At 36.0% G+C, this 72089-nt stretch overlaps 4 protein-coding genes across 5 annotated transcripts in view; 1 reads left to right on the top strand and 3 right to left on the bottom strand.

Moving 5' to 3' along the window:
* The window catches only part of LOC138690986 (uncharacterized), a 9845-nt gene extending 2833 nt beyond the window's left edge, over positions 1 to 7012 (top strand). For both annotated transcript variants that reach the window (XR_011329727.1, XM_069812604.1), the window contains exon 2: positions 4634 to 7012. Coding sequence is in view for 1 of the 2 variants with exons in the window: in XM_069812604.1 (XP_069668705.1) it covers positions 4634 to 5494 (861 nt within the window). In the remaining variant the exon portion in view is untranslated. The remainder of the gene's footprint in view (positions 1 to 4633) is intronic.
* LOC138690985 (uncharacterized) lies at positions 6521 to 18556 on the bottom strand. Its single transcript, XM_069812602.1, has 3 exons — positions 18452 to 18556; positions 12707 to 13743; positions 6521 to 11170 (listed from the first exon to the last, which is right to left on the bottom strand). Exons 1-3 carry the CDS (start codon positions 18455 to 18457, stop codon positions 10831 to 10833), a joined length of 1383 nt encoding a protein of 460 aa, XP_069668703.1. The 5' UTR covers positions 18458 to 18556; the 3' UTR covers positions 6521 to 10830.
* Positions 18557 to 26563: 8007 nt separating this feature from the next.
* LOC138716381 (uncharacterized) lies at positions 26564 to 45459 on the bottom strand. The gene is made up of 3 exons (XM_069849410.1): positions 45122 to 45459; positions 36758 to 37811; positions 26564 to 30876 (listed from the first exon to the last, which is right to left on the bottom strand). The coding sequence occupies exons 2-3, from the start codon at positions 37801 to 37803 to the stop codon at positions 30531 to 30533; spliced, it is 1392 nt and encodes a 463-aa protein (XP_069705511.1). The 5' UTR covers positions 37804 to 37811; positions 45122 to 45459; the 3' UTR covers positions 26564 to 30530.
* Positions 45460 to 48280: 2821 nt separating this feature from the next.
* LOC138716380 (uncharacterized) lies at positions 48281 to 65455 on the bottom strand. Its single transcript, XM_069849409.1, has 3 exons — positions 65375 to 65455; positions 53212 to 54247; positions 48281 to 48938 (listed from the first exon to the last, which is right to left on the bottom strand). Exons 2-3 carry the CDS (start codon positions 54237 to 54239, stop codon positions 48551 to 48553), a joined length of 1416 nt encoding a protein of 471 aa, XP_069705510.1. The 5' UTR covers positions 54240 to 54247; positions 65375 to 65455; the 3' UTR covers positions 48281 to 48550.
* Between the last annotated feature and the right edge of the window lie 6634 nt (positions 65456 to 72089).

Genomic DNA, 72089 nt, shown 5'->3' with positions numbered 1-72089 from the left:
CCCTAATCTTATGCCTTCAGATTACCATCTGTTTCGATCCATGACCAACTTCCTGCGTGGAGGGAATTAAAACAAAGTTGGGAAGCCTTTGAAATGGATATCACTGAATTCTTCGCATCAAAAATCACAAACCGATATTTTCGCGGGAAGACCATAGAATCTTAACGACCTTTACATGAAAGAATGCCTTAAGATTTCGCTATGGAAAATTTTTAAATCGTTCATAATAAATCAGCCAAAGAGTACAGGACAAATTCAGTACCTCCAATAATAGCACAAAAATATCATAAGACAGAATTCCAGTAAATGGGTTTCTTAGGAGCATAGAAGTCAATCATCATCATCGTCCTTGCAGGTATTAGGCCTAGTGGCCTGTTACGGTCTCCGTCCATCTTTTCAGGGGGCGTCCCAAAGATCGTCTTCAATGTGGTATATAGCGGAGAATTTGTCTTGGGAGTCTGGAACGGTCCATCCTATTGATATGGTTAAGCCATTTTTGTCTATAGTGGTTGAGATGTTCATAAATAGGTGTAATTTTCAATTCTTTTGTAATTAGTTCATTCCTTTTGTGGTCAAGCAAGCTGTAGCCGGCAGTCCTCCTTAGAAATCTCATTTCCGCAGTTGTTAGGCGTTAAACATCTGAGTTTCGGACAGTCCAGGCCTCACTACCATACATGAGGACAGGTCTTGCTAGAACTTTATATGCTTTTAACCTGATATGTGAAAACCTGGTTGATGGTTCTTAAGCTCCATTAAAATGTTGAATATTTTCAGATATATCAGTAACAGGTAAATATGTCAAATTATAACCTAAATATTTAAATGAGTTTACCTGTTCTAACGCATAGATGTCAATGGCAATGGGAAATGGGAGGAAAAATATTTAAAACACGTCCTGGGAAGGGAGTTTGGGGATGAGAAAAACTGAATACGTGAGCTCCAAGCCTGTTGGTCACTTATCTCACTACGATTTTCGCCGTTCCACTGAAGGAACTTTAGCGAATTTTTGAAGGGGAAAAGCCGAAAATGGACATAACCTAACAGTTACCATGTGAGGGGGGGGGGGGGAGAAACATGACAGAACAGCCCAAGATGTTAAAGCCTGTGATCCTCGCAAGAGAAGGGATCCGAACCCTTGCACTGTGTGAGTGACACTAGAATAAAGTCGCCCCAAGTACCGAAGGCAACATGTGAAACCAAGGCTCCTTTTCCGAAGGATTTGATTTGAAAAAAATGCAGCAATTTGTGTAGGAAAGGTGTAGATCCGTGGCCCATTTCACTTAAGGCTCAACCCGACATTTGTTTTGAACCCCGGAGATGACAAACGCTTATTTCTATGAAAACTTTAAAATCAATTTTCTTTTCATTATGGCAATGGTGGGCTTTCCTGCGGCATTGCCGCAGTGACGTCAGACCTCAGCGAAGCATCGAACTTACCCCCTACCTTCCCCATCCCCCACTCCATGAAAATACTGCGCGTGTACGTGGCGGATTATACTGGATTGCTGTACTTCGGAGCTTTATTAGTGATACTGTGTCTTTCGCAGACTTATGTGTATCGAGAGGATATCACACTTACAAGAAAGGCGGTTCTTTCATTTCTCATGTTTAGAATTAGTTACAAATATTGAGGACGCGAACTTAAATATGTAAAGTTAAAGGTAAAGGTATCCCCGTAACATGCCATGAAGGCATTTGGGGGGCATGGAGGTAGAGCCCCATGCTTTCCATGACCTCGGCACTAGAATGAGGTGGTGTGGTCGGAACCACGCTCTGACCGCCTTTTACCCCCGGGAAAGACTCGGTACTCAATTTTATAGGAGGCTGAGTGAGCCTCGGGGCCGTTCTGAAAGTTTGGCAAATAATAATAGTAGCAATAATAATAATAATAATAATAATAATAATAATAATAATAATAAAGGTAAAGGTATCCCCGTAACATGTCATGAAGGCACTTGGGGGGCATGGAGGTAGAGCCCCATGCTTTCCATGACCTCGGCACTAGAATGAGGTGGTGTGGTCGGAACCACGCTCTGACCGCCTTTTACCCCCGGGAAAGACCCGGTACTCAATTTTATAGGAGGCTGAGTGAGCCTCGGGGCCGTTCTGAAAGTTTGGCAAATAATAATAGTAGCAATAATAATAATAATAATAATAATAATAATAATAATAATAATAATAATAATAATAATAATAATAATAATAATAAAGGTAAAGGTATCCCCGTAACATGTCATGAAGGCACTTGGGGGGCATGGAGGTAGAGCCCCATGCTTTCCATGACCTCGGCACTAGAATGAGGTGGTGTGGTCGGAACCACGCTCTGACCGCCTTTTACCCCCGGGAAAGACCCGGTACTCAATTTTATAGGAGGCTGAGTGAGCCTCGGGGCCGTTCTGAAAGTTTGGCAAATAATAATAGTAGCAATAATAATAATAATAATAATAATAATAATAATAATAATAATAATAATAATAATAATAAAGGTAAAGGTATCCCCGTAACATGTCATGAAGGCACTTGGGGGGCATGGAGGTAGAGCCCCATGCTTTCCATGACCTCGGCACTAGAATGAGGTGGTGTGGTCGGCACCACGCTCTGACCGCCTTTTACCCCCGGGAAAGACCCGGTACTCAATTTTATAGGAGGCTGAGTGAACTTCGGGGCCGTTCTGAAAGTTTGGCAACTTAAATATGTACATTCTTAAAATAGATCACCTGTTATACGAGTTCAAAGAACACAGATTCAGTAATTTTCAAAGGATGGAGAAAGATTTCAATATTTTTGCCACTCCTTTTCTTGTTTAAATTGAAAATGTTATCCCAGAATTGCAGTTAGAGATACTGGATTTGCAGAATGATGACTTCTTGAAAGCAGAATGTGAAGGTCTACTGGGGGCTAAAATTTTTTAAAAGATTTCCAGTATTACATATCCACTGCTTAGACAGTTTACTTAAAAATAATGAGTACAGTCATTTCCCATAACTATGCTCTTGGAACATAACTATTGTCCACCATACAACTATTAAAATTTTGTGCTCCTTAACGTAGCACCTTGTTTATCTATATTCTTGCTGTACTGTAGTTTGAAATCAAGTCACTGCAGCTATCTACGAACGGTCTATGTTACTTCTACAATGATCTTTGAATGGTTGTATCGTGGACCATAGTTGTGTGAAATGACGGTATGTATTCATCAACCTACCAGTGCGAACAGCTGTTCTATAAAATGAAATTTATAAAGTCCAGCCACAGATCCCGCTTAAGCGATGCTCATCTTCTTGCGCAACTGAAAATAGCATGCACAGATATAAATCCCAGTTTCTAAGAAATTGGTTTGAAAAATGATTAATTAAATATCACGTGAATGGACTATTCTAATTACATATGGTAGGTAGGAGTGCAGTGGCGCAACTGTCTGTAAATCCGTCACTGCACTGTAGAGTGCAACCCCTCCCACAGTATGTAGTTGCCATTTGAATCGTATCTTGTGTAACCGCGGCGAAAATGCGACTCACGAGCACATTGTGGCTCGCAGTGCATTTCCCTTGCTTCCTACCTACAACCCCCACCCTCTCACTCCTGGAGTCAAACTCCGTTCCATTTGTATTTGTCTCTAACCTGCGAGTGGCGTATCGTCGCAATGTCTCTCTAGAAACCATATACGTCTATAAAAACGAAAGTTTCAAGTAGGATGGGAGGATGCATTTTTTTGCTGACAATATGATGAGAATATTAAATGTATGATTTGTTCAAAAGTATTACTAGAAAAACGGTTGTGTAATAAAACGGCATTATAAGTTACTACATGTTACTGATGAAACATTAAAAGGTTAAGTGTTATTATTATTATTATTATTATTATTATTATTATTATTATTATTATTATTATTATTATTATTATTATTATTATCATCGTCATCATCATCACCATCATCTCTGTACGTCGATCCTTTTTCAGCAGATGTACGAATAATGCGGTTAGATCTTCAATTTAAACTCACAGATTTACAATGTGATGTTAAATGAAAGCTAGATGTAAGGACTTGACAAATGTTGAACTTTTCAAATCTTTGGCAAAAAATAAATATTTGAAGCTTCGTTCTTTCGCTTGCTCTGTTGAAGCCATGTTCGCTACAACTTACGTTTGTGAAAAATTATTTTCAACAATGAAAATAGTAAAAATCAAATTTAGATCACGACTGACAGACAAATACCTTCGTGATCAACTACGACTGGCAGTAAGTGACATAATTCCTGATTTTGAAACTTTGTCGCAGAGACATTCTGAAGACAATTAATTTTAGGTTGTGATAATGTGTCCTATGTTTACTTGTTCATTTCTTTCTTCGTTACACGTACTAAATATTAGTTTGTAGCCTTGTACTGTATATAATTTTATTTAAGTGCTTGACGTAAGGAAAATGAAAAACCGTTCATGTCAGACAGTTACTTCCCTTCCCCTTCGGGTGTCCGCCTCCCTCCATAGGTGCTATGCACGTTGCAGGTTACACAGTGGCTCGGCGCACGATAGCATTTTCGCCACCGCTGATCTCGTGGGTTGCGTTCATTTTGCCCACCACTGCATCATGAGAACATGAGAATGTATTGTGCGCGGCAATGGTTGTTTCAGGAAGACAGAATGCTAATGTTGGCAGTAGTCATAGGCCTGCTGCTGGCGCTGGGCAGCTGCGCAGTTCCGGATCAGCAAGCACTTGACGTGGACCACCTCATCTTCGGCGTACTGTCCCAGTCGAGAATGTCCAGCAGTCTCATGTCGAAGTCATCTTCGTCTGATTCTTATGAGGACGACGACTACGATTATGGGGTTCCCACCGTGTCTGACGAGGAAATCACTCGCAACGCCACCATTACCGTCGTGAACTTGAACAGATTCACTGACGAAGCAATAAGACAGAAGTTGAACCTGGTGTATTCTCTACCCCTCTTTCCAATCCGCCAAAAATTTTCACTTCAACTCGAGAACGGCCGGCAACTGAAAGGCGTGCTGAGGGCTCCGTACGGCGTGTTACAACGTATTGGAAACGTGGCCAGGGCTGGGGATGTTAAACTCATCAAAGTGAACAACACAATCAGATCTACAGGAGCTTTCAGCGTTTACGACGCAGATTTGTTGTACAATAAAGTTTACGTCAACTTTCTGAACACATTCGTATTTGGCTCGGTCAGAATTACAGTCTCTAAGATTTTCAGTCGATATGCAAACAAATTTACTTACATCAACGATACGGCGTGTGATATCAAGATAGAGGACTTTGAACTTTCCTTTCATAACGTTAAAGTCTACATCGACGGCTTGAGCGAGAAAGAGTTTACATTATCTTACTGGTTGGGCGCTATTATAAATTACTTAGGGAAAGATATTAGAAATGGAATTTTGAGCATGTACAGTGGCATGTTAAACCGCTCTTTAACACATCTAAGCTGTACCACCCTGTACCACAACTTGTTTCCCTTGGACGTGCCTAAATAACTTAGTCTGCCTTGAGTGACTGAACCACTCATATGCAAGTAGTGAAAAGTAACAGGAACACCAGCATTGCACTCCATTTCTTGTGACAGTATAATGTAGGTTATAGTCTACCACAATTAAATACAGTGGCATATATGGAAATCAATGTCTTATTTTTCCTTAGATTTTTACTAACATCAGAATTCAGTCCATTAGAAAGACTTTAATATGATATGAAGACTACAATTTTTTGTTCTGTATTTTAAGGAGACAAGGTAGTCTAGGTGTTTTCATAATGTGCAATGCCGATTTTAAGTGGTTATTTCTCCGAAAATATAAAAGGTGTTATTTACAAATTTTTACATATTACCCTATATGCTATAAAGATTACATTGGTGGTTAGTTAGTTATTAACTGCTACAGACGTGGACAAATTATTAGACTAAAACGTTTTTCTCCGAAACTTAATATAATTCGTCATTACAACTCTTAGTGTAACTATTACAGAGTCTCTATTGTTATAAATATGATTATTTACTTCTTCTGGTATATTTTTCCAAAGGTTAAGTATATTTTGTCTGGCTGTGTTGGTACTACTGGTGTTTCAATTATATACTGCAGAAGATATTCAACAGTCTGTTCTCCCATGGCCTGCATGAAGACCGGACATGAACGAAATTGAAAATCTGTGATCTGTACTGAAGAAGAAAGCGAAGAAGAAGAGGCTTACAACAAAACGTGGACTCATTTAAGCACTGTCTGATATCTGGCTAAATGATGCTGATATTCAAAGAAAGTGTCAAACTTTGGTTTCCAGCATCCCTCACAAAATCAACGTGTGAGTAAAGAATAAGAGAATGTTCACAAAATATTAGTAACCGCCAGATTCAATTTTGCGTTCATTATTTCAGTGCAAAATACATTTTTGTTCATTATTTCTGCCGATAAATACAGCTTTGTTGCACATATAATTAATTTAGTCTAATAATTTGTCCACGTCTGTATATTTGAATTTAAAAAAATTGTATTCAAATGAAAGAAGAAGAAAAAACAAAACAAAATTGTTTAATTCATGCAACTTTCTCCTGAAAAGTGGTTAATCTATATGACTAAAATTTGTTATACATATTTGCAAATACACTTATCTACGTTCACTAGCAAAATTATAAATCTAGTTCGATTTTATCAACAATAATCTCACTAGAGGTTTTGATTTGTCTAGAGAAAATCAAAACTCGTGTGGGATTTAATTGACTATTACACGATTAGAATAAATTATATAAAGATTAGAAGAAATAAGGTACTCTAATACGATAAAATATTAATTGGCTTACTAAAATTCTATTTCACTAATGTTAGCCTTACCAAAATGTTTGAACGGAGCCGCCATTTTCAGGTGACTGTGCTGGAAACGAATGACAATTGCAAAGCATGTTTTATAACATCGTAAAGAATTTTCAGTTTGTAATGTTGGCAAACAAACAAACAAATGCTATAGTAGTGATAAAAATAAACAAATGCTAGAGAAGTGACAAAAATGTGCGATAAGCAGCCATGATTGGTTGAAAGACGTCCTTTCGTACCGTTTTACTGGTCAGAAGTAGTATGACGTAGTAAAAGTGCACTAGTCAATTAAAAAAAATAATGTACTTTTATAAAAATTGTACCGAGAACAACCTGAAAATTTCAACACAAAAATACATCTAAATCTTGTAACTTACATCATCAATGTAAAAGTGCTACCATTAAGTTATTATATGATGCACAATGAGTGTGCAAATTTCAGCTCTGTAATACTAATAGTTATATATATATATATATATATATATATATCCTGCACAACGTTTTCACTTTCCTGTAGGTAGAAGAGCTTCTCTTGGAGGAACTGGACACTAAAGGACAGAGTTCTTCCTCTCCATGTGTATTAGCACATGTTAATTATGTTAATTTCAAGTAGAGCAACAGGGCTGCCAATAGCTGTGCTACAAACAAAAGAACTTTCCCGAAAATCCTATCTTCATACAAGACCGTCTCCAATACTCAAACCTTAATATAGAAAAAGATGGCCGCCGCTGCGGTCCAACCATTTCCATTTATTTATTTTATTTTATTGGATTATTTTACGACGCTGTATCAACATCTACGTTATTTAGCGTCTGAATGAAATGAAGGTGATAATGCCGGTGAAATGAGTCCGGGGTCCACCACCGAAAGTTACCCAGCATTTGCTCGTATTGGGTTGAGGGAAAACCCCGGAAAAGCCTCAACCAGGTAACTTGCCCCGACCGGGATTCGAGCCCGGGCCACCTGGTTTCGCGGCCAGACGCGCTGACCGTTACTCCACAGGTGTGGACATTTTCATTTATATAGACGGTTCCGCGATATCTTTATGTCAAAATAGTTAAATTTTTCGTATTTATTAAGTTGTCTCACTAAATTTTGTCTTAAGTAAACGTCCAGCGTTAATTTATGAGCAATGTTAGGTTCAATTTCAAAAGCGAGACAACAAGATAAGTACGGTACGAGTAGAAACACAGTGCTATGAAGTTATGAACTGGACAGTGCAAACGCAGCCTGAAAATAGTTTTCAGTAAGTTGAAAATCATACCCTGAAATCCTTACAAATTACTGCAGTAAATTTAGACGTTCACTAACAGTTGTGCCTGTGTAGAAACAGTGGGAACGAACTTTACAAAAAATCTATTCCACTTCAACAAAAAATTTAAATTATTTTTCAGAACAAAAAATACGGTGTTTTCCTTGAAACAATGGATTATTGTGAACCTTGTAAATGTTTTAAGGGTAGGTAGGCTATTTAGGATCCCATATTATAAAAAAAATAAATGTTGAATATGTGTCTGATATTTTCTGAATACTCTGAATTATATACTTAGACAAGCAATTCAATAATTCATGGCTATGATAGGATAACTCATCCTGCAGGAATTTTTACTTTCCCATCTTAGGCTTTCACTCCATACAATGTATCCAAGAATACAGAAGGAAGCTACTACGAGATGGATTTCTGAACTACGGAGATACACAGATCAGCTTGAGATTAATTTTAACCTGAACTGTTGAAACACAGTGTTTACTTCTCAACAAAGTGGGAAGATTTTCCAGAGAGACCTGAGAAAACCTGGTAGACAGAAGATACATGTAAGCTACTGCTGGTCGTCCAATAAGTAAGCCAGCGATTGTAACACTACCTGAGTTGAAATTAGGATACCAATTCTTTTTACCAACTCCCATACTACTAAAAGATCCCTAAAATACTGTGTTTTTAAAATGCTACGGAATCTCTCTAGCAACAATTCCTTTCTTCTTACTGGGTCTTTCGGTAAGCATTTCGTTAAGATGTCCTTTGCTGAATTGTTGCAGCCTACAGCAGCACAACCAGGCATATTTACGTAACAACATAAGTTAATGAATATATTTCACTGCATAATTTGTAATCATAGCAAGAATAATCCTACAAGTTTAAAGAACAATAGAAGATATTCATGTTTTATTATACAAAGCATCACAATAGCGCAGAAAACGTATCTAACACCATGTATAAAAATCAAATTTTAGCAGTATAATGGCCGTCGATACCACGTAACCTACTCGATCCATAAAAATTAATGCATTCACTATACTTAAAGTACCGGTATATTTCAATAATCTCTCGATCGTGTAGACTACGTTGAGTAGGCCTAGTTGTCTGTGGTTAGCAGTTTGTTTCCATGTATTTCAAATCCCGTCATTCAGAGCTGCAATAGGATAGTTCTAGAAATTTTCGTTAGTACAGAAACATCAAATCCGTAGGCTTACCTACCTAAGCGTAAACAAACTGTATGTATACTAACCTAACCTAACTTACTTACATAAGTAATATGGATCATTAGCATTACAATTAAGATATGTTGGTGGACCATGTCCTACACTATTGCCGTGTCTGTCTAGATAGCAAAGCAGTCTTCCGTAACGCCTTCCATGTTGCTATCTCTCTCTATCGTGTTATAATCAGCAACGTTGCATGCGTACAGTACTTACTGGCTTTTAAGGAACCCGGAGGTTCATTGCTGCCCTCACATAAGCCCGCCATTGGTCCCTATCCTGAGCAAGATCAATCCAGTCTCTACCATCATATCCCACCTCCCTCAAATCCATTTTAATATTATCTTCCCATCTACGTCTCGGCCTCCCTAAAGGTCTTTTTCCCTCTGGCCTCCCAACTAACACTCTATATGCATTTCTGTATTCGCCCATACGTGCTACATGCCCTGCCCATCTCAAACGTCTGGATTTAATGTTCCTAATTATGTCAGGTGAAGAATACAATTCTGTGTTGTGTAACTTTCTCCATTCTCCTGTAACTTCATCCCTCTTAGCCCCAAATATTTTCCTAAGCACCTTATTCTCAAACACCCTTAACCTATGTTCCTCTCTCAAAGTGAGAGTCCAAGTTTCACAACCATAAAAAAAACAACCGTAATATAACTGTTTTATAAATTCTAACTTTCACATTTTTGACAGCAGACTGGATGATAAAAGCTTCTCAACCGAATAAAAACAGGCATTTCCTATATTATTTATTGTGTGTTTAATTTCCTCCCGAGTATCATTTATATTTGTTACTGTTGCTCCAAGATATTTGAACTTTTCCACCTCTTCAAAAGATAAATTTCCAATTTTTATATTTCCATTTCGTACAATATTCTTGTCACGAGACATATTCATATACTTTGTCTTTTCGGGATTTACTTCCAAACCTATCTCTTTACTTGCTTCCAGTAAAATTCTCATGTTTTCCCTAATCGTTTGCGGATTTTCTCCTAACATATTCACGTTATCCGCATAGACAAGCAGCTGATGTAACCCGTTCAATTCCAAACCCTCTCTGTTATCCTGGACTTTCCTAATGACATACTCTAGAGCAAAGTTAAAAAGTAAAGGTGATAGTGCATCTCCTTGCTTTAGCCCACAGTGAATTGGAAACGCATCTGACAGAAACTGACCTATACGAACTCTGCTGTACGTTTCACTGAGACACATTTTAATTAATCGAACTAATTTCTTCGGAATACCAAATTCAATAAGAATATCATATAAAACGTCTCTCTTAACCGAGTCATATGCCTTTTTGAAATCTATGAATAACTGATGCACTGTACCCTTATACTCCCATTTTTTCTCCATACAGTAGGGTAATTTATTAATACATTTTCAAACACTGAATAGGAAGATCGTGGCAAAACGAGCAAGTTAAATGTCCGTAAATCATGGACCTTATACAACACACATTAGTGCCTCTCATTTAACAAACTCTAACGCTATGTTAGATGCCATAAACATTTTACGAAGTTCATTTGTTACAAGCTGTCGCGCCTGTTAGTGAAGTGTCCGTTGCAATCCATGCTCTCCAGGATCTCGCGGATCTCCTCGGCGATGCCTTCCTCGACGCTCTTGATGATGTTTTCCGTCGACTGGTTCGCGATGGAAGTGGCGACCGCTGACAGCACCCAGTTGAAGGGACCGAGTCCGGTCAGCCTCACGCTGATGCCCTCCAGGTGACGAACGTTCAGCTCTTGCAGAGTTGCTTTGCAGTCTTTGGAGAAGATATTCACGCGCAGCCGAATGTCTATGATATTCTTGCGGACTTCTCCGTTCACCATTCCTCGCGGTCCCACTCCGCCAAACTGGACTGCATAACTGAAAATCAAACAAAACACGCAGGATCAGCAAGCCTGCTGCAGACCTTCGCTCAGGTGCTTTTATTTGCGTTTGAATTGTGAAGCATCTTCAAATTTGTAAAGTTCCGAGAGAAGGAGCAGTCTATAGTTCAACACGTGATTTATTTATAACTAAAATAAAAATTCAGAACAAAATAGGTTCCCCCGTCACTACATAAAAAGTTACCAAGTAAATGTTGAAGTCCTTAGCAGATTCTAACCCATATTGTTGCACCGAGGCTGGCTCAAGTCCGAGAAAGACAACTGCGAGGAATGTAGGACATCAAATTTAACAGGATGTAGAATTGTCAAGTTTCACGTCGTTACACGTTATCTCTAGACCATCCTTGTAGGTAACCGAAAATGGAAGTTTTCATTTTAGTGTGGCTTAGCCTCCTCTGTCACCGGCCCCTTCACTTAATACTATTCCACCGTGCTATAGCTACTGGAAGTCGTCAAGTTCTTCTATTTAATGTAATGAAGTATTGTGATTTAACATCTCGACGGTATTTAAAAGTCTTTGCATGAAGTTACACAGTCACCAGCTGCATCATTACAGAAGGAAGAGCTGTTATCCAAGACTGAACGTCAACTGCCATGTACAGTAGTCATATACTGAGTGTAATTTGTTTTACAGACACTGAAGCAGAAATATATCAATTTAATATAATTTACATGTAGGGTGGCATGTCACTTGATGCAGTGGAGAGGAAATTTTATGAAGTTATGTTGATGAAAACTTAAGTTGTAAATTATCGAAAATCAAAGTTTTGTAGTGATTAAATGTGAACAACTTACAACATTGGGAGAATTTGTTATTGTGATTACCTTGACGAATAAAAATTGTTGCATTTGATCGGAAGTTGAGTATCAGATTACGTGCATACCGTCTCAGAAGATTATAAAAGTCTTTTAGTTACATTCTATATATGCAAATTAGAAAGGACAGGTTTTAGTAAATGAGTTTTCGTGTCTTATTGTGTAGAATAATTGATTAAGGCTCTTTGAAAGAGCCACCCAACTATGAAGAAAGTAGGAAATAATAAGAAAATGTATGTTCGTGTTATTTAAGTTGTTGATGTAGGTCAGTCGTAGTTATTTGAGAAATAAAGCTAATTTTAGTGGATTAATTAGCCTTACAAAAGCTCGAGAGGATATTTGATACAAACTCATTCGTGAATAGGCTTACAACTATGATCTTCAGAAGTAAATGTGAAAAGCAGCTATCCTCTCATTACAAAGAAATGTCTTGCAGTTTTACGTGGATTCTGAATAATATTTTTTTTGTGAGGAGAAAGAATTTCCACTGTTACATGAAAGTTAAAATTTTTATAGCAAAATATTCCTCGGTTAATTTTACAAAGTAATTAACGCAATATTTTCAGAATAGATTTATATGAAGTGTGTGGTTTGAAAGCAACTGGATATGAAGCTGAAAGTTATGGGAAGAAATGCACAGGACATAATTGTGGCCCCTAGCGTAACATCGTCTTTAAAAATGAACTGGTGAACTTACCGATTGAATCCAAACTGCAAAGTCTCGAGTTCCAGCGTGGTGGAAACTTCAGTGTTGCCCTCCACAACGCCAATGGTTACGTTTCCCGTCCGTCGAACAGTTCTCAAGCTTCTGAACCACCCGCCATCTGCGGTGAAGGTAGCGAATACCGTGACCAATCCCAGTTTCTTCCCAATTCTTTGCGAGTAACTTGAGAGAGGCAGTTGGTCGGGCAGTTCATCTCTCGAGGCGTTCAGAATCCGGTCGATGAAGTCGTTGAGGTTGAAGCGCTGGTAGGAGGCGAAGGTCGTGAAGTTGTTCCTGAGCCCTTCGTCCTGAATCAACTGACTCACGCTGACTGGCTCCAGGAGCTCGTTCACCTTGTTGTTCACGATGATGTCGACGTGGTAAGTGACGTCGTCGAAGATCCTCTCCGTGACTCGTCCCTGCACGTGATCGCTCCGGTCCTCGTTGACCGCGGTGTAGCCCGCTTCGGTCTGGTACTGGACACTGAACACCACGGACTCGGGCTTGTATGTCAGCAGCACCCCGTGCGCAACGAGACGATCCTCCGATAATGTCAGACCGCCGACACCGAACACGTCCACAGCGTTTAGAGTCAGCACGAATCTGCCCTGCCTCGCGTCTGGCGGAGGAGAGGAGTCGCTGGAAACCTTGTAATCTCCGGCCACCTCGATGCTGTAGATTGTTGCGTTGATGTTCAGGTTCATGAGGCGCAGGTCTGGCAACAACCTCCGCACTTGCAAAGGACTCAGCACAAGGTTAAGATTCGTCAGGTCGATTGTCGTTACGTTGTCGTTTTCCATGGTGATGTCGTTCATTTGGATGACGATTGTTCCTTCTGATACTGTTACATGCGACAGCGTGTTGTTCGCAAGATTTCTTTCAGCATCTTCAAGAGCACTTGCTACGTTGTCATCTATCTGGGGAAGTGGGTATGCGATAGTTTGTGAAGCAGACTGTCCGCAACACTGGAGCAGTGCACCACTTGTTACCAGCCACAGCATTATCTTAAACATCGTGTGCGAGTCCACAATCTGGAATGAAAGAATCAATTTATGTGAAGATTAATTTTTTTGCGCTATCTGCATTAATTAATCTTTTCATACATTATTCTCCTAACAACGCGTATACTGTAGAGTCCTGGCCGCTAAGTTACTAAATTGAGTGCGCTCGTTGTGTGATTACTGTTGATTTAAAATATATCTCAATATATAAAGAATGTTTCTATTTTTGCTTATAACTTTCGACTCAGTCATTTCCGGACCAGGGTTCCTTACCTTAAATTGATACATGTGCCCTTACCCATAATCCATTAAAGTTAGTAACACTAGCCCGGAAACACCCTGTATAAGTCGAACATGGAGTAAGGCCACTAAGGGAAAAGAACCAAAGGATAAAGATGCGATCCTGTGCAGTGGGTTGAACTTCGGCGAAGCTCAGTGGTTTGAGCGCCCAGTTCTACGCACTGGGAGACCCAGGTTCGATCCTCGGCGCCGGAGTGAATTCTGTTTCTTTAATAAGAAACGATAACAAACAGAATCAAGTTAACCTACCTAATAGTAACTACCTTAATTCTTTTTAAAAAATCCTTGCGTATAATTATGTCTGAAAATGTTCAACATTGAACGTTTAGTGCAGTTTTGAGAATGGAATTCACAGAAATACTGTATAAGCTGTAAATTTTACTAAAACGATAAGAATTATTTCATTTTTGCGACATAGGTACTTCTATGTATGGTGTGAGTTATAAACCAGACTCTGCAACGTACAGCACTGGCAATTATCGTCAAATATTTCTTGCGCGTGATCCGTAAGTACGAAAGGTATAGTGATTAGCTTCCTTGCATACTTTCGTATGGTATACAGTCTTCATTATCATTATATGCAGCATTTAATCCCAATTGTACGCAATGCTGCTAGATGGATTAGCAGAAGTGGAGGAGAAAACTTTTATATGGAAAAGGATCTCTACCTGCATTCATTGCACTAATCACGAAATCTGAGGATTTAGTTGAATATTGGCTGCACAATACTTCTTAAATTTTTTAAACGTTCCCCCAGACGTTTCTTCATCTTTCCATACGAATAAACAGTATTTTAGGGGATAATCAAGATTATTAATAATACTTCGTATTGTACAGGGACATTATTTTATTTTTACTAACATTTTTAATATTAACTTGGCTATACCTTTCTATTAACGATTTAAACAGGAAACACCGCTTGCTACCCCTTCCACGACTGGAGTTCGATGATACTGGCGTAAAATACAAATCACTTTACTAGGTATAGGAGGGAAGAAAAGTAGTTCATCCATTTATGTAAACTAGGAAATATCGCAATTTTGAGTTTGATAATTTTCATTAGGTTTTTGTTTAATCAAAATACAGTACTGTATTAACAATGAGTGTTTTACACACGAATTGAGCTATCCATTCGGAAGTATTAATTATGCAGTGTATATTGTACTGTTACAGCACATTAGAGAGAATGAAGTTAAATTGAAAAATAATTATAATATGGATATTTAAACACATTTTAGAAAATGATGGCCGTTCATTTCGATACAGGCTTCAGTTCTTTTGAGCATATTATCGCACTGCAGACTATTGTACCTAATTCCAATTACCAGTTTCGTTCTTCGTACGAAGAACTCATGTTGAAATAATTCTGTACCTACTCTATAAAAGAGTACCTTACGTACTGTAAATTCAATCTTCACTTCTGTCCGATCTGAAAAGATAAAATCACTCAGAAATGCTATCTACTGTCCGTTCAAGTAGTTTTGTCGCAGGGTTGTAGAAAGGGGGGGGGGGAAATCACCTGACAGTTAATTACTTAAGGAGGCCCTTTTATTGAAGTTATTTTAAACACTTGAATAATATTACGTAGACGTCCAATTCCTAACAGAAATTAACGTTTTCAGAAAAGAGCTAAGATAGCCCAGCTACTAGACTTTACAAAGGGGCGAACAGAAGCAGGTGGAGGAAACCGGGATGCGACATAGGGAAACGGACGACAGTACCCGTACGAAAATATGATTCAATATTGAAAGCTCTTTCGTCACTGGAAATCGCGAACATATTTCTGGAACGTACTATACTCAGTAACTCAGTACTGCTTACGCGCCCTCGGCTCTGTGTCGTGAACGGTTGGAAGTTTACTAGTAGAAGGTGTGGGAGTGAAGTACATTCCAAAACTCAGGTACAATAAAAATTGAAGTAAAAATAAAATGATGTCCTGTATAATGGTAACTATTACACTTTTATTACGTCATATTACTTTTGACCAATAAAACGGTACGAAAGGATGTGTTTCAACCGATCAAGGCTGTTTATCGCTACAATTTTATCACTTCACTAGCATTTGTTTCTTCGTTTGCCAACATTCCAAAATGCAATTTCTTTACGGTACTACATTATAAAACATGCTTTGCGATCGTCATGTGTTTCCCGCATAGGTAGTCAACTGAAAATGGCGGCTCCGTTTAAACTTTTTGGTGAAGCTAACATTGGTGAAATAGAATTTCTGTAAGTCAATTACAGCAAAATTTTATTGTATTAGAGTACTTTATTTCTTCTAATCTTTATATACTTTTTTATAATCGTGTGATAGTCAATTAAATCGGGCCTTGATTTTTTCAACGTAGATAAATCAAAAGTTCTAGTGAGATTACTGTTGATAAAACACCTGGGGAATGATTTGGAAGTTCCGTCGGCCAGAAACACACAGTTCTTACTAAGTTTAAGTAAATCCTCTGTCTTCTCTGCCTGAATCACATTGCAGGAACTGTCTTATTACTCCCTATATGGTTCCACAGGTGTACGGCCTTAAAGATGCAGGTATTCCTGGTCAATTTTTATTTTATTATCACTTTACATTGTATGTACGTACACTGGCAATAATGTTCGCCACTATGGAAGGACTGTGCTTTCTCAATTACAACGTTTCCATTCAATTCGCGAAAGTCAATAATTTTTAACGCGAGGATTTAATTTTCTTTCGATAAATTCACGAATGCTTCTTAGTCGTATAGTCTATGTATTAACAAAATGTAAAACTATTTTGATATTACCGTGACTATTACACTTTTACTACGTCACACTACTTTTGACCAATAAAACGGTACGAAAGGACGTCTTTCAACAATCATGGCTGCTTATCGCACAATTTTATCGCGTCCCTAGCATTTGTTTAATTTTATCGCGTCCCTAGCATTTGTTTATTTTTATCACTACCCTAGCATTTGTTTCTTTGTTTGCCAACATTTCAAACTGCACTGGTCTGGACGTCAAAAAAACAGAGAATTACAAACCACTCCAGTCGATACACAGCACTTTCAAATATGACTCACAATGGCATTCAAGAACAAGAATTAATAAAGATCACTGGTCATAGCTATGCATCTTCCCTGAAACCCTCTTTACAAATAAATGAAGAGCACCATTCGGAAATCCTGACTAAGTTGAGGGATACACCACGTACATCAACGAGTTCACTTTTTTTTAGTTACACGTCCAATATAACATCAACTGAACCACCAACCACTAAAACATTCAAATTTGAAAATTGTACTTTCAATAATTGTTTCTTTTAAAATTATTCATGTTTATTTTTTTATTTCACCATCGTTAATTAAAACGTTTCTTGTTTATTTCATCATCCCTAATTAAAACTTTTCTAACACTCGTTTATATTATTTAGGTCATGTTTGTTATAGGTTCTGCTATATGATATTATGGATAGTCACGTATCAGAGATTGTTTAATACAAAGATTTATTGAAAATCATCTGTCAAGTGACGATTACTGGGATCCGGATGATTGAAGTGGAATGCAAATGTTTTAATAAAAATGAAACTGAATCAACAAACCCTTCTTGACTAGTAACCGTCGACAGAGTTCAGTGAAGATTCCATAGTTGGCACAACTGATAAGAAAACAGCTAATCATAACACACTAGTGTCATCTAGCGTAATGTTGAGATGGTACAATAATACATTTGAAGACAGTTGTATTTTCGTAAGCCAATTAATATTTTATTGTATTGGAGTACTTTGTTACTTCTAATCTTTATATACTTTCTTCTAATCGTGTAATAGTCAATTAAATCCCACTGGAGTTTTGATTTTCTCTAGATAAATCAAAACCTCTAGTGAGATTACTGTTGATAATAATAATAATAATAATAATAATAATAATAATAATAATAATAATAATAATAATAATAATAATAATAATAATAATAATAATAATGGACTGAAATAGAATTGTAACTTGGAATTGAGGTTAAAAGTCTAGTGCGCAAAAGAAGCTTTGAATTGAAGAGTCCACTGCAAGAATGATGGATGTCAGTTTCTTGTCGAAAATGAACCAAGACTGTCAATGCATAGCTTAAGACATATAGAATGTACATAGAGAGTTATATGGCATTAACACTGATAGTCATTGTCCAGTAATGATCGGAAAATCACAGTTAAGCTTTGAGCGCTAAGCATTTCAAACTTTCAATTGCTTCTCCTGAAAAATGTATTCCAAATGACATCCATCATTCTTGTAGTGGATTCTTCAATTGTAATATTTTGCTTAATTCGTCTATAGAGACTATTCAGAAATGGAGGTAGTGAAATAAGATTAGCATGAATAGATACTCTAATAATATTCCTCAGGCACGTTGTCAGTGTTGAATTTAACAGTTGGAATCACCAGCCGACGTAATCGCAGCTGCTACAGGTTTACTTACCTTCATTAATTTGAAAGCCTCTCTGCTCAGCACCCTCTCAGCAGTTGGTCTCCTTCCTCCGGCTGAATAATGTTATTACAACGCGCAGATTGTATTTATATTTCGCAGGAAGAAAAATTTATCGAAAGTACACATGAAAATGCACAGCGGTGAGGGCAGGTTCTTATCTGTCGAAGGTCAGTCGAGGCAGATGCAGTAGACAAAGACGGATATTGCTGGTAGCTTTTTCTCTACACGTTAAAATATATATTTTTAATTAGGAATTTCCTACAATATACTAATTATCCTTCACCCTAAAAAATGTTGTACTGCAACAAATTTCTGTCCTCGATATCTTTTTCAGTAAAATCTCTTCTAGTCACACTCCTTCTGACGCCATCCATTCATTGTTCTCTTGGTTTTCCTCTTTATCTCCTTCCTACCGGAGTACTTACTTACTGGCTTTTAAGGAACCCGCAGGTTCATTGCCGCCCTCACATGAGCCCGCCATTGGTCTCTATCCTGAGCAAGATTAATCCAGTCTCTACCATCATATTCCACCTCTCTCAAATCCATTTTTATATTATCCTCCCACCTTTTGGCCTCCCCAAAGGTCTTTTCCCTCCGGTCTCCCAACTAACACTCTATATGAATTTCTGGATTCGCCCATACGTACTACATGCCCTGCCCATCTCAAACGTCTGGATTTAATGTTCCTAATTATGTCAGGTGAAGAATACAATGCGTGCAGTTCTGTGTTGTGTAACTTTCTCCATTCTCCTGTAACTTCATCCCTCTTAGCCCCAAATATTTTCCTAAGCACCTTATTCTCAAACACCCTTAACCTATGTTCCTCTCTCAAAGTGAGAGTCCAAGTTTCACAACCATAAAGAACAACCGGTAATATCACTGTTTTATAAATTCTAACTTTCAGATTTTTTGACAGCAGACTGGATGATAAAAGCATCTCAACCGAATAATAACAGGCATTTCCTATATTTATTCTGTGTTTAATTTCCTCCCGAGTATCATTTATATTTGTTACTGTTGCTGCCCCAGGTATTTGAATTTTTCCACCTCTTCAAAGGATAAATTTGCAATTTTTATAGTTTCATTTCGTACAATATTCTCGTTACGAGACATAATCATACACTTTGTCTTTTCGGGATTTACTTCCAAACCTATCTCCTTACTTGCTTCAAGTAAAATTCCCGTGTTTTCCCTAATCGTTTTTGGATTGTGTACCGCAGTATACTCCAGCATAATCTTCAGTATTCTTTCATTTTCATCGTCTTTACGTGTCCAAACTATAATTTTAATCTTCTTTCTTCAGTAACGTCCTTTTCTAATATAATTTGTCTAATTCTATAATTTATGATTCTTTCCCATGATTTTCTCGCTACTCTCCGCAAAAGTCCATTTATTTTCGTCTATTGTGTCTAATGGCCAGGATTCTGTTCAATATAACATAACATTTTGTACCAATGGCTTTAATAAAATAGAGTTTTTGTTATATTTAAAATATTTATACTTGGAAGGGCGAAAGGAACTGGCCATCCTACCAATTATCTCCTGACCTAGTTGCCTCATAAGTAGTGCCTTCTTGGGATCACTTGTGAGGTTCAGATCTGTCTTCGGACAGTTGACTAAACAACAAGAACTCGGAAGAAGCGAATTCAACATGCCAATTATTACTTATCCTGTCCTCAATTTCAGCTACATTCTTCCTATCAGCTTGTAAAATTGATTCAAAATATTTAAATTTATGTCTTCCATCTTCAAGGATAGACGTTCGGTTTACTTATTATTTTATAGTCTATTTAGTCCCTCCCTTTTTTATATTCTTCCACTATAGCGCAAAAACCCACGTCCGTGGTGTCTAGCGTCCAGTACGTGACCGAATCTGGCTACACCGCTATATTATAATTAAAGCTATCGTCAGATTTCATTTTGTTAACTATTTGTTTCCATTGTCTATATTTCCTTTTAACAAATTATATTTGTTGTGAAACTTGGACTCTCATTTTGAGAGAGGAACATAGGTTAAGGGTGTTTGAGAATAAGGTGCTTAGGAAAATATTTGTTGCTAAGAGGGATGAAGTTACAGGAGAATGGAGAAACTTACACAACACAGAACTACACGCATTGTATTCTTCACGTGACATAATTAGGAACATTAAATCCAGACGTTTGAGATGGGCAGGGCATGTAACAAGTATGCGCGAATCCAGAAATGCATATAGTGTTTTAGTTGGGAGGCCGGAGGGAAAAAGACCTTTAGGGAGGCCGAGACGTAGATGGGAAGATAATATTAAAATGGATTTGAGGGAGGTGGGATATGATGATAGAGACTGGATTAATTTTGCTCAGGATAGGGAACAATGGTGGGCTTATGTGAGGGCGGCAATGAGCCTCCGGGTTCCTTAAAAGCCAGTAAGTAAGTAACAAATTATATTTTTATGATTTGTTTTTCGTAAAATCGATTACTTTGAAACAAAATGAATTTAGTATCAAATTAATTGAATTTGGCGCGTTCTTCTCTTGTTCCTGTGCAGTACGATAGTGTTTTTTTCTCGAATCACGTCAACGCGTACATGAAAGCTTGGAGTTTCCAAACTCTCTGACGTTATTGTTAATAGGCTATTTATGTTTGCTTAAATCGTTGTGAATGGATCCACTAAATACCCCGACTGGAAGGTGGAAGAGAAGGCAAAAGACTTAATTTATTTTAATTTATCTCTCAGCGTTTTTACTCTTATTATTATTATTATTATTATTATTATTATTATTACTATTATTATTAGTGTAGGTGGAAGAGAAGGCAAAAGACTTAATTTATTTTAATTTATCTCTCAGCGTTTTTACTCATTATTATTATTATTATTATTATTATTATTATTATTATTATTATTATTATTATTAGTGTAGGTGGAAGAGAAGGCAAAAGACTTAATTTATTTTAATTTATCTCTCAGCGTTTTTACTCTTATTATTATTATTATTATTATTATTATTATTATTATTATTATTATTATTATTATTATTAGTGTAGGTGGAAGAGAAGGCAAAAGACTTAATTTATTTTAATTTATCTCTCAGCGTTTTTACTCATTATTATTATTATTATTATTATTATTATTATTATTATTATTATTATTATTAGTGTAGGTGGAAGAGAAGGCAAAAGACTTAATTTATTTTAATTTATCTCTCAGCGTTTTTACTCATTATTATTATTATTATTATTATTATTATTATTATTATTATTATTATTATTATTAGTGTAGGTGAAAGAGAAGGCAAAAGACTTAATTTATTTTAATTTATCTCTCAGCGTTTTTACTCTTATTATTATTATTATTATTATTATCATTATTATTATTATTATTATTATTATTATTATTATTATTAGTGTAGGTGGAAGAGAAGGCAAAAGACTTAATTTATTTTAATTTATCTCTCAGCGTTTTTACTCATTATTATTATTATTATTATTATTATTATTGTTATTATTATTATTATTATTATTATTATTATTTTAAAAGTAATTTCCTTTCTTTCTAAACATTTCTCTCGCTCTAACCCCCCATCTAACATGAAAAAAAAAAAACTTTTGCCGCTTATCAACTTTTGATATGTCAATATCTATTTTGAACGGGTGACGTTTCTCACTGTCTAAAAAAGATTTTGATTCCAAATTTTTCTTATGCTTTCCTTAGACATTTTTATAATGAACCCTACAAATTAGAGTGCAATTCATTGTCTCACATTTTACGACATTTTTTGAGAGCATAAACTACTTATCTATTCTTGATGATGATCAACCGCAACTGGACAGGCCGAACAACAAGTTACGAAGCGCCATAACAAGGCTAGCAGTTCACACAAACTGTGCAGAAGATCAGAGTACCACGAACCTTCCCCCGAATGCGTGTGCAAACTGTGCAACGAAGTGTGTCCAAAATATAATTTTAGTAAATGTGTGAATAGAACGAAGTCACTGGTGGAATATAGTAAAGAGAAGTAACTCATACCAAACTAAATTGCACGTTAGTGCGCACTTCTTTCTTATTTATATTCTTGATGAAACCGGCAAACTGACGGTCACTTGCAGTTAAATGTGAATGAGTTTGCATTGGACGTGACGGTGACGGTGATGGTCCGTGACGTTGATGTGACGTATAATGTGAATCGAGCCTAAAAGCCTCGTACAATTTCAACTCGAGAAGCTGCGCCTCAGAATAGCGTTTCGATCTGTTTGACTTGGCGTGTATGTTTGTATTGCCGTCTGACATTTGTTTGTGAAAGTCAGTCTGGGTTACAAGGATGTTTGTGTTACATGATCCTCTTTATCGCCTAACCTCCAAGTTCACACATTTTTGCACACGAAACATGAAAGTCATGTCCCGCGAGTTTGTTTATCTTCTGCAAACAATAACACCGCGCATCGCATCTGCTACGCTTTTCCCAGGGCTTGGCAGATCTCAGCACTGCGCACATCAGCGCGGTTTCTCGAGATGGGTCTCTATCTGAATGCGCAGTGGACTTCTATATTTATTTTACATTTAATTACGAAAAAATCGCGTTATTTGCTGTTCTACCGGAGTCCATTCTTTCAATGTATAAAAAATTTTGTTCCTAATTTTTATTTAAGGATTCACTGAAGTGAAATTTTGTCAATTTTGTTAAAAACCGATTTCTTCTTGTTAACATGAAGACAATTGCAGGCCTATATGGTTTAGAGAACCATGCAGATAGGTCTCTTCAATCAGCTATTCGGCCGACATTTCATTAAAAGGATGTTCGCTCTCGGCGGACCTTTAAATTTGTTTATGCTCGACCATGCCGAAATGTAGTAATTATGCACCTGGTAGTAGCCCTTTAATGCACCTCATTAAAGTACACCTATTCATTATAGTTCAGTTGTTCAGCCAATGAGAAATCACCATTGTAGCATTATAAAAGCGTAAGTATCGATTATTCTCGGATATGCAATCGAAAGACAATTAGCGAAACGTCACGGAGGCTGGAAATCCAATACTGTCGCAGAAGGTTATGTTCTGTTACTATAATAATTAGCGTTAATTGTAAATAATATTCAAATAAATTCAATTTGTCATCACGTTTTTCAATTCTAGATCAATTTCCAGGTTATATCAATATTAATGTTCATGTTATCCTCTAGATTATATCAAGGTCAATGACATTCGTCCCTCGGAAAAAATCAATGCTTTCGCGTCTGCGCACATCTCACAATTTAGAAGGTCAGTTCCGCTCTTCACTTAGATAACCATAACATGAATACTTATGAATAATTTCAAGTTAGACATATGGTCGAGCATAAAAAGTCGTATGAAACTTGCCTATAATGGTAATTAAGACGCTCGTATGAAAATTATGAAACTCGCTTGCGCTCGTCTTAATTACTATCATTATAGGCTCGTTGCATAATGTACTAAACTCAATTTTCTTCGTTTGCATTTGTTTACATATATTACTACTGAAAATTCTACTCCTTCTTCAAATGTTGTGTACTATATCCATTATTTACTATCAGAATTTTCCTTAAAATTTAAGATTTTCTAGAGAAATATTCTTTTCTTCTAGGCGTCACAATTTTTACCTGTTTTTATAATGTACCTAACTATACTAAATATTTTTTGTAGCTCTAGAAAAATTGAATGGCAAGTTATGTTTCAATTACTTTGAAACGTATATGGAGCAAATTTCAGGAAAAATATTTAAATTTGTAGAAATAGTAGTGAATTTTCAAAATATAATTTAACTTTACAAAAATATTAATAATTCATACAATTTAGTCGCCCTGTGTAGCCCAGGCGGTATAGCGCTGGCCTTCTGTGCCCGAGATTGCGGGTTCGATCCCGGCCCAGGTCGATGGTATTTAAGTGTGCTTAAATGCGACAGGCTCATGTCACTAGATTTACTGGCATGTAAAAGAACTCCTGCGGCACCAAATTCCGGCACACCGGCGACGCTGATATAACTTCGGCAGCTACAAGCGTCGTTAAATAAAACATAATAAAATTCATACAATTTTGTACCATGTGAGATGAACTTTCATACAAAGGCTATTTATGCACAGCAAGGCATGTATACAAATCTTAAGAGATCCAGCTCAAACAGTTAAGAAAATTCAATTTTCGCCTCAGTGTATTCTAAATTAATACTTTTGAAGCTTTTTCGTGACATTCTCACTTGCCAAGTTCTCTGAATGGAGTGGAAGAATATTCCTTACTGCCTTTTCTTTAATTTGTGCCAATGTCTATGGTCACAATTCGCTAAAAAATCTTGTGGAATTTTAATCCTGTCTACCCAGAATTGTTTGGTTAATAGTACTCCTCAACTAACCGAAACTTCATTGTGTGCTTTAACATTACAAACTTAAAGAACTATTCAATGTTGACAAACTAAGATTGTGGCAGGAATGAAGTTTGAAGAGATTCTCTAGCTGGCAAAGATTTATGGCTGTTATCTTCGGGATTTGAGATATCGAAAAGTGTTAGCTTTTCTTACAGGTTTTGGAAGGCCCTGTAAGAAACGTGGGGAAAAGAACTGAAAGAAAAACATAATTAAATAAATACAAATATATGTGAAATCCCAAGGTGTGCAACTGCTCTCCTTGCTCTATGCAGCAGAAGCCATGTGCGTGCATAGCATTAAATGTCCTGCAAAATGAGATGACTGCTATTTTCCCAGGCTCTTACATTTCGAATAAATACTAGTGGCTTGTGCAGTTCATTAGAAGTTCAAATAAAAATTTTTCAGATTTATTTTCAATGAAGAATACCAGACATTTTGAAAGTTATTTGCTTCCATAATAATAAAACATACTCCGTCTAAATGGTTTTTCTTGAATCTATGTATCCTATGTATCTTGAGTTTCAATGCGAAAACGCAAGTAACAATGTCAGGGCGATGAGTGGGTTTTTCATGTGGGAGTAAAGCAATAGCTATTTCAGGTCATTGTGGATTGTAAAAGTCAGGTTTGCTATGCTTTCGAACAATAGACATTGCATTTTGGTATAGCTGCTGCGTGTAGAGCTTGAAATGTAGAGGGTAAAATCATTTTATCCAGCTAAGAGATCTTGCTGAAATGATCGAGAGACTACAAAATTTTGCAGGCCTCTTATTTTATCAGTAAGTTAGTAATACCGTCTTTCCTTAGGAACTGTAATTTTTGCGCTCTCTCGAGCCATTTCTAAAGAGAATGACGCATATACATAAGTATCTATACCGCCATTAAGTATATGATAAAGACCCAATCCGGCTTGATTAATATTTATAAACATATTTGGTTTTTAATAACAATATTATTATCTTACGTAAGTTTTGTAGTTATATATAATAGCCGCCACTCAGTAAATTATATAAATTAATATCTAATTTAAGATATACTCTGTATCTACTTATATAACCCCAAAACGTTTCATTTTCATATCATCAGTATAGCATTAATATGTATATAATTAATGAAAAATAGTCAGATCATGGCATTAACTATAATTAAATTTCATTTCTAATGGTAATAATGTCATCAAACCACCTCACGTTTTGTAGATTTCAATATTCAATACACAACTGTACTCAGAAAATTACACACCGCAGAATTAGACCTATAAATTATTTTTAGTAAGTCTGGAAGTTTTAAATAGGCAATTGAATTTGTATGACAGCAATCCTTCAGGTCATGGCCTTCGTGTAATAGCTATTGTTTTGTTTTGTGTGTTTTGTTTTATTCTGAAATCACAGCCGTGCTGAAATGCAATTAGTTCTCAAAACTGAAGAAAGATGGATTTTTGGAAAATAGGAAAATAATGTAGGAAAATTTACATTTCACTGAAAACTACTATTTTTCTGAAAAACTTTGGGTCCCAAGCTTCAAAATGAGGAATCATTTATTAAAATCCGTTCAGCCATTTTCCCGTAATTTCCATTACCAGTTCAAATTATTTATATATATATATATATATATATATATATATATATATATATATATATATATATATATAAGATTATCAGCCAGCTTGGCAGAAAGCTCCTAATCGTACAATATTCAGAACCGCAAATAGACATTTAGGCCTAATTCTGTAATTTCAAATAATGTAAACACAATTATACATAGATATTAACTGTTTAATATTTATAAAATATATGCAACAAAATTACAAAAACAGAACAAAAGTACGTAACAGAAAACAAGAAAATTAGAGCGTACTCTCAACATTGCGCATATTTTTCTGGTTCGATAAATAACCATATAAACTTTCTTATTCCACTTCAGGAATTTTATTTGAAGAAACCAAGAAAACTGCATTAGAAGTCAACTTTGGTAATTAGCTATGCCTTCAATGCGCCAACCTTCAATTTCACATTTTCTACGATGTTCATATGCTGTTCATTCTGGCACAAACACTTTTCGTAGGAACGTTGGTTTGAGGCAGGGATAAGCTAAATTCTGCAATTTTAGCAATGTTTCTGAACGACAATAATTATTGTTCAAAGTAGAAATTCTGGAACATTTCTACCCATCGTTCATGGACTTCTTTCCCCTCTCTAATCCATTGAGTGGCTTTTTACTGGGAAATTGCTTCACATAAATAAATCCACTGATTTGTCACCAATATTCGACTTATATCTGTACACATTTCAACATCATCCTGTTTTCGGACATTGTTCAAGAGATTCTTTTTTGCATTAAAAAAAACGGAACTAATAAGTGTCCTAACAATAACTGTTGGGACACTGGGAATGAAGGTCTAAAAATGGAACTGTCCAGTTTAACCATGCGCCTGGTCTTATTACATACTGAGGATTATTTCTACTTGATGTTGGGAATATTTCAAACGTTTTCTACGCCCGGAAAGATCAAGTCACTATTCTTACTGAGGAATGCCTCATTGTTGCCGGATTATTATTCTTTATCATAAACCCAGTTTACGCGTGAACAATCAAAGGAAAGTATAATATCTTGAAACATTGAAATCCGATAATCATAAATAGAAACATAAAATACATGATTGCAATATACGCATAGCTATTTCTAGTAAAATTCGGAAAAAACAAATCACATATACGTAATTAAAACGTGGACATTATAAAGAAACCAAATATTGTTTTGGGGTACAAACGAAAGTTCATCTTTCATTTACGTTCGTAATGAATGGTTTCATTTAGGTGTGTCTTTCGAATAATGGTGTAAGCAACAGTAATATAGTTTGCAACAATAGAAACAGATTATTCTTAAGAAGCGCGTACAACGTTTCGCAAGGTACGTGCCACTGCCTCGCAATTATTCTTTTTTTCAGGAAATTTATTTTGCAAAAGAGCTTTTCTACATTTTGCTGGTTATAAACTATTAGTCCTGGTTGGGACAAGTTACCTGGTTGAGGTTTTTCCGGGATTTTCCCTCAAATCAATTAAGAGCAATTGCTGGATAATTTTTGGCAGTGGATTCTGGACTCATTTCGCTGGCATTATCAGTTGCATTCCATTCAGACGCTAGATAATCATAGGGGTTGATAAAGCGTCGTAAAATAACCAATTAAAATATAAACTATTAGTATTATATAAGAAGAAAAGGCAGGATGTAAGAATAGTATGTCAATAATGTTAATATTTTCTAATAATAATAATAATAATAATAATAATAGTACATAACACCATAACAGTAAACTTTAAAATCAAATAATATTTGTGACAGTCCATGGTAAAGGGGACGAAATTGATTTATGGGTACCATCTTATAGAGGAGAAAATACTGAACAAAATTATTCTTATTTTGATTTAAAAATTCAAAATAGTCTATAAGTTACAATTTTTTTTTTTTATTTTAAGTTACGAAAATTTTCATTAAAGAAAACAAAAACAAAAAACAAAATATATTTAAAGTTTAACAACTCTTAAAGTTTAGTATCCCGATCCAGTGTACAATCCCACAGGATATCTTCTGTTGAATCCAGATATGACATCGGAATTGTAGTAAGTTAATTCTGCAGTGCTCGGGAAAAGTGACATAAGTCAGTTTCCACAAACCTTTTTTGATAATTTATTGACAACTTACACTGGTTTATGCCGATTTGATTTTTTTGTATAAATTATTTTAATGGGAAGAATACTTATGTATTTTTTTTCCAAGCGAGCAGATGTTCCGTAAGTTGTCAATAAATTATCAAAAAAGGTTTGTGGAAACTGACTTGTGTCACTTTTTCCGAGCACTGCAGAATTGTCATAAGAAATTTGATTTAGTCTGTCCTGCAAAATGAGGTCTAGGAAGTTAAGGTCTCTTTTCCCGTGGACTGTCACATTTATTTATTTATTTATTCATTCATTCATTCATTCATTCATTCATTCATTCATTCATTCATTCATTCATTCATTCATTCATTCATTCATTCATTCATTCATTCATTCATTCATTCATTCATTCCGGCAAAGTTAAGGGCATGAGATCTTCCCTTCCACACTGGTAGAAAGGACAATTAATAACAGTAGTAATGTTATAATTGATATAAATACTTTTAAAAAGATTAATATATCAACTATAAATTTCCTTCCATCTACATTTCAAGATTGCTAAAAGAATTAGTGAAAGTTGGTGATATGATCCAGCCCACACATAATAGCAGCTAAGATGAATGAAATAGACGATCGTGACATGTCCGTGGACAGTTATGCAAAATAGGCAGTAATTATTAATTGATACTCTGCTCTCCTATAACAGCACATACTGGCAAAGTGATTAGTAGGGTATAGAAGTACAGAGTGCAATGATTGCTCGGCTGAGGAATGACAGTATCTTCGTTTCCAGTGGAAGTTTCTTTTCTCTTTTGGCGGAAGGAATTGTCTTCGTGGTTAAATGTTCGGTTACACTGTCAACGAATGAGCAGGAAATTCCTTGCACAACGTGTACCGAAAGAAACAATGTCCTGACTGGTAGGCCTCGCTTCCTCTTCTACTCAAATCACCTTCCGCTGTGCGGCTGTCAAACTCCTAACAGAGAGCGTATTCCGAATCTCACCGGTGAGCAATCTGATGGCATCACGGTGTTCCGAATTTCACCGATGACGTCATTGATGCTCCACCGGTGTCGCATCGGTTCCATCAGCTTGCAGAGGTGGTGGCAGTCTCCATCAGCCGCCATCAGTGAGTCTGATTGGTTCTTGTATAGGGCGGGAATTAGCAGACGAATGGCATCGTGCACTGTTGTGTCATGGCGGTGTGTTCTGCTGTATTGTTTGTAATGAGCACAACGTAAAAACAATATGCAAATCAAGATTTCAGGTATAACTCCCTGTAAAGTTGATTTGAATAATTTCGAGGGAAAAATTGTTCCGGAGCCGGGTATCGAACCCGGGACCTTTGGTTTAACGTACCAACGCTCTACCACTGAGCTACTCGGGAACTCTAACCGACACCGATCCAATTTTTCCCTCTATATCCACAGACCTCAAAGTGGGCTGACAACCGTCAAGCAACCAACTTCGAGTGCACACTAACTCCGTGTGACTTAATTTGTGGTTTTCTGTTAACGAACAGTGACGTGTATTATGCAAATCAAGATTTCAGGTATAACTCCCTGTAAAGTTGATTTGAATAATTTCGAGGGAAAAATTGTTCCGGAGCCGGGTATCGAACCCGGGACCTTTGGTTTAACGTACCAACGTACTAGAGCGTTGGTACGTTAAACCAAAGGTCCCGGGTTCGATACCCGGCTCCGGAACAATTTTTCCCTCGAAATTATTTAAAAACAATATGTTAATGGCTTATGAGCGAACATGTCAACGGACCAGTTATTACTACCGGTTCAAGAAATAAGTTGTATATGATCCCTTTTCTTTGAACGAGATGGCAGTACTGAAATTTCGCAAAATTTTGCTTGCGTAGCACAGATAACCACTTACACAGTCGCCATGACAGCTATCGATCCTTCCAGCAGTTTTGTTCCTATTCCGCTGCAGCGTGACGTCATTGTTGTCCACCGTCCGGTGAGATTCGGAATACGCTGAGTTCAGTTGTAATGACCTAACGGAAGCACCTGAGATTCAGGTCTGAGGGGTTGACGTAGCCAGTCAGAAGAGCCTCACTTGGCGGCCGTGAGTGCAGGCTGCGGGAAGTAGTTGGAGCAGTCCAGGTCGCGCAGTCTGGCGCGGATGTTCGCCGCCACCGTGAGCTCGATGTTCTGCATGATGCTCTGCTTGGCCCTGTTGACCACGGACGTGGCTATCTTGGACAGCACCCAGTTGAAGGGCGCCAGCCCCGTCAGGTACATGTCGATGTCGCTCAGCTCCCGCACTTTCAAGTCCTCCAGCGTGACCGTGCAGTTGCTGCCCACGTACCGCACTCTTGCACGGAACGACACGGAGTTCTTGCCCACTGTGGCCGTCAGCACCCCTCTGGGCCCCACCCTCAGCAGCTCTGCACGGTACCTGTCACATCACAATTCATTTGAAAACAGAAACGTGTGACACCGGAACTGTTGTTTATACAGGGACATCATTTTATTTTTACTAACATTTTTAATATTAAGCCGGCTATACCTTTAGAGAACCGGAAACACCGTTTGCTGCCCCCTCCTACGACTGTAGTTCGATTATACTGGCGTAAAACACAAACAAATCACTTTACTAGGTATAGGAAGGAAGAAAAGTAGTTCATCCATTTACGTAAACTAAGAAATATCGCGATTTTCAGTTTGATAATTTTCATTAGGTTTTTGTTTAATCAAAATACAGTACAGTATTAACTATGAGTGTTTTTACACACGAACTGAGTTATCCATGCAAACGTATTCATTATGCAGTGTATATTATACTGTCTACAGCACATTAGCGTACAATATAGAGAATGAAGTTAAATTGAAAAATAATCATAATATGGATATTTAAACACATTTTTGAAAATGATGGCCGTTCATTTCGATACAGACTTCAGTTCTTTTGTGCATATTATCGCACTATAGACTATTGCATCTAATTCCAATTGCCTGTTTCGTTCTTCGTACTAGTAACTCATGTTGAAATAATTCTGTACCTACTCTATAAAAGAGTACCTTAAGTACTGTAAATTCAATCTTCACTTCTGCCCGACCCGCACAGATAAAATTACATGCTATCTGTCCGTCCAAAGGGGGGGGGGGAATCACGTGATAGTTAATTACTTAACGAGGCCCTTTTATTTAAGTTATTTTAAACGGTTGTATAATATTACGTATACGTCCAATTCCTAACAGAAATTAATGTTTTCAGAAAAGAGCTAAGACAGCCTAGCTTTTACAGAGGGGCGAGCAGAAGCTGGTGGGGGAAATCGGGATACGACGTAGGGTAACGGACGACAGTACCTGTGCGAAAATATGATTCAATATTGAAAGCTCTTTCGTCACTGGAAAACACGAACATATTTCTGGAACGTACTATACTCACTCAGAGCTGTTTACTCTATGCGGCCTTGGTTCTGTGTGCAGGACGGTTGAATTTCATTAGTAGAAGGGGTGGGAGTGAAGTACATTAAAAACTCAGGTACAATAAAAATTGAAGTAAAAATAAAATGATGTCCTTGTAGAATAAGAGCTTGACAGTAGGGACAGTAATGAGTCGCCTTGCTCTGCTTCATACATGATTTCTTTCACTGCCAAGTATTTTGTACAAATATTAAATCTGAATTTTTCAGTTCTTGTGAAATTCACAGACACCGAAGCATGATTCAACGACAGTAATTGCGTTCCTAAGGGTGAGGTACCTGCTAAGTAATTAGAGAAGGTAGATTTTAGCTACGTAACATTAAAAATTCAGCATTTTCAGAGTCAAAAGTAGTATTTTATAGCAATTTAATGTTGAAGTTACTATTATGTAGCGTTTTAGGATGGAACATTTTTACTTGCATGTTTGGTAGTAGAAATTCAATGTCATCAATAGGGACCGGGTTTTATGTACTATCAAGGTGTGAAATATGTACATATTTATGTAAGAAAAATAAGCTGAATATGTACCAAAATATGTAAAATCATGAAAATATTTCATATCAATATCTCCGCTGGTTTGTATTGTTAAGCCTAGATATTTGTAGTCTGGTACAATATTTAATTTTCTGTTCTTCATGACGATTTCTACTGTTTCTGGTTCTCTTCCGCCGTTTCAGAGTATCATCATTTCTGTCTTGCCCACATTTGTATCAAATTTGTTTTTATTGCACCATTTTACCATTATGTTTATTGTTTCTTTTAACTTTGTAAGGTCTTTAGACCCTACTACTATGTCGTCCGCTTATGCGTATGAGATTATTCCCTTCTTGATTTTTACAATACAAGGTAGTTGTATGAGAAAGGTTGCCCTTTGTTCACTCATATTTACAGAGGGCGGTAAGGGGTGAGTGCCTCTTTTACTTCCTGGAACTAAGATGTTATGTTTCGTCCCGAAATATATCATTTCTCGGGTAGATAAAAAGGCTTTTTAAATCTGTGTGTTTCAAATTGTAAACTTCCCCAGCAGGAGTTTTCTTTTTCCTTTTAAAGAAGTAAAAATGAATAAAACCCCGGAAATATGTAGATTTATGTAATACCAAACCATAATATGTAATGTGGGGTAAATATGTAAAAATATGTAGTATCAAATTTTAATATATCAATGGTAATTACAAGATTCGCAAAGATTTGTTATATACGGTTAGGTTGAAAGGAATATAATATGTGATTACCAGGGAACGGATTTATATGGACTAAAAATATATGAAATATGTAAATATATATGTAGTTATTTTTACCAAAATATGGAATTAAATATGGATTTTTACCAAAATATGGAATTAAATATGGACTTAAAATTATAAAAAAATGACTATGTACGTTAAATATTGGTACATTTTAATCAAACTAAACAAAAAATATAATGGACGTACCTTATCTTCCAATGTAGTTTCAACAAAACACAATTTTTATTGTCTGTTACCATAACAATAGGTTACAAACATTTCTTTCAAGTGCTGAAAAGTGAATCTTCTTCTATTGTCTCTGAGGATAGATTTATACTGACTAAAAGAGCGTTCGACGTCACAAGAAGTAACTGGTACATAATTCAATTTCACAATGTCTGCTGGGGATAAGTCCAAGTTAATCTTCACTGTTGATTCACCACTCATCACAGCAACAACCTTTTGTAGTTCTTCATATCCAGGGTTTTTTGAAAGTACAGTGTCCACCTTAGCTCTTACTGCATCTGCAACTTTACCTCTACCACGATTCAGTTGTTCCACAGTACTATTTATAATTTCAAAACTTTCAGATAGTGAAAGGTGCCTATTTTGGAGACTTCTGAGCGTTTTTATGATGCATGAAAATGTATGCTGAATGTGAGCTAAGTCATTCTTCACACTTATGTCACAGGTAACTGTTTTCGCAGTATCAATTGAGACTGCATCTTCAGAGTCCAATGCAAGGAGAACATTGTTAATAGAGTCTATATGTTCGGCATAATATTCAACTGCTTCTAGCCATGTACCCCATCTAGTTAAAATTGGCTTTGGTGGCAATGAAATTTCAGGGTACATTTCTTTCAACACGTTAACTCTACTGGGAGCTTTGAGAAATACTTTTTTCACTGATGAAATCAACAAATCTACTTTAGGGAAATTGTCTCTGACCACTTCTGCCACACGATGAAATGCATGCGCCACACAAGTAAAATGAGTCAATTTAGGATATACAACAGATAATGCTTGTCCAGCTTTGACCATATAAGGGGCAGCATCGCTAATAAAGAATAACACATTATCGTACATAATACCCTTTGGCCACAGGATACCCATAGCTTCGTTGAACAGTTTAACTATAGTTTTGTTATTGCACTTTTCTAGAACATCACAATGTAAAAGAATTCGTTCAGAATATTGTTCACTTAACAAACCGATAACTACATTACCAACAAGTCTACCTTCTTTGTCGGGAGTCTCATCAATGGAAACCCAAATTGAACTATCTTTAATTTCATCTCTTATCTTCTGTATTGTCTCATCGTAGATGGATGGAGCATACGTCTTCCTAAGTGTTGACTCATCCGGGATTGTATGTTGAGTATATTTTTCAAGGAATTCCCTGAAGACCTTATTCTTTAGTTTGTAGAGAGGAATATCAGCAGAGATGAGAGAACGGCACAGGTCGATGTTAAACTCAGATCTTACATTCGATGTTGTTGGTTGTGTTAAAAACAATTGTCTCTGCTTGGAATTTAGTTGTTTGTTGGCCTGATGTTTACTAGTTGTAATGTGTTGTTGCACCAGGAACTTTTGTGTAGATGATACTGCACACTGACACAAATTACAAAATAATATTTTATTGTCAGTTGATAAACCATCTTCTTTAAATTCTGAAATGTAACTTGTTAGTTTTGATTTTAAATTGACTGAATGACGTACTTTTGGCATATTTACCGTCTTTATAGTATGATTTACAAAACTGAACCTATGTGTACTCTGACTGGCATTTAACTGTTGAGCTGCACAACTGAAGTCTGTTAAAAATTTTAAATTAAATTAATACAGTTTTGTAACTTACTTTCCCATTGTTGATAGGACTGCTAATTTTCAAATAACTCTGATGTTAAAGGGATTACTGAACATATGTTTAAATCTCTATTGTTGAAATGTATTTTTAAAAGTTAATGGAATTTTGTTTTGTTTTATTGTTAAACCTAATATAATATGGACTGTTTTATATGAAATATGGAAAATATATGGAAATTAACGAAAATATGTACTAAACTCTAAAATATGGAAAAATATGGAAAATAAAAGTAGGATTTTTCAACCCTACACATTGTGAAACATAAAGATAATGCAAAATATAAATTATATTAGCTTTATAAGTAAATATGTATTTACATATAAATCCTTTCCCTGGTGATTACATAAAAATCCGGTCCCTAGTCATCAATGTGTTAACAGGTGTTAAAACTTGAAAATAGTAAGTAAAAGAACATGATAAAATTACGGAGAAATTTGTGAACATTAAGAAACATGTCAAAGAATATGGCGTGATTTTATCCCGACCCATCTTGTTACTCAATCACAGTCACGTGCTATCACGTCATACAACTTGTGAGTCAACACTGGACCTAAAGAGATCGCATAGATACTACCAGCACTAGGAAGATTAGTTGAAAACTAAATATAAAGGTACTGTAGCAAAGAGGTTATCAGGTAGGTCACATTTCTGTGCTATTCATTCTGTAAAAGCTAATATGGTGGGGTGACCAAACTATTTGAAAAATGGTGAGAAACTCTAGATTGATTCCGATTCTTTTCTACAAAAACACAAAAATGTACCATAAAATTAAATTTCGCAGAAACCCATACGTTTCACATGTACTCAATTTCGCATTTTATTAAGGATTTAAAAACTACAATAATAAACTTAAGGGGTTAGGTACAGTTTACAACAGTAAAAGTTTTGGAAATATTCAACATTTGTTTCCTTCATTACTGAATCTTGTACAATAATGAAAATCCGTATGTGTAAAACACTGTCCTTCTGCTATACGAAAAAAATATTTTTACGATTTAAAAAAATTATTTGTATTTTTTTTTTTTTTCAAAATTCAAAACGGTAGCAGTTTACTAAGCAGTGACGAAGCGTTTCCCTCATAACTCATAAACTTGTTAACTTATTCATGTTCTCTCTCTTTTAATTTATTGCTGAAACTCATGTTTACAATATCATGCTCTTTCAACTACATTCCTTAGTAAATCATATTTTTTTTTATTTTGTGTTTAGAAATACTAGTATTTGACCATTTTTTAAAAGAATTGATTTTTTATCAGACGATCTGACAAAGATATAGAAGTGATCTTGCATCATATTGTAGATATGACATGCATAAATACACAGAAAAAATTTCATCACAGAATATTGGATAGTTTTTGAGTTATGTGGGAAACGCTTCATCGCTGCACACTGAAATTAATTTTGAAAAAAAAAAAAATGTAAATAATTTTTTTTTTTTTCAATTGTAAAAATATTTTTCATATAACAGAAGGACAGTGTTTTACACATACTAGTTATCATTATTGTACAGGATACAGTAATGGAGAAAAAAATGTTGAATATTTACAAAATTTTACTGTTGTAAGCTGTACCTAACCCCTTAACATGTTCTTAAACACAAAATTACTTATTCTGAGAGCATATTACGAAAATCTACCATATCTACAAATAATGATCAGTCGCCATTTCCTATTGGAAGAATTTGTTCACGAAGTTAGTGTGTGAAGATATTTGCTGCACTGTAATGGAGTGAAAATGTAAACTCCTACATGACTTACCTGCTGTACCCAAATTCCAATGTCGTCAGACCGAGTGCTGCGTTGAGTTCCATACTGTCATTCACTCTGTGTAACGTCACGTCGGCTGTTCGATGGATGGTCTGCAGGTTCTTGAACCAACCGTCCTCGGCCTTGAAGCTGCCGCGGATCCTGATGAAGCCAAGTTTCTTCTCAAAGGATTTCTCCACGTCGGGTAATCGGACTGTCTCGGAGATGTTGTCCTTCGTGCTGTTGAGAATCAAGTCCACGAAGTCGTTCAAGTTGCCTATTTGGTTGTTCGTGCTGGTCTTGAAGGACACCTCCGTGTCCGGGTTGTGGCCCATGAGCTCCGGGATCGTGACGTTGCTGAGCATCCCGTTCAGCTCGTCCTGCAGCAGGCCGTTCAGCCGCTGGGCCAGGTCCTCGTAGATCGGCTCCTGAACGCTGCCGTGCACGATGTTGCTCCTCTCCTCCGTTACTTGAGGGACTCCCGCGTCGTCCTTGTAGTGGATCTTGAGGACCACCACGTGCGGCCTGTACTGCAGGTCCACGGTGTGCACGAACAGAGTGTTGTCCTTCAAGTTCAGGCCGAGCATTCCTTCGATATCCAGTTGTTCAAACGTCAAGTTCAGCTTTCCCTTGTCGGATATGATGAGCGCCTTGGATGTGTGGTTCATGATCTCCACGGACACCGAGTAGTTGCCCGTCACCTCCAGCGAGCTGATGTTCGCGTGCAGATCGATGTTCATGAGTCGCAGGTTGGGGGTGACGCCCGTCATGTGGAATGGCGACGATCGCAGCTTGAGATCCGTCAAGTGGACGATGGCGAGGCTGTCCACTTCCAGGCTGATGTCCCTCAGCGGGATGTCTGACGTGCCGTGGTACTTTATGCTGATCTCAGCTCTCGATAAGAAGTTCTCTTCAAGAATTCTCTCAGCTTCTGCCATGGCCTGAACTAGAGATTCTTCTATGTGTGGAAGTGGGACATCATTGGTCCCTCGCGATGAGTTTTCTGCCTTTACCAAAACTGTTGCCATCAGCAGCAACAAAATGCACTGTGCCCTCATGGCAAAATCTGAAACAAAACAGGTTACAACAGTAGTTTCCAAGCACGGTCGGTTTAGTGTGCATGGAGAGCACTTCTGCCTGCGAGAAAGCACACGAAAAAGACAGAAATGATGCATGAATTATTTTACAATTCGTATTAAGCATTTTTTCACATAAGCCCATCACTGAGGTAAATTTACCGTTTTGCTTCTACTTACTTACTTAGTTACTTACTTACTTACTGGCTTTTAAGGAACCCGGAGGTTCATTGCCGCCCTCACATAAGCCCGCCATTTGTCCCTATCCTGAGCAAGATTAATCCATTCTCTACCATCATATCCCACCTCTCTCAAAACCATTTTAATATTATCTTCCATCTACGTCTCGGCCTCCCCAAATATCTTTTTCCCTCCGGCCTCCCAACTAACACTCTATATGCATTTCTGGATTCGCCCATACGTGCTACATGCCCTGCCCATCTCAAACGTTTGAATTTATTGTTCCTAATTATGTCAGGCGAAGAATACAATGCGTACAGTTCTGTGTTGTGTAACTTTCTCCATTCTCCTGTAACTTCATCCCTCTTAGCCCCCAATATTTTCCTAAGAACCTTATTCTCAAACACCCTTAACTTATGTTCCTCTCTCAAAGTGAGAGTCCAAGTTTCACAACCATAAAGAACAACCAGTAATATAACTGTTTTATAAATTCTAACTTCCAGATTTTTTGACAGCAGACTGGATGATAAAAGCTTCTCAACCGAATAATAATAGGCATTTCCCATATTTATTCTGCGTTTAATTTCCTGCCGAGTATCATTTATATTTGTTACTATTGCTCCAAGATACTTGAACTTCTTCACCTCTTCAAAAGATAAATTTCCAATTTTTATATTTCCATTTCGTACAATATTCCCGTCACGAGTCATAATTATATACTTTGTCTTTTCGGGATTTACTTCCAAACCTATCTCTTTACTTGCTTCCAGTAAAATTCCTGTGTTTTCCCTAATCGTTTGTGGATTTTCTCCTAACATATTAGCGTCATCCGCATAGACAAGCAGCCAATGCAACCCGTTCAATTCCAAGCCCTCTCTGTTATCCTGGACTTTCCTAATGGAATACTCTAGAGCAAAGTTAAAGTTAAGTTTCTAATTATAAAATCAAAATAACTTACTGGTATTGAAGCAAGAAATCTTAATGTGTTGTTACCATATTAAAAACGGACGTTTTCGCCTATTTGTCATGATTAGATTTTTACCTTTTCGCAATATCAAATTTACATTAAAGTTAGTTAAAACATAAACAAAATACAAGGATATTTCAACATTATTAGTTGACGTTAATGATGAATGCTTTGTTGACAAAATCTTAATAATTGTTTTCTTTTATTTTATTAATTATCATACGAAATACGCAAAGCCTGAAATCCCATAAGGGCAACGGCCTCCTGCAGGAGTGTAAGGGGAGCTGAAGGTCTACTACACTTGGGGAGCCAGTCCAAGGGAGCTTACACTATACACTTACGAACTAAAAACATGAACAAATTATACCAACTAAACACGAAAAACTATACAGACTAAACACATAAATTATGCAAACTAAACATCCACAAAAAATATGCAATCTGAACAAACTGTCCACACTAAAAGCACGATAAAAAAGAAAAAAATTAAACAAACTGAACACATACATAGTCTTAACTCACACACAATCTAAATACACAAAAACCTATACGAATTGCACACATAAATTGTACAGCCTAAACACACATACTATCTAAACTAAACGCACAAAAATGATATAACTGAACACTAAAATTATACTAACTAATACATAAACTATACCAACTACACACGGAATCAAACTATCCAAACTGACACACACAAAAATAACTATATAAACAATACACAACTGTACACAGTTTACATAGTGTTCGTAATTTCTTCCAGTCTTTCCCATGCCTGCCTGTCCCTAGCTATTCTCGTCCACTGCGCTCCAGTTTCTCTCCGGAACGTATTATATTAACATACTAGCTGAAAGCACCCGGCGTTGCACGGGTTTTCCTTTCTGCTTCTATTTTTAATTAAGCTGGTTATTACATTTTCGGAAATCTCGGAAACCTAACTATACACAAACCAAAACTAAGCTAAGATGAATATTTACTTAACGTCACTTACATAAATTGATGAACTCCTTAGCGAAATGCCTGCCAAGCGTTAACTCAATTTAAAACAGTTGTAAATCAGGCACCGAAAAGAAAACATGTCTCTTGTGCCTGATGTTCAATGTTTTTTTTTTTCTAAATTTATATATTTATTTGTTTTTGTTTATTTATTCTGGTGTAGTTAAGGCCATTAGTTACTTCTGGTTATTCAATATTAATTAAATTATGTGGTAGCAGTCTTTGTAGTCTGAAAGAATTCTAGAATTCAGTTGAATAAAACTCAGTCTGCTCACTATATACAACTGCATCGAGAAATTCATAATAAGATCCTGGACTGCGTAAAGATACTTATTGCATGAATTATCTAGTTTTAGCCTTCATGATGTATCAACAATGTTATTTAATTTCGTGTTATAATTCCCATGGCCCCGTGAAAGTCGACGTTGAATACAACAGACAATAATAAAAAAACAATTGACTATAGAAGATTGCATTTTAGTATTACACATGAATGTTTGATCGTACGTACTTTTATTTTTTTATTTTTTAATTAATGTAACGTCCATTTGCACAATTTTAATATAGCCTATGTTTTTCTCCTGGTTATGAAGGTTAAATGTGCAAACTTTGGCATATATCGGTGAAAGCGTGTAGATTTGTATAGAGAACATACATACATACCCACATTCACTTTTATATATTAGATAATAATAATAATAATAATAATAATAATAATAATAATAATAATTTTGATTGAAAGTCACTGCATTGAATTATGGTGAAATCAAAGTCCAGTCCGTTTCTAACTGTTAAGAATTATTTTCAACTCTTCATCTGACATAATTAATACAACGCATTGTGAGGACTTCACTGTATTGCGTACACTTGGGCTGTGGTCATCATTATCACGCAGAGTTATCGTAACCGCAGGGAAGCAGTTATCAGTGGAGTCATGCAGCAGGCCTGAAGTCGAAGTTGTGTTCTCACTGGTAGTGACCAACAACAGACATCAGACGCTAGGAGCTGTTCTAAACACATGTTCATCTTGACATTTTAGCGCTTGGTGACAGAACCTTTGGAAGATTTTGAGGTGACTAACGTGACTTAATCGACGAGGCAAACTGAAATCCGCGAAGGAAAACTTTGCATGTCTTGTCCAATACATGTGATTGAGAATGATAGCAGGCAACTTGGAAGCTTACAGTGAGAGCACACGAGATGAGATCATGTGTCGCTTTATCGAACAGAGGCAAAGGCTGCGACTCCTGATCTGGATGAGGAATAGCACTATTATGATGGTGCGTCAAGGGGTGAAAGGTCACGTGCAGCACTGGTGGTATATAATTCGTAATCGGACGTCATTTACACAGCTGAATAGTTAGTGTGTTCGTGATAACAAGAACCAAAAGGCGGGCCAGAAATTAACTCTCATTTATTACTTTTAAAATTCTCAGAAGACGATGACATGTTTTTAGCACAGTCTAATATATACAGTCACAAAGCTTAATACTTGCTAAATATGCAAACATAGACAGTTGAAATATCCATCCACAGATAGTTGCTAACCACCAGGATCGCTACTATCGCCTCAACACAGACCCTTTCCCCAGCAGACGATAAAATGTATTGTACTTTCGATATCGTAGTCTTTTGAAAAAATTAACACTTCCTTCCACTATTGAAATGTGAAATACATAAGGTTTATATATTATTTTCTTAAAGTATATATAATATATTTTATAAACTCACCTTCCTGGATTTTTCGGAAGAAGGATAAATCTGACCTCTTTTTCTTACAATATTTATACTACCACAAAAGTCTCCTTGTCCCATATTATTATTCAAATTATTGTATTTTAGCCATTTACACTTATTACAACCGATAACGAACATTTCACAGTTTACACAACTTTTCACAACAAAGCGAACTACGGCACAGTCAATGCCTTTTCGATCTAGACCAGGCCGTAATGTTTGTTCGGGTTTTCTATTTCAGTGTATGTAGCTCAGTGAAATATTATATTATAACTTTATTGCGTATCATTGCTGAGTTTTATTTAGTGTAATGTGTCCATAAGTTCCGATTACTTCTAGTTGCATAATACGTTGCACAAATAATTACAAAACTGTGTTATTTTAATGTGAAGAGAATTTTACGCGTTAACATAATCTGTTCGCATCAACATTTTAAGTTTAGAATGGAAGCTATTTTGAGGTTTAATAAAAACGAATTTATATTGTGATTTTAATTTAGCACATCTGCGTACCTTAATTGTAGACAGAAAATTTACCATACCACTCCCATGAAATTAGTGTACGTACGATTGTGTTCCTTCGTCTCTTAGGTAGTAGATAAATACAATAATTCAATACTCAATTGCAATATTAAAATACAGACAAATAGAATGTGACGGGTGTCATACATGACATTATGTTTAATTATGATGTATAATTGCGAATATAGGAATATAAGTTAAATATAGTAAACATAACCTATACTTTCCATATGACATAACATACATATGTAGTGGCAGGGCATTGGAGACCACTAAAATTAGACAGAAATGGGCAACTAGTAGGCCTACAGTAAACATAACCTATAATTTCAACATATCTAAATATTCGTGCGCTGCAACTGAAAATTATTGAATCGTGCATAAATGAATGTACAAGAATTTCGCAATATTTAATCGAAATAAAGGCAGGTATTACACATACGAACAACGTAATTTTCACACCATAAATAATATTACACCTTAACTCGCAAGGAATTATGTCTGAAGCGTCTCCTAATCATTGTTTTAAACTTTATTAATGCAATTACACTACATTTTAGAGAAATATATGTTACTCTTTATGCATTCCAATTAATTTATATAGTTGAAACGCCGCCCTTCGTGTTCGGGTTAAGCGAGTCACATGGTCTGCCTTACGGCCTGTATTAGATCACGATGGCAGTGACACAGTCTATTGTTCCGAGTACTAACAGCGCTCCAAGCGGCTAGCAACTATCGTGAGAAATGCAAAAAATCACCCCAAGCTTCGTGACTTTTAGTATCATGATTCTGCTCTTATTGGGGTTTAATCATGTAGAGCTGAATTGTGGGCCTAAAAAGCTGCCGCATTTCTACTTCCATTAGATGCTTAGTGTAGAGGTTCCCAGTTCAGTTTAGCATGCCTTCTTACTTTGTTAGCATGTCTTTCTGATTTTGCCTACGTTTTCAGTCACTTTTCAGAGGCAGAAATGAATCGTTTTGTCTGAACTCTGTAGCTCACTGTAAGTTTTGCTATGCAGTATTATCGTTACTCTGTTTAATTGTTAGTCACTGCTCTCATTTCATTTGTCAAATTATCTGCAATGTTGAATTCAGAATTTCTTCCCTGGTGGGGGGTTTATCCTACAAAGGAGGGGCGGTAGAACCAACAACGAAGAAAAGAATAATTCAGATCTTACCTAACAACAACAGACGCTGTCTGTGTAAAAGGGAACATGAAAAAACTGGAGTAAATCAAAGAAATATAAATTTAATTGATTTATGTTAAGATTTAAATACCACTAAATGTTAATATAGGCGTTAGTTTAACAAATGTTAATATCATTATTATGTAGAACATGGTGAATACGAAGTATCTGTCTGTATAAAACTAACACATGAAGTCTGTGTTGAGCGACCTTTTTACATGAACCGTCTAATTTTTTACAAGTAATAATTACTCATCAACTAAATTAGAGGATTGCGTCTCCCAGTACCTTTACTAAAGGTTTCGAAGGACACTGATATGAACACCCCAGGTGTCTTTGAAGAGCTTCGAGACGGTTTCTTTGAATACATTTCACATAAAAAATGCACCACTCCAAGTACGATCGAAATACATACAACCAATCACATTTAGTTTCCCATCGTATTTGATTTCGCGTGCAACCAATTTATTTGTTGACTCAGCGCTAACGGCACTAGATGGCATTATCGGTTCGCAGATTCCAATTTTATTTAAAGGAAATTGACAACTTTCTTCATTAAATGCAACGGATGCACTTTCCACTAATTCCTCAATAAGCATTTTCTTTTTAAGAAAAGTGAACAATGTCTGTCGTGTAGAGACCAGTTGAAATACAAATACTACTATACTTACTGGCTTTTAAGGAACCCGAAGGTTCATTGCCGCCTCATATAAGCCCGCCATAGGTCCCTATCCTGAGCAAGATCAATCCAGTCTCTATCATCATATCCCACCTCCCTCAAATCCATTTTAATATTATCTTCCCATCTACGTCTTGGCCTCCCCAAAGGTCTTTTTCCCTCCGGCCTCCCAACTAACAATCTATATGCATTTCTGGATTCGCCCATACGTGCTACATGCCCTGCCCATCTCAAACGTCTGGATTTAATGTTTCTAATTATGTCAGGTGAAGAATACAATGCGTGCAGTTCTGTGTTGTGTAACTTTCTCCATTCTCCATCCCTCTTAGCCCTAAATATTTTCCTAAGTACCTTATTCTCAAACACTCTTAACCTATGTTCCTCTCTCAAAGTGAGAGTCCAAGTTTCACAACCATAAAGAACAACCAGTAATATAACTGTTTTATAAATTCTAACTTTCAGATTTTTTGACAGCAGACTAGATGATAAAAGCTTCTCAACCGAATAATAACAGGAATTTCCCATATTTATTCTGTGTTTAATTTCCTCCAGAGTATCATTTATATTAGTTACTGTTGCTCCCAGGTATTTCAATTTTTCCACCTCTTCAAAGGATAAATTTCTAATTTTTATGAAATACAAATACAATGTAAATTATATTTTTTAGTTTTAAAATCTCCGGTGTGGGACATTCGCCCCCCCCCCCCAAATCACTCTCTGTTGTGTAATTGTGAAGAAATACCAACTTTTATTGATTATAAAATTAAATATGCTAACAATGTTAAACTTTTACATTATATGTAATTGACGTGAATGATGTACTCATCGCAGACATGCATCAGGCTTTTCTATTGCCAACATTACTGCACAGGGGGAAAACTGGCGTAAGGAAAATTCCGGAGAAGTGAAAATCGTATTTTTGGTCCAGGGGAAATATTCGTCTTCTAAGAAAATATTATCGTCTCACTGAAGTAGGCCTACAGCGTCTTAAATATTAAAACTTCATATGAATAAAATCGCCTGAACTTACCGTACGTTACTCGCCTGCACAGTGTTCCTTATCCAGCAGGACTTAATATTTCAATTATGTCCTCAAGAGATTGGCTTACGCTGTGTGACGACGAGGCTCGGTCCGGCACTGAAGGCTTCTGTGAGGAAGGACAGTTGGCCTCGGACAGACCGTTATCAGGCAATAACAAACAGAGGGCAGTGTTTCTCTTATCTACTTCGAACGGCATCCAACTGGAATTAATGTTAAAGACAACTTCGAAGAAAATGATCTTTGCGTCTAATTAAACAGCGCGGCATGGCCTGCATGTCATCGACTAACAGGCGCTGTTCTGATTCCGGTGCAAAAGATTTCTGCTTATTGGCAGCAGGAATAGAATTGGAAGTCTTGATTCTGGTGTTTTGTGTTATTCTAGACTTTGATACACATAATGTAGTCGGTCGACTCTACTCCAGGGTCTCTGTCAAACTGAATTTATTTATTTATTTATTTATTTATTTATTTATTTATTTATTTATTTATTTATTTATTTATTTATTTATTTATTTATTTATTTATGATTTTGCTAATAATTATAACATAACATATATATATAAAAAACTTCAGCTCGCCCCTGAAAGAGTAGAACTCGTGCTCAGGGGCGGATTCCTGAATTGAAATTAATAATTATACAATACAATTTGTCTTATGTCTACTTTGCAATTATAATATATAAATTTAAATTTACAATTTTTCAATTTTTATAAAATCCATACATAACTTTTTAAATTTAATACTAGAACTATTAGAATTGACAAGATTAGGATATTTAAATATAAATTTGTTATATATTCTTGGGCCTAAATTACTACTATGATTAAATACTGTAACAGTGTTGAATTTTGGTTCGAACAATCTTAAAGAATTCATACCTTTTGTTTCATAACTATGAGAATACAATTCAAAATTATTTCGATTTTTATGTATGAATTTTATTAATACAATATAATAAATTTGTCTTACGATAAGTACATTAAAGTCTAGAAACAAATTTTGAGATGGAAAATCAATAGGTTTATGAAGACATATTTTAATTATTTTCTTCTGTAATAAAGAAAGTGGATAAAAATTGGATTTAAATGAGCTGCCCCATCCTATAATTCCATACATAATTACCGATTTAAATAAAGTTAAATATATTGTGCGTAATAAACTTATTGACAAGTAATTCCTCAATAAAACAAAATAATATACTATTTTACGTAATTTATTACAAAGGTAATTAATGTGTTGGTTCCATATTATGTGAATTAGATAAGATATTGGAAGAAGCTTGCGTATCTTCATTGTTTTCACTCATTCAACGTGATTGTAATCCCTAGGGTTCATAACCAGCCGTTAGAGACGGTAGATTGTAGCAAATTAAAATAAAAAATGTAACACTTGAAAAATCATTTCAGCGCCTTAAGGCATTTTTAATATTACGATTTTGCATTTTGTAGCGTTATGGGATGGAAAATTTTTATGGAAAATGTTGCGTTAGAAATTCAATGTCATCATGCAATGTGTTAACAGATTTTTTTTTTTTTTTTTGTTCCTTATTCAAATTTATTCCCAAACCTTTGGATTGCTGGTAAAATTCATGTTCTGGGAATAATAAGTTAATTAACTAGTAAAATATCGCTGCAATATTATTATATTATGATATTAGTGATTGAGGCGATGAGGAATCATGGCATGTAAATTTCCAATTCGGCTTTGCCTTTCTGACTGAGGGAAACCATGAAAAACCCCAGTCAGGTTGGTCGGCCGCGGGGTTTGAACCCGGGATCTTCCAAACGCTATCATCTGAGCCAACTCGCTCGGTGAATTTTTTTTTTCATAGCAATATGTGTTTAAATGATGGTACATGACGGTACTTTAATAAAATAGAACGTCTGTACAGAGTAGGCCTACCTGTGTGAAAGAGATTGTTGAAAAATATACACGTAGAACAGTTCCCTAAGAGTCGACCTTAAGGATATATCATTTAAGATCTTGCTAAGAATTCATCTCAGTCGGATAACAAATGAATAATGTAAACTTCACTGGATGGAATTACAAATGTCAGTAGCAAATGGCTTATAATCTCAGAGCTCAGGATTTCGGTCTCCCGACTTCACTCCCCGAGTACCGCTTAAGAACGAACTGTTGGTTTCAGCTTTATCTCAGTAGGTAATAATAGTCAGCATTATAAGAATTGCCCTCCGTGAGTAACGGCCTACTTCCATAAGGAGTTGTGTTGGGCACTTTGAACAATTATGCCCCCCTTCCCCGCCCATTTAATAATGCTTGCGTCCCCACTGCTCTGTGAAAGTGGCAGAATTCCCAAATCTGTGTAAAATAGGTACTCAAGGCTGTCAAGAACTCAAGGTTCTTATTTGTCTGTTAAAACTGCGAGTCCATTAAGTTTGTGTTGATAAATGAAAATACATGAACTTTATATGTTAATGAAAATCATCAAAACAGTTTGTTTATCGGAAAGTCTTCCTATCGCGTTCATACATAAACACGCATAACGTTCAAGGACATCGATAACAAGTTCATTATTATTTGCCAGAAGTCATCTGGTGTTGGGAGCTGCATTCAGTTTCTGAAACGACCTATGACACAACACAAGTAGGACTGCTGATTGGATGACCCCTAGTGTTCGTTTCGAACACCTCCTCGTGTTGACCTGGAAGATCCCTCCTGTTGATTTATAAGACTCCTTCGTGTAGATTTCGAAGATCCCTCGTATTGATTTGTAATAATCGTGTTGATTTGTAAGACCCCTCGTGTTGATGTGTAAGACACTTTCTTGTTGATTTTGAAGACCCGTTCGTGTTGATTTGGAAGACCCGCTCGTGTTGATTTGGAAGACCCGCTCGTGTTGATTTCGAAGATCCCTCGTATTGATTTGTAAGACCCGTGTTGATCTGTAAGACCCCTTCGTGTAGATTTATAAGACCCCCTTCGTGTAGATTTATAAGACCCCTTCGTGTAGATTTCGAAGATCCCTCGTATTGATTTGTAAGACCCCTCGTGTCGATGTGTAAGACACCTTCATGTTGATTTGGAAGACCCTCTCGTGTTGATTTGGAAGACCCGCTCGTGTTGATTTGGAAGACCCGCGTGTGTTGATTTCGAAGATCACTCGTGTTGATTTGTGAGACCCTCTCGTATTATTTAAATCATATTTTCATTTATTTCATCCATCATCGTCACTACATATCTTTCTTTTTATTTTAAGTTCCTTTTCCATTATGCAAAAGGCTTTTGTAAACCTAAACTGAAAAACAATTGAAGTTAATTGCAGATAGTTTTCGATTAATATTCGTACATAACTGATTTCTTCTCCTGTATTCTATAATTAATCATAAAAAGTCTCAGGTGTCCGCAGTTCACACTCAACAATGCAACTCTTCCAGTTGTAACAGATACGGCTCCACATCAAACGGTCCTCTCAGGGCCCTGATTGAAGGCCTCCACGATGTGGCCCGACACGATGTCCTCGGGGCTCTGGAAGTAGGACCCGCAGTCGAAGTGTTGCAGCTGGTCCCTCAGTATGGACAGCGCGTTGCTCCTGATGGCGTCCACGATGCTGTGCTTGGACTTGTTGACCACGTTGCCAGCGATGAGGTTCAGGATCCAGTTCAGGATGCCGAGTCCCGTCACGTCCATCTTGATGTGGCCCACATCGCGCACCTCGAAGTCCTGCACGACCACCGTGCACTTGCCGCCCACGAACTGCAGTTGTCCGTGGAAAGCCATCAAGTTGCTCCTCACGGCCCCCGAGATCCTCCCACGCGGTCCGATGTTCATGAACTTGGCCACGTACCTACAAGTGTTACATGCTTAGCCTAAAGTTACACTACCACTACCACCACCACCACCACTATTAACTTAATAATATTGCTATTCTTACTATTAGTCTGGCCGCGAAACCAGGTGGCCTGGGTTCGATTCCCGGTCAGGGCAAGTTACCTAGTTGAGGTTTTTTCCGGGATTTTCCCTCAACCCAATATGAGCAAATGCTGGATAACTTTCGGCGCTGGACCTGGACTCATTTCACCGGCATTATCACCTTCATCTCATTCAGACGCTAAATAACCTAAGCTGTTGATAAAGCGTCGTAATATAACCTTGTAACCTTACAATTATTATCGTGTTAGTTATGAAATTATCAATATTATCAGCATCTGGTATTTTAGGGTAATTGCGTATTTTTTTCCTTAAGCATGACTTAAAAATATTAAAAATATGTCCACGTTTGCCTTGGAAGTTAGGAGTGGTTTTATAGTACTGTACTATAAAGTGTCCATGTGGTCTTTACTTCCTACTTTATGGTTTTTAGTGCGTAAAGTGCCTATTTCCACATATTTAAATAGATTCTAAAAATGTGTACTCGCTGGGCTGCTGATCCGGAGCTGCGTTCGGGCTTGGGTTGGATCCCCCTTTGGTCTCATTGAATGGTTTCTTCCGAGGTTTTCCCCAGCCGTGGGACTGAAGCCGGATGGTCTGTGGCAAGTCTTCGGCATCACTTCATTTCCCCCTTTGATTTGATTACCTGGTTGGGTTTTTCCGAGGTTTTCCCCAACCTAAAGGCAGATGACGGGTAATCTTTTGGCGAATCCTAGGACCTCACTTCATCATTGTAGAAAATTACTAAATTGTAAAACTGTAAAAATTGTAAAATATTGTAAAAATTTGTAAAATTGTAATTGTAATATTCTAAAATTTTGACTTGTTCCACATCTTAAAGCTTCATTGCTCATGTAAGATCTATGGAATAAAATAAATGAACGAAAGGAATGAATGAATGAATGAAATTAATGAATGAATTAATTAATTAATTAATTAATTAATTAATTAATTAATTAATTAATTAATTAAAATTTACAAGAATCAAAGACAAAAGTGAATAATGCACATTCTTTCACGTCTGTTTTAAGTACAGCCTGACACAAAAATAATCGCTATACTATAGCGTGAATACTTTGGGCAGCGCCTGCTTCACACGACCAGGGGAAGAATGTTTATTTTGCACTTAATTTACACCTTGAATGTATCTTCGTTATAAATTCTGTGGTGTTCGGGTAAAAGGGGATAAGGCATTTTTTGTGCAGACGAAATTTTGTTCCTCAGATGAATACACAAGTTAAATTATATAAGTGAGTGTGCAAAATCAAAAGAATACTAGCAGTTGATGTGTTTTATTTGTGTAGAAATTTATTTGCAATAAGCTGCAAAGTTTTTAATTTTCATTTATCTCGAAACTCATTTTATGACTTATCTCCCTTTGTCCAAACATCATAGAATTATTCATAACACTTTACCTATAAACAGACAAAAAGCAACAACCAAAGAAAACAAAGGAAAAATAGAGCGGAGTCATGCATAAGAAATTCCATCACGTGTAAATTTAAGCTGTCACGGAATCAACCGAAGTCTTCCGAATGGGACTTAGCGTCTGGCAGCCGATATCTTTTTTGTCTAAGACTGTGCACAGTGAAGGTGAACAGTCAACATTAGAAATTATAAACACCTTTTTTAATTTCTCAATTTCTAAAATGCTGGTAGTAGGTATATCGGTTACAGTCTTATAGATCAACAGTAAGCATAAAACTGTCAGGATTTAGATACGTTCTTTCTTATGGCGCGTGCTTAAGTGAAGTTAAAATATATAGAAATGCTTAGACAGAATTCATCAAACAACTAGCTTATACCATAGTGGGTCCCAGAATTCTCAGGGATGACTTTTGGCGGAAAAATCATCTTCTACTAGCAATGAAATAACAAAAAAGTGTATATTTATCTAGGCCTATGTCACTGTAATCCAGGCCTGGGCATCGGGAGCGGAACCAGTCTCTAAACGGGGACGCTTAATATTCATCCGTCACTGAATCAACGCTGCGCGGCAACGAGCACAGAATACATAGAGTAGACACTAGCTTCTTAATACCATTGGACGGAGTGAAGCCGGTTTGATGGACCTGACGCCATCTTGTTGCTACCAAAACATTGCAAAATAGCTATTACGTTATAGAAGATCTTATGATAATAGGAATTCCATATGTCCCTAATTTCCTGGAGGACTCATACTTTCTTGTTTGTTTCGTAATACAGAATCGCTAGGCACGTATTTTTTTTAGCAAAAATTACAAAACTGTCATCGATAAATCACATATATACAGGTTATTTAAATTGACAGCTCTTCAAATTGCAGTATGGTATTTAATAGATACTCTGGAAAGTTAAACAAACAATAATGATAGAAAGGAAGATAATAGTTTGACCTTATTTTGCTACTAGTCCAATAAAAATGCTACCCTATAATAATTACTTTTATAGGTTGATCCATTTGCTTCGATTTAGTAATGCAACTTGCTTCTTAACGCAAATTATCATTCTCTTCCTTTTGCCAGTATTTCGTATAGATGTCCCGATTTTGTTTAGAGAAAAAGTGAAATGCTCTTAACCATATAATATTTGATAGACTCTTCGTTTATAGTATATAATTAGATTATAACGGCGAACAAAAGTGAAGTTTTATACCAAGTGGGTTCAGTTAGTTCACGACCGAGTTAATGAAGCTACTAAGTCTGCAAAGCATAAGTCTGATTTCGTGATTATAAAAATTAATTACAATAATATTAATACACTATTTCTTTTTCTTCATCAAACGAATACGTGCATTCGGTTGAAGAGAAACCTCGGTACACCCATTTTCTATAGCACGCGACACAAACTTCCAACTTGGGTTGTTAGGTTAGCTTCCCCCGTAAATTCTAAGTTTACAAAGCGTAAATCTGATTCAGTAATTATAAAAATTAATTACAATAATATCAATACACTAATCCTTTCTCTTAATCAAACTAATACGTGAACAATACGAATCTAACCGACTAACCTAGGCTAAATCATTCATTATCTACCGGTAATAAGTACATTTCATACATGCATATTTATCTGTGAAAAGTTATTCCAGGAATTTTTTTTTTGAAAACCTGTCTGTGCAGCCATACGCAGCACATGTAGGCATATTGAAATTAGTTCATTTATTAATTAAAACAACGATGCAACATCACAATCAACTGCCCATGTGCTAACCGGGAGCCCAATGTTTTGGTAGCATCATAATGGCGACGGTCTACAAAAGCGGCTTCACCTCCAAGCTGTTCATGTCTACTCTATGCATTCTGTGCTCGTTGCTGCGCGGTGGTCTGCGGGGAAGAGAAATCATATGGCTCCCCGTGAGAGAGTAGAATCTGCTCTTGCTGCCCAGTCCTGCTGTAATCTCTGTGTGGAGAGTTCCTCCTCCGCTTGCGAACTGACATTGACTGACGAAAAACACTGCTTGACAGTTGACTATTTGGTAAAGAGGATTGTTCTGCTGTACAAAGAAAATTATAAATGAAAGTGTTTGTAATTTTTATATTGCTTAACTTTTTGTTTAGGGTAAATTAGAGTCTGTTGGACAGTCGGGCATGTTGGACACTCCGTACTTTAACGTGTTACCTCGCCACTTGTGGGCACCACATTCTGCTAGAAATCAGTGACGGAAGTAGCCACGAGTGGGGCTTATATTTTTTGTGTCCTCAAATCCCACGTCTATTACTATCACTATCATTGACACTAACATCGTGGTCTTGCCATTATCATAGACATTGGCATCATTATCACTTATCATCATGGTCTTTACTGAGTGATCTTATAATCGCTATCATTTCTACACAATCGCTGTCATTGCTGTCTCCCTCTCTGATGTATAGGGATCTTTGACTTTTCTAAGCTCACTGTAGAGAGATTGTAATCCAGTGTTAAAGACTCACAAGTAACGAGGCTCTTCGTTGATGTGTCAGCATAACGCAAGTCACTGTCTAAGGCAGCGTAGAAGTCGCGGTGTGAGTGATTCTGTTCATACTTGTTTTAATGGGTGATTGAGTTTTACTGGAATCCCTTCCTGCATCTAATTAGTTTTAAGTGTACATAAACATTCATATCGTATTTAAAGGGTATTTGTTCTGGACTTTTACCTCTGAGATCTAAACCATTCTACAATAATTCATTATCAAAATAAAATGTAGGAAATATTGCAGTGATGTACCCACCATCCGTATCTGAATCCAGCAGAAGACAATCGGATAGGGACGACGAAGTTTAAGTTGCCGTTGCGTTGACTGAGTGTGACATCACCTGCCAGGTGGAGCGTCTTTGCGTTGTAGAAAGTGCCGTCTCCGGCTTCGAACTTGCCGTGCCAAGTGATGAACAGGATCTTCTTTTTGAAGCCGCTGTACACATTGCCGATCCTAATGTGCTCGTCCAGGCTTTTCTTCATCCCGTTCAACATTTCATCTACAAAACTGTTGAACATGTTGATTTTGGCACCCATTTTTGCGAAATACATTTTATTATCGACCGTACTGACCAGGTGAGAAGTTGGGATTCGTTGCAGCACTTCATTCATTTCGCTTTCCAGCACCGTGTTCAGCTCTTGATTTACTGCCGAATTTAATTCTTTCCTTAGATCTTTAAAAATGGCGTCCTCAATCAGTTCTACTCTGGTATGGGATTCCCCATTCTCGTCCACGTACTCCATGCTTATGGCGGTAGGATTAAATACGAAAGGTATTTCTACATCATGGGCCTTGAAGTTGGTTCCGTCGAGTTTCAATCCGACCGCACCGAACCCTGCCATGTCTGAGTGGGAGAGAGACACTTTACCTTCTTTCGCAGAGAACAAGTCTGCAGAAGTGTGGTTAGACAAATCTCCGACGACTCTGTAGCCCCCAGTGACCTGCACTGTCTCCACGGTAACCATGACGTTAATGCTGAGGAGCTCCAGGTCGGGCTTGGCTGAAGTCAGAACGATTCGAGACGATTCCAGTTTCAGGTCGTTGAAATCAATCGTTGTTTCGTTGTCAACCTGCAAAATAACGGATTGGAGCGAAATTCCAGTCGCTTCTGAAGTTTCATTAGCTAAGATAGATGTCTGCTCGGTCATGATATCGTTAACTAACAGATCATCTGCTTCTAACATTACAGTATCTTCTTCAGAGTTGGAAACCGGTCCTGCTTCTGAATGCATTGCCGAGATCAGGAAGGTTGCCACACACAAAAAGATGTTCAGCAGCTTCATGTTTTAATCTGAAATTAATTAAACACTATATTAATCAGTGTCGTGATTTACAAGGATTCTCTACTTCCCTGTCGACCTTGGGAGTTAGTAGCGTTAAGGCCGTCAGAGCGCGGCTCCTAAAGCAGAAAGCATTGTGCGTCAATTACATTATTCATTTTGAGTTATGTAACGATATAAAATATAATACAATCTAGAGCAAGTATGTCAATTGATGCCCACAGGAGCAAGCGCGCGCTTGAGAGCCCAGGAGAGCCTGAGCGCTTTACAGCGGAAAGGAAAGAGACAGACGAAAGAGGTGGTATATGCCGCTTGGTCGAGCTATATTCAGGGATGGCCAGCACTGATTCAATAGATAAAGGGAAGATAACTTATTAAAACTGTATCCATGTTAATTTTTAGATTTGCCTGAGAAGTATAAGTGCATTATAAGAATGTAAGTTTTAATTTTAATGCTCATTTTTCACAAGCTTGATTTTTTTATTCAAAAGAAATATTTTCTCAACTTTTCGTATAGAAATTTTCAGGTATAGGCCTATTTATTTAGTAGCCTTACAGAATGTTTTCGTAAATCTAATATACCGTATATAGGCCCTACGTATTACTGAATAGGGTGAATTGAAAATTTTGAAAATATTCGCATGAAAATTGTTTGTAAGGAAATTAATTAACAAAGCAACTACTGTTACATCATAAGCACAAGATACGTGCCCATGTGTTGTAAAAATGTCAGCTCTGTAGCTTCAGCAGATTCGAGAAAATAATTTAATATTCTGATGAATATAATATCAAATATCACCTTAAAAACATAGTGTGATAAGAGTTTTGTTATGTAATATTAGTTACACTTAAAACAGATACAGTACCTAGGTAATTTTGCTTTCTACTGTAATACTGTTTTGATTAGTTTATTGATTACTTTTGTAAGGCTAAAGATACCATCAATATAAATTCCAACTTATCATGTCATACTCAACCTCTTTCTTTGGAATATCACTTTCTTTATGAATGATGTGTTTCATCCACTTAATACAGTATAATATTATACTACTATGGAATTTAAGTGAATATTTCTTCTTAACTGTCTATTATGTTATTAAGATTTAAAACACAAGTGCAATATTAAGAAATCAGTGTTAGTACTTTTGTTTTACAGACAATATAGATAATATTAAACAGAAAGAAGCCATATAAAATTTCACGTTCCGTTTGAAGTTTGTGCACCACTGTTTTCTTAATCCAACAGGTTGCTTATTCATATACACAACCCTTCCTCTTTCCATACTTAGCGCTTGCTGCCCGCGCACGACGTCAAGGTCAGAAAAATGCGCTTGCTTTGACATCACTGATCTAGAGTGAAGTTACTTTCTAAGCTCGATACGTAACCTATCTGTAAACGAACTCATCAGAAACAGTGATAAGGCAATTGGTAAGAAAATATACTGGCAATTCTGTTGCGGATATGGAAATTGTTCGTCAAATTATTTAAAGGTGACTACAAATAAGATGTCTTAACCACAGAAAACGTGTTACCGGACACAGAGTTCTTACAGAAGAAGCATTATACCAAATAGGTGAACGACTGGAACATAACTCCCCCCCCCCCCCCACGAAAAAATATGAAACGAGTGTTTCAAAATCCTTGCCAAAATTGCCACTAAACTGCTTAGAATTAAAGCCATTAAATATCATTGGTCCACGAATTGCTACCGCGCGATGATGCTAGTAGAATAGAGAGTTGCTGATAGGAGAGTGCACTCTAAATTAGTCATATTTTCGGATGGAGTATGGTTTGAATTACATAGCCATGTCCTTTCACAACACAACTATACTGGATTGTAGAAAATCCTCATCTTGTGCACAAAGTGGATGAAAAGATTGGTGTGTGATTTGGTTTCAATGGCCACAGAATAATAGGGTCTGTTTTCTTATGATCTATCAATGCTGCAAGATAGTGAGTAAAAATATTAAGAACTTTCTTCGAAAATTAACAGACTTTTAATTCCAGCAATCAAAGGCTTTAACGTAATCAACAAACTAGTTGCGGGCCTCTATATTAAATTCGCTCTTTTTGTGTAATTTGTTTCAATATGAATGCATAGGCCATACAAGAACGGTCATTCCTGAACCCATGTTATTCTTGTAGGAGAACGTGATTTATAATATTCACACGTCACGTTATGATCTCCGCATAGACTTCACATACAACTGCCAATAAGCTAATTCCTGTGCAGTTATCGCTGTCATTCCTATTTGTTTTTTTTTTTTATAACTATAAAGGCCCATTCACAATGAAAATTAAACATAACCGTAACATAAACACAGAAGTTTGCGCCCAGGCTACCAAATGGGATCATTCACAATGATTCACATAAGCATTGACATAAACATTACCGTAAGACGTTAACATGAAAGTTTGCGTACTCCATGCTTATGCTTACGTGATTTGCAAACAGAACACAATCGTGGAGCGCTGAAGTATACGACAGAATATGAGGAAATGGCGTCGTTGTTACGTTTCCATGGTTACCAAATATGTTTGCTATTATGTTTATGTTCCCATCGTGAATGATGGTATGACTTCTTGATTTTACTGTAACGTTTACATTCTTAAGTTAACGCTTACGTTATGTTTAATTTTCATTGTGAATGACCTTAATACGGCGTTCCTCCATTCATCAGCACAATATATTTAAAATACGTAAGGATCTTTCCTCGGCATCTTGTGCTAATCAGTTCTGAGTGAATACAGTCGTGGTCTGGAGCTTTGTTCCAAACCATAATTAATTGTAGTGTCGCCTTCTTGTTTTAAATTTGAGGGTACTTATTCTGATTCATTATTTCATAATGTCTTGTAACAGTCTAATTATTCTTCATTTTTTTTTTTTTTTCTTTTCTCAAACCACTCAATTTATTTATTTATTTATTTATTTATTTAATAATAACATATACATAAAAACGTTACATTAAAATACCCCGAAAGAGCAAAGCTCGTGTTCGGGGACAGTTCCGTTACATAGATACACATACTTTGTAGACAAAATACTTAAGAAAAAAGCTCACATAAAGATTGTAATAAAATTAGTAAATAATAATACTAATAATAACTGAGTGAAAAAAGAGACGATGTTTAGATTGATGGATTAATATTAAATTATTATTAGTAGTATAATTAGTGCAGGTCATGTTGACATAGTAACCAAGATAAAATAGAAAAATACACTTAGGATAGAAATAAACTTGTTTTACAATACATGGTACATAATATATATACAGGGAAGTCTGTCATATAAATTTTTTAATTCTGGATCTGAAAATTTCATTGCTTAAAGTAGTCAATTCTGGATGAAATTTTATTATCGAATTATATAGCCGTGGACCATAATTTGTACTGTGTAGTAAAGCAGCAGATGTGAAATATTTAGGTTCAACTAATTTAAGAATTTCATTTCGTCTCGTATTATGAGCATGTGGCTGAGCTACAAATTTCGTTCTATTTTTATGATAGAATTTCATTAAAGAGTATTCATAAATTTGGTCAATTCTAAAAACATTCAATTCAGAATGGATCAAATTTGTTGGATAATCCAGTCGCCTTTTCAAACAAATTTTGATTATACGTTTTTGCAACATAATTAGAGGAAAAAGAGCAGTTTTTGTAATGCCTCCCCATCCAATTATACCATATTGGATAACAGATTCAACTAGACCCAAATAAACCAAACGTAATACGTGAGTAGGCAAGTAATGGCGAAGGTTTACAAATTTGTAAATTGTTTTACGTATTCTGTTACATAAAAAGGTGATTTGTCTATCCCATTTCAAGTGCTGATCAACAATAATTCCCAGGTATTTCACATCTACAGATTCTTTCAGGCAAGGGCATTTACAGGTTGTAGAGAGTTTACAAAATGAGTTGTGGATTATTAATTTTAAATGAGAAAGTGATTTCAATTTGTTCAATCCAGAGACTGTTAAAGAAAATGGCACCAAAGTAGTTTTAGTTATATTTAGAGATAGCAAATTTGCATCAAGCCAGTTTTTGATAAAATTTATACCTACATTGGCATGTTTATAAGTGTCCTCCCAAGTTAAACCACTGAAAATCACCACCGTATCATCAGCGTAAGAATAACAGGAGCCATTATGTACTTTCAAATCAATGTTTAATAAATCATTAATATATATTAAAAATAGAATAGGACCTAAAATTGTTCCCTGAGGGACACCTATATCAATATTTACATTTTCACTGATATTATCATCAATTTTGGTTACCTGAGTTCTTTTGTTTAAGTATGATTGAAATAACTTATGCGCAATACCCCTGACTCCTATATCAAATAATTTGTCCAGAAGTAAACGATGGTTCACCGTGTCAAAAGCTTTCCTTAAATCTAAGAAAATCCCTAAACATTTAGAACCGTTATCCAACTCCTGCATAATTTTACCAGTGACTTCAATAATTGCGTCATCCGTAGATAATTTATTTCTGAAGCCATACTGATGTTTGGAGAGAATTTCATTTTTCTCTAAGTAATTTACTAATCTGTTTTTTAAACATTTTTCTAATATCTTTGAGAAGCTAGAGAGCAAGGATATAGGTCTATAGTTATTCAGACTTTTTCTTTCCCCTGACTTATGGACCGGTACAACTACAGCATTTTTCAGAGATTCTGGGAAAACTCCTTGGGTGAGACATAGATTGAATACATAAACAAGCGGTTTTAATATATGTTTAATGATAATCTTTAATGTGTTATTTGTAATTTTGTCGATTCCCGGTGAGACATTATTTTTTAAGGATTTAACAATATTATAAATTTCTTCTTCGGTTACTGGTGATAAAAACATGGAGGAAGATGCGTGCTTATTATGGCCACTGCAATAATTTTTCGTGTTAAATGCCGATTTGTTGATGTTCGATGCAATGCTATGTCCTACTTTTGAGAAATATTTATTAAATTCATTAGCTATGTCTTTTTTGTTTTTAAATATTTCTCCCTCTTCATTTAAAATCTCTGATATGATACTATTTTGGTTCACATTTACGTCTGTGGCTTCATTAATAGTTTGCCAAAATTTCCTAGGATTATTTCGATACTTCTGAAATTGAGATTGATAATACTGAGTTTTCATGTTTCTTATAATAAGAGTTAGAGTATTTCTGTATTTTTTGTAATAATTTATTAGATTTATATTATCAGGTTCTTTTCTAATATTTCTGGCTAATTTGTCTCTTATACGGATTGACTTAATGATACCTGTGGTGATCCAGGGTTTTATTTTTCTTAATTTAGAAGATACTTTAAAGTAAGATACATCTGTGCTTATGTCTATATAATTAGATATTAAATTTTGGAATACTTGAAAGCACAATTCAGCATTTTCACAGTTAAGCACGGAATCCCAATTTTCTTTTTCTATAAGCGAAATTAGCTTATTGTAATTTATGTTTCTTTTTATATGGAGAGGATACTGAGATGTATTAGAGTTTTTAATTCCAATTTCGAATAATGCAATAACTGCATAGTGGTCGGTAATAGCACTACACAAAACAGCAGGTACAAATTTCCAGTTACTCTTTGTTTTAAAAAATATGTGATCAAGGCAAGACTTAGAATCAGGCCGAGTGATAGAGTGTAAAAATTTGACAAAACCATATTCGTGTAAGATATTCATGTACCTATTGCCAGTACTGTCTAATTTGTCTTCTAGAATTTGTATGTTAATGTCTCCAACAATGATTTGATTGCTTGTGTCTTTAGAATTAAACAAAAATAGTTCAAAATTGTCTAAAAATTCATTTATACAATTGTTTGGGGATCTATATATCGCCACAATGGAGAATGGAGTATTATTACATATAAAATTAAGATGAATAGAATTACATTGTGGGATATCTACATGTACTATTGTGACATCAATATTATTTTTGCAGTAGACAACTAAACTATCGCATTTATTATATTTATTCGTTTTGACAAACTTTTTATAACCTGGTAAATCATAGCCAGAGTCATGATTTAACCAAGCCTCCGTCAATATAATGAAGTCGAAAGGATTATTAAAATTTTGCATAGTGGCACAGAATTCCAGGAAATGTTTATTTAAGCTGCGTATATTTAAGTGAAATAATTTAAAATCGTGTAAATTGTTACCAATGTAACTGTTGCAAGAGTTAAAGTCTTCCAAAACTGCTGTGCGAGTGTTATTATTAGCGGAATAATAATTTAGCTCATTTATTAGACAATCCATTGTTTAGAAATATTAACATTAAAAAGGATAACAAAAATCAGACAGTAAGACAATTACAATGTAATTAAGTCTTGGAAAGAATTTATCTTATAAGCAGGGCTCGTTTCATCCTTACGAATAAATACCTTGCAATCTCTCGTCCATACAAAACGGTACCCTTTCTGATTAGCTGCCTCTCTTGTTTTGTTTAGTAGGTCACGGGTGGCAATTGTCAAATGTTCACCAGCAGTCAGCCTCCCATCAGGTAGCAAAGGGTTGATCCTTTGTAGCGGAATTCCTGGGCCTTCTGGGTGTTTCCTCGCTTCTAACTTGAATTTCTGGAGCCATGTGTCTCGACTAATTCTACGCTACTAATTGATACGCTACTTATTTGGAATGTGTCCTTTTTTGTTTTTTTCTTTCGAAAAACCTATCAGATTGAAAGAAATACCGTGAAGTTAAAGCCCAATCTTTGGTGGACTAACTGGAGTTTATTATGCAAGCCTAATTTAACCCTTTGTTGCCGGACATAAGAAAAAATTCAAATAAATTCGTTTTCGTTATAGTCGTCCACAAGGATTTATGGTTGCCAAGGTCACTCACTTTTCCCTCTTTTCACTGCTATCTTACTCACCCTCCCGCCACCGCGAGGGGTTGGGGACCGGTTCTACTGTAAAATTCTGAGGTTCCTACACTGTAAAGAAAAAGCCAAAATTCAGTGTCTTGTCTAACCTTGTAAATAGTTAGATACGTAAATAGTTAAGTGCCTATCTAAACTTACATTGTGCTCGTCTGTGTTTTATGTATATACGTACACAGTTAAGTGCCTTGTCTAAACTTATATTGTCCTATTCTGTGTTTTATGTGTACATACTTCAAGTATGCCTCACAGTCGAAATATACGCAGCCAGACAAAAGAGATTATTTTTAACGTTTACAAATGCTTCAAACATCTTTCTACCAGTGAGTCGCCTGCTATTTCTTCAATTTTTAGTAAAACACAAGAAGTTACGGCGAAAGCTTGTGGTGTGAGTTTAAACACCGTAAGAAATATCTGCATTGAAGAGAATGAATCGGCCGCCCTAGAAGAAGATGAACCACGCCCATATTTTTGTTCTCCCCAGAAGAAGAAAACTTCCAATAAAAAGCCAGTGACTGGTATGGATGATTTTAATAAGGACATTTTACGTGGAACAGTGCACGAATTTTACGATGCTGGACAGTTCCCGACGTGTGCCAAGATTTCAGAGGCATTAAGAGACAAAATTGGTTACAGTGGTTCGGGAGAGTCTACTCGAAGATTGTTAAGATCTCTTGGTTTCTCATTCAAGAAATGTAACGACGATCGTAAATTCTTGATGGAGAGATTAGACATTGTTGCGGCTAGGATTGCATTTTTAAGAAATATGCACTCTTTAAGAGTGAATAAAGACACAAGACCTATCGTTTATCTAGATGAAACATGGGTTAATCAGAACCACACAAAATCGTTCATTTGGCAAGATAAAAATCGTTGTGGTGCTTTAAGAGTTCCTCTGGGTAAAGGAGGTCGTTTTATTGTTTGCCATGCGGGATCTGCTAAGTTCGGTTTCATTTCTGGCGCCAAACTGGTATTTAGATCCGGATCAAGCAACAACGACTACCACAGTGAAATGACGTACGATGTTTTCAAACAGTGGTATGTTAACATGTTGCACAGTTTGGAGGAAGGATGCGTAATAGTGACGGATAACGCAAGCTACCATTCTGTGCTTACAGAAAAGCCCCCTTCCTCAAACACTAGGAAAGCTGAAATAGAAAAGTGGCTCGAGGAGAAGTCCATTCCTCATGACAATTCTAAAACCAGGAACGAATTATTGGCTCTTGTACGACTTCATAAGCAGAAGTACAGAACATACGAATTGGATAAAATATCTGCAGAGCTGGGCCATGAAGTAATTCGACTTCCACCCTACCATTGCCAATATAATCCTGCAGAGTTAATATGGGCGCAAGTGAAAAAAGAAGTAGCTAATGAAAATAGTTCTTTCCGGTTATCAAACGTTGAACAATTACTTCACGAAGCACTGGACAAAGTAAGTGTTGACAACTGGAGAAAATGCATGCAACATGCTGAACGTTTGCAAGAAGAGGATTTCTTGAAAGAAGGCTTACGAGACAATGTTCTCGAGAGCATTATAGTAACACTTACAGACAGCAGTGAATCAGATGGCAGTGCGGATACCGACGAGGAAGAAGAAGCAGAACGCGAAGATGGAATAGAAGCAATGGTCTAGGACGAGATCGTAAGTCATTTTCTGTCATACCACTAATATAAATTGAAAGTAATAGGCCTACATGTTTTTTTTTTGTTTTTAAAAAGACGCAATTAGCCTATTTATCTACTAAATTTAAATTCAATATTATAACGTATTTAACAAAAGTATAAGAAATTTACAATTTAAATTATAGGAAATAAAAATAAAAACAAAAGAATATCCAAAAACTATTAAATACATTAAACATATTATATTACACATTAAAACAAAATATTAACTATTAAAACTATTTTTTTTTCGCTGTTACGCGTATTCGCTTTAACATCTCTGGTCATATCGCGAGTTAATCTTTTGGGTGAAATCCAACTATTGTGTACTATTGTTGAGACTGGTTCTATTGTTGTGAACTACATGGCGTCTGTAGATATATTACTGATTTGTTACGAATATGATTTTTGGTGTGAATGATGCCGGTGATATTCAGGGATGTTTTGGCCCGAATTTCCTGGTATTTTCCTTACAATTGAAGGAAAACCCTGAAGAACCTCAACCAGGAAATTCAACCCAACCGGGAATCGAACCCGGGCCCTGTGCGTAAGAGACGAGCATGCTGACCCCTCCACCACAGAGGTGGTCAAAAACAAAATTATGTTAAATAAATTCACCTGCCTATGAGCAACACTTGTGGTAAAATATTTTTTGCAGCGTAACTTCTAAAAGGAACAGTACATGAGGAGGGTGGGTAAGCGAGCGAAACTACGTACGACCTTGAACACTTCAGAACTCTGTGTTCCACTATAATGAATGTTGTTAGAATATGAATTCAAAACATACAGTAATTTTTTCAGAAATTTTTTATTTTTTTATTTTTTATTTATTTTTTAATTTTTTCTATTTTAAAAAAGGTCGTATTTCTTTGTTCAGTACTGTCAGTATCCTTGATGGATATTATTTATCAGGTTGCACGTAATTTCTGGCGGTTTATTATTCTTCCAGGTCTTCCAGTATGCAAAATAAATCACGGTACTTCTAAGTACCGTCAGCCAACTAAGGGTTAAGATAGTTTTAATAATTTAAAAAGTAACAAACGCTTCAATATGGTGTGTTAGGAAATATAGAAAAATACATTTTTAAGAATAAAAGAAGTTTCGACATGTGTGAATAAAATCCGAAATTGAAGGAATGAGAAAGAAATTTGAGAGTTTAGAAAAGAAATGAAGCAGTAGGCCTTTAGGTGAAATGATTTAAATAAAATGACCCGTGAGGGACAGAACAAGAAGATGTTAAGATAGCAAATCGAAAACCCAAGAGGTGATTATCACTCAAATCGAAATGACAGCCGTCCAAATCTTGGATTTAAAATATCGGCATCCTAATCAATTCAAATGAACAAAAAAGAAAATGTAAATTAATTTAAAAAAATACATAATGAAATTTAAAAAAAGAATATTCTGCGACAAGATGTGGTGGCTATAAAAACGATAAAAAGTTTATTGAAAATAAATAATATACATTGAATATTATAAAGATGAATAGAGATGGTGATTGATGATGTTCAACGAAGGTTTTAAAATGGTTGATGCAATTGTCTGATGAGTCTTATCAGGAACCTTTAATTTTCTGAGGATCTCCAATGTAAACATAAGTCCAATGACATTCCAATCTTGAATATTATATTTATGACTGAGATCATCACAGCATGGAAGGTAAATAGCGCGTTTCTCTTCATGTACTGCTTTGGTTGATCTTCATTAATTTCGAACCTTACAGCGGGGTCAAGAATGAGACCAGTTTTTTTTTTATCTCGGTCAATTATTATGATGTCAGCACGCCGTGTAGATCCTTCCATTGAACTTCCTCATATACTTCATATTCACCATGTTCCCTTAATCTGTTAGCAATTATTGAGCGGACTGTGTTATGTCTGTCAATTCGCAGTAATTCGCCCTGAGGGCAGAAACCTAGCACGTGGGGTAACGTTTCATGCTCATTTTGTTTTATTACTTCTTTAACGAATTACAATTTATTTCCAGTGAAACTATTGGTCAGCCTTAACGTGACTGGTTATCATGGTTAAGGTAACAGGTTCTTTGTGAACAATGATGAAACACAAAGATTAATATTTAGCTACGATACTTACAGCAATCTGGTTTGTGTATTTGTTGAGCTGTTGGAAATAAAAATTATTCCCAGTGGTTCTGTTGCGATTATATTGCCTATGTTAGTAAAAGGTTATCCAGAGTGTTATCTTAATAAGAAGTTTGGTGCATAATACTTATTTTGCATTATTTGAAACTATTTTTCGTTCTGGCATTTTATTTTCTAATTGAATGTTTTAATTCTTAGTTTGACATTAAATTAGAAGTTGTTTTATTTATCGAAAGCTAGTGTACTATTCAGTATTTAAAGTTAATAAACATTATTGCTATTGTTATTATTATTATTATTATTATTATTATTATTATTATTATTATTATTATTATTATTATTATTATTATTATTATCATCATCATCACCAAGTAAGTGTTTGTACTCCAGAAATTTGAATATTTAAAGAAATACAGTGTCTGTATCTTGTGAAATGAGTTCACACATTTTAAGAAAACGTGCTATAAAATTCACTCCTGAGTTCAGGGAACTTACCATTTATGTGCGATGTACTGCCGATTCCCTTGCCACATTTAGTAACAGAATGCTTGTGCCGTCTTTATATGTCTCAAAAATATATCATAATCCTAATAAAATTTCACAACGATTTCATATCTTATTTTTATAAAGAAGTTCGCGGAAACTTTTGTGAGATTTAACAATGAGCTAAGTGTATCTCTTATCTTGCATTTTATGATCGCAGAACCCTTATAAATCTTTCATTTACGGCTCTACGGTAATAATTTAATTACTAAAGTTACAAAACATTTTACGTCACAGGATCTTCATATGCCGCCTACGCACAGTTTTTACAACGAGAGCAACATAATATCAACACAGCTTACAACGAACTTAGTATGATTGTGTTTCTCTGTAAATAAGAAGTGTCAAGAAATGGTGGGTGGGTGTAATTGCGTAGATGACAAAGATAAAGGAATATTAAGGGTCGCCTAAAGGTATAGTCAAATTCGCGAACTTGTAAGTTTGATCCCTGAGTTAACTGGTAATGCTGCACACAAAGGCACATAATAATTACCACTGACTGTTGTATCGTCTGAAAATGTGCTTTTAGAACTAAGAAAACTGTTATTTACATACTTCTAAGCTTAGGACTATAGTCCCGTCGCTCTAAGTTCCGGCAGCCAATCGCGTTGCAGGTCGGCTACATTTAAACGTGTGCATCTTGTGATTCGCTTATGAAGACGTTATTCATTTCTTAAGGCTCGATAAATACTTAATATAATCGCCCGCCATTTTGGCTCTTTCGTTGGCGTTCGCAGAAAGCACACGAAGACGTTATTTGCCGCTCAATTATTTGCTGAATTACAGTGCGTTTGATTTATTATCATAGGAGCTACGACATGATAATGTTTAACGGTGTGGCAAATAGATTCCTCGTATGGTAGCTCGGCAACGAAAGAACAAAAATGGCGAACGATACTATCTACTTAGACTTTATAGAGCCTTCACTTCCTAAGACGTAAGCAAGAGGCGGAGTCACGCCGGAAATAACACCGTCGCGACTATAGTAGCTGATATAAAAACAGAAAATGTTAAGTTAATGTCAGATATATTAGTAGGTCTATTATTTCATATTAAACTGGCGATTTAAAAATCCCTTAACATGTCGCAAAATCCAGTGTGCTTTTGAGGACTTGATAGTGTGTCCTGTGTTAATATGTGACCCATTTAGGAAGTTAATTCACGTTATTTCTTCTTATATATATGACTGAAGCGAAACCAAGGGTGTATTAACAGTCAACAGTGATGCATAGTACGTCACCCGAATCTGTCATCAGAGGTGAGAGATAGCGGTGTCTGGGCGATGTGACAAATCTAAAGAAAAAAAATTTGATCATTGTACGCAATATGGACCTCCGGAAATTGCAAATACTTTTATTGCACATGACTAACGCCCGTTTAACGAAACTCCAGATACCTATTCCATAGATATCTGTTCCGGAATAGATAAGTCTGTGTTCGTCTCTGAAAGCAAATCCATCTACGTATACAGTTCCTATTAATTTTGGATGGTAGATACTGTACAGTATTTGTAGAGTATTTAGTGAATACGAGTTTCGAGCTTCATTTTGAGTAGTCTTGCAAATTTAGTGAAATTGAAAGTCAATTTAACTACAAAAATATTCATTTGATATAGAAATGTATCGAATTTCCAACTTCTCCGTAATGGATGATAAAGGCGTTTCAAGATCTCTGTGTAATTTAAATTACCGAAACGAGAAATTAGTTTCATAAAAATAGCAGTTAGCAGTGTAGGACTCATATCTAGAAGTATTAGGGCGGAATTCATAGTCGTCACTTATAAATGAGTGAACCCTTAAGTGGTTACTTATATTCATTTCTAAGTCACATAATTAGTGTTTACTTAAGTGAGCTGATCTGTACCCTTAAGTGACCACTCATTTTCAAAATGGATACTGAGAATGATTTTGAGGATTTTATGGAGTTTGTTGAACGAAATGAGGAAAATATACGTGTCCCAAAAAGGTATATTAGAGACATGGAGAATCCTCTGGAAATGTATAGTGAACTGGAATTTAAGAAGCGATATCGTTTTCAGATCAATTGGAAGTTGTTTCTCTAGCCAAATTCATCGTTATTTATTTATTTATTTATTTATTTACCGGTACTTATTTAATTTATTTATTTATTTATTTATTTATTTATTTATTTATTTATTTATTTATTTATTTATTTATTTATGTCTATAACAAGGCAAAGCCCCAATTACAATAGACAGTACAGATACTTGTTAAAAAAAATATAGAATTGCATATAACATGAAAAAAGAGATAAAGCAGATACAAGTGTAATTACAAATTAAAAATTAAAAAAAAAAAACAAATAGATACTACCTAAATAAAAGACACAGATCTAGATATAAATGAAAAATACAAATAAAATAAAAAAGAGTTAAGTATAGATATCATAGCCAAAAATGTAAAGTGTAGCTATAATTGGCAAATTACAGAGTAAATTTAATATAACACTATGTTAATAAATTCAATATACAGTATTATATAATAGGCCTAATAGGCTTAATTTATTTATTTAAGAAATTCAATACTACAGAACATGTGTTCCAATTAGTAGGATATCTGATTATAACTATAACTGATATACAACTAGAATTTAACATATCATGAAACTATTGCTGTATATAACTTATTCAGTGCAATAATATTGATAACTCGTTGTTATAGCAACTCCACATGTAGAGCTGCTTTCGATTAGTTCAATGAGAGTCAGCTTTTGTTATGACGTCATGTCCGGCAGCTGTAAGTGAGCACTCATTACGTGAAAATAAGTTTAGTGTTGTCTATGAATTCGGAATTGACTTAAGGGTTCCCTTATTATAATCAAGCACTTATTACTTAAGGGTTCACTCATTTTATAAGTGACGACTATGAATTCCACCCTTAGTCTATTTAGCAGAGAACAACAATACAATTCTATATATTGCTGTTGGAATATAATTAGTAGTGTTACGTGACCTTGAGTCCGCTTCGTTCATGGTTAGTGTGTAAAACGTCCGTAGTCTGGATATCGCCTATTCATGTTGCTGAGTTTGTACTTGGAGGATATCATCTATCCAAGATATGACATGATAAAATGAATAAAAAAAATAAAGGAATTGATAAAACATATTAACCATAAAAGAAAACAACGAAAGAAAAGAATTAGAATTCAAAAAAATAAAAAAGGAGATCAGTGAACTCGATCCGATAATCTACCGATTACTGATCTAGCACATAGCCTACGTAACTCCTGGGAGCTGCGATCCCTTATGTAACTTACAGATTATAAGGATGAGAAGAAAAATCTCGGAGATTAACACCACTTCGACAGGGTTTTCTTGTGGATATTGATCTTTTCATATACCTTAAGGTCAAACTTACCTCATTTCAAGATAATCCCTTAAAATATCATAGAAGAGTCAACTGATTCTTATTCTACATTATTCTTCAATTCTACTGAAATTATAAAAATTATAATTAATTTTATGTAATTACTAGCCGTACCCGTGCGCTCCGCTGCACCCGTTAGAAATAAATATAAAGTAATTACATAATTAAAATAGGACGTTTGATCCAGGGAACATTAGTGTTTGATAGAAGGATAAATCGTTTATTATGTTACTTCATTTAAATTATATTTGCATAATTAAAATGCGATCATTTTGATCCAGAGACCACTCATTTGGTCATAAAAATTAGTTTAGGAAATACAGGAAACGAATGTACAGAATAGCCTATCAAATTTTCTGTGCATAAGAATCTATTTTAATATTACCTGTCCTCGATTCACTCAGAAGTTACTGTAATAACATTATAGCATTATGTCCATCTACAGAAACTACACTTTCCAATGGTGAAATAATAATTAATTATACAAATCAGTTAATTTAGCTTCTGATATTACTTCATACAAACACAGAAACATTATCTGTAGGCTATCTTTCATAGCTTTCGATTGTTGCTGTCCAAGGCCCCTTATAGACGAAGTCATTTGTTTTTTAATTCATTACACGGCCTTAGATGGCAGTTATTTTAATTTTAAAACTCATTTATCTCATTAAATATCAGTCCTATCAAAATTTTTCAAGGAATAAAACTTATCGCAAATTGTGTTTTAAGAAACTTTTGTTATGTAACATTTTTCACAAAAATCAATAATAAGCGAGATATTTTGATTTATTTAATTCAGGCCCCCTTATAACCCCCCTTTTAAATAATGTATTTTGAATGCCATATAGCCTAAAATCTAAGTTACAATGAACTTAATTTATATTCAAATTTTCATCGAAATCCGTTCAGCCATTATCGCGTGAAAAGGTAACAAACATGCAGACAGACAGACAGACATACATACAAACAAAAATTTGAAAAAAGCGATTATCGGTTTCAGGGTGGTTAATTGTATATGTTAGGACCAATTATTTTTGGAAAATCGGAAATTACCAGAAAAATTTCGGCTACAGATTTATTATTAGTATAGATTAACATAGTCCAACGTTTAATTTAGAAAAAAATTATTTTACTCCTTAACAGAAGGTTGTATTAAGTACAGCCTTGCAGGTCATATTCCCTTGAGCACCATCATGTTTGTGTAATATGATTTTATGTTTCGGATAGCCTATTTGTTCATTTAGTCGCCATGCTGAATTTTTTGGAATACAGAAAGATATATCTGATTATTTACCTTCAGATAAGTTATTGGAGGACTTATATGATCGATAGTAATTGCTGTCTGTCGTTCCAGAAACCGGCCATAAATAAATGCTATTATGAAAATGACTTCCTCAGTATACATTCCGCAACACTTCAGTTCGAGGGACTTCTCCCTGAAGTTCACAAAAAATTAAAACTTTTTATCGTAAGGTTAATAATAAATGTCCGGCAATTATGTTAGTTACATACTATAAATGGTATCAAAATTGGAGAAGTTCCTACTTTGAATTATTGAGGATTTTGTGGATCATATATCTTAATAATTGCTCATGGTTTTATGTTCTTCTGGTTTATTTCGTCTGGCTTACACGTGCCTCGATACTGACGCTAATTAATGGAATTCAATGCATTAATATATCATATTATTATTACTTGGGATGTACTATAAGCAGTAACATGAGCTGCTGCCAAGAAGTGAAAAGGAGAATACCAATGGTAAAGGAAGCTTTTAATAGGAAAAGGAGCATCTTCTGCGGACCTCTGGAGAAAGAACTAAGGAAGAGACTAGTGAAGTGCTTTGTGTGGATTGTTGGATTCTATTCGTAAGGGGCAGAAACATGGACATTACGACGAAGTCAAGAGAAGCGACTAGAAACATTTGAAATGTGGATATGGAGAAGGATGGAGCGTGTGAAATGGACAGACAGAATAAGAAACGAAGCTGTGTTGAAAAGGGTGCATGAAGAAATAATGATACTGAAACTGATCAGAAAGAGAAAAAGGAATTGGTTGGGTCACTGGTTTAGAAGAAAGTGTCTTCTGAAGGATGCACTGGAAGGAATGGTGAACGGGAGATGAGTTCGGGACAGAAGAAGATATCAGATGAGGTGAAGGTTATGTTTTATTTAACGACGCCCACAACTGCCGAGGTTATATCAGCGTCGCCGGTGTGCCTAAATTTTGTCCCGCAGGAGTTCTTTTACATCCCAGTAAATCCACTGACATGAGCCTGTCGCACACTTAAATGCCATCGACCTGGGCCGGGATCGAACCCGCAACCTCGGGCATAGGTCAGCGCTATACCAACTGTGCCAACCAGGCCGACGTTATAAGATGATAGACGACATTAAGATACATGGATCATATGAGGAGACAAAGAGGAAGGCAGAAAATATAAAAGACTGGATAATGCTGGGTTTGCAGTGAAAGACCTACACTTGGGCAGAACACTATGAATGAATGAATACTATTATTTTATTAAGAAGTTATTGCAGATTTTGCGGGAATAACTGAGATAATTAACTGGGATTATCTACGAATTATCAACATTCACAGATGCGTGTTAAGTTGTAGAATCCGAATTAAAGATGAGGAAGAACAGATTATTGTAGAGTCATGAGCATCTCGTTAAGTCACTGTTTGTTCATTTTAGTAAATATGACTGATTGTAAGTGAAATCTGACTTCTTTTCCTTCAGTCTGTGGAGTAGACTTCAGGCTGTAGTGGCTTCATACCAGACATCTTTTCCTCGGACGTCCTATGTCTTTTTACCTGCAAACTTATATTTTAAAGATTGTTATATAGGCCTACTATGCTTCATACATGATTATGATATGAGATGTATGCGCAGAGATCCGAAGTATAGTATAATATACTTGCATCTGTGCCCAACTGTAACCTGCAGAATTGTTTCAGCTTTTTTCGTCATGTCAGTGACTTTTTTTTTTAATTTCTACCACCTAGTCTAAAAAGAATCTTAGTCAGACGCTTGTAATGCCCCATTTTGATTATTGCGATTCCTTGCTAACTAATGTAAGTTCACTCTTAGCTGAGAGACTACAACGTGTTCATAATGTGTGCATACGATTTATCTGCAATACTCGTAAATTTGACCATATAACACCTTCCCTCCAGTTACTTTCATGGGTGCGTCTGAAGGAACGAAGAACAATACATTCACTGTCTCTTCTGTTTAGAATCATGCATACTTCTACTCCGAATTATCTGTTATTGCGCTT

Source organism: Periplaneta americana, chromosome 16 (genome assembly GCF_040183065.1).
Source record: "Periplaneta americana isolate PAMFEO1 chromosome 16, P.americana_PAMFEO1_priV1, whole genome shotgun sequence".
In the NCBI taxonomy this organism is placed as follows: domain Eukaryota; kingdom Metazoa; phylum Arthropoda; class Insecta; order Blattodea; family Blattidae; genus Periplaneta; species Periplaneta americana.
Note: the sequence above shows the minus strand (reverse complement) of the source record. Positions and strands in the feature narration are given on the sequence as shown.

Bases quoted from the DNA above. Each gene is read 5' to 3' on its own strand.
- LOC138690985 (XM_069812602.1), bottom strand. The intron at 11,171-12,706 runs GTAAGTTCACCA...TTTGATTTTCAG, and splicing joins TTGCAGTTTGGATTCAATCG to TTATGCAGTCCAGTTTGGCG.
- LOC138716381 (XM_069849410.1), bottom strand. From the start codon at position 37,803: ATGAGGGCACAGTGCATTTTGTTGCTGCTGATGGCAACAGTTTTGGTA. The intron at 30,877-36,757 runs GTAAGTCATGTA...GTGATGTGACAG, and splicing joins TTGGAATTTGGGTACAGCAG to GTACCGTGCAGAGCTGCTGA.
- LOC138716380 (XM_069849409.1), bottom strand. From the start codon at position 54,239: ATGAAGCTGCTGAACATCTTTTTGTGTGTGGCAACCTTCCTGATCTCG. The intron at 48,939-53,211 runs GTGGGTACATCA...TAACACTTGTAG, and splicing joins GCTGGATTCAGATACGGATG to GTACGTGGCCAAGTTCATGA.